Raw genomic sequence first — 72,089 nt, 5'->3', positions numbered from 1 at the left:
AAAAGTAACACTTTTGATATAAAAATTTTTCCTTTATGCATACTTCTATGCATGAAATAAAAATGGTAAAAATAACACTTTTGATATAAAAATTTATCCATTATGCATACTTCTATGCATGAAATAAAAATGGTAAAAATAACACTTTTGATATAAAAATTTATCCATTTTGCATACTTCTATGCATGAAATAAAAATGGTAAAAATAACACTTTTGATATAAAAACTTATCCTTTATGCATAATATTAAAATTCAATTTCTCCATGATTGTAATGAAATTCTTTCAATTAATCTAGGATGATAATTCCTAGAATATGGAAGGAAGTCCTCTTTTTATGCTTTGAATGAGATTATTTTATGCATAATTTTTATAAAAATTTTGCCATAGCTCCGCTGCTATGACTGATAAATCTCAATTTTTCTAAGGGATAATGCTTATCATTAAGAAAATAATTAAAATAATCTCTAATTGGATTATCAATCCATAATGGATTGAATCATTAATATACATAAACTAAAAGCATAGAAAAAAGCCATTAATTTGGCCTCAAGCATAGCTTAATCTTGGGTTAAGGAAAAGCTTTATGAAAAGCTTGATTTGGATTGAGAACGGTTCATGAGTATGACCATTTCTTGAGTGAGAGAGAGAATTTTCATAAAAATCATTAGAATTTAAACATAAATGAAAATTAACTTCAATAGCATTATGTAACTCTTCACTACTATTCAAACTTCAATAGCATTAAAAAAAACCATACCAATTAAACTTCTCAAGCTTGAGAGGGGTTGAGAAGAGAGAAACATTGAGAAATTATAGAAAGATCAATATTCACTAATTACCTTACAACTTGCTTGATTCTTTGTTCACGGTAGAGGCCCCCAACCAATCAATTGGTTAAGTATGTTGATGGAGCCACTAATGGGGATTGAAGAAAGAGGGAAGCTCCAAAAACTAGTGAATTATTAAATGAATTCACAGTTTCTGGCTTAGGTGGAGTAGAGTAACGATGCATAAACACTATATCTTTTTCAACAAGGGGGAGGCTTCTATTTATAGGAAAAATTGAGCTCCTAACCAAACAAACTGATTCTAGAATTTTCTAAATTAGTTTGGTCAATATTTGACCATTTTTAGGTCAGTTAAGCTAACTTTTTGGAACTAGACTTGAATGAGGAGAGAGGAGAGATGAAATATCTCAATTTTTATGAGTTTAAAACTCATTCAAGCATGTGAAATATGCACCTCCTTTAAAGAACTCCTCTTCCTTACATATGTGTCATAATGGAATCATTTTAATATTGCTCATAGTTTTTTTTACTAATAATCCTTGTACATTTTCAACTCTTCATCTTATGTGAAATATGCACCTCCTTTAAAGAATTCCCCTTCCTTACATATGTCATATTTTTAATATTGCTCATAGTTTTTTACTAATAATCCTTGTACATTTTCAACTCTTCATCTTATGTGAAATATGCACCTCCTTTAAAGAATTCCCCTTCCTTACATATGTCATATTTTTAATATTGCTCATAGTTTTTTACTAATAATCCTTGTACATTTTCAACTCTTCACCTCATGTGAGCATTTACTCATTTTTGGGTATTTTCTTTTTACAAGTTGGATTTATCTCCTCCCTACACATGGATTGATGCTATTGGTCCATAGGAACCTTAATTGGACCATAGTCTAAAGATTTCTGAAAATCTAGATCCTTAGACTAAGGTTCTTTATACCTATTTCCAATTAATTCCATTTGCACATTGGAAAATTCTTTTTGAATTTCTGTTTCAGGGGAACTCATCTGAATTATAAGAGATATTTTTCTATCCAAAAATATTCAAAATCTGAATATTCTCTCTCTAGAATAATTTTTCTCTCTCTAGGCTAAAATAGTTAGCAACAGGGTCTTTATATTTCTGAAGAGGGTTGATTACAGGGGAAGATACTAGACATCAAAAAGGGGTTGGGGGAGGAATCTTACATTCTACCCCACCTAAAAAACGCGAGATGTCCTCATCTCGCAACTTGTGATAATTTCGCAAGATTCACGAATATGAGACTTAGAAAAAAAATTTAATCAAGATTAACCACCAAGATAAGTCTTAAAGAGAGCAAGATTCAAAATACGAACAAGATTTAAACTTTATTCATTCTCGGAACTTATACAGTAAAGATAGAGGAACTCTTTACACTTCCATAAGCCCGTCCATCATATGGTCACAAAAGCAGTCCTCACAAGCTGCACAAGTATAAGGTAACTCATCTATGGGAATGATTCTGTGGGTTATTGCTGCGCCTATCTCAGTGGTATGAGGTGTTCTAACAAAAGGACCTCTGAGAGGCAAGCCAAAAACGGGGTAAAGGCATATCTTCTCATGAGGAAGAAAACACGCCAGTAAGAAGACCCGCTCAGAAAACCCAGGATGCCTTGATCTCATGACGCAGTAGTATCGGGGACCCAAACCCAAAGCTTCAATAACCATGGCCAAGCAGACATTGTTACGAAAGTGCTGCTGACCCCAGGGTGTTACCCTAGTTGTGTTTTGATAGGTCCGCCATTTGGTTTGCGTTACAAAAGTTCCCAAGTGAGGGAAAAGTGAGCGCTCATACTGTTCTATAAAATCCTTCTTCACAGATTTACTTGCGTCTTGAAGGTGAGGAATCATTATGGATAAAACTAGTTCTTGTTGCCAAGCCATGAAGGAGATTAAGAAAGAAAGGAGATCGATGGAAGTAAGATTACTGTGAGCGACAAGTAAAAGTTACGACTTATATAAAGGAAGGAGCTAGCGTAACTTAGAAGCCAACGATAACTTGCCACTGAAGTTTTACTGTCTTTCCATGATTTGGGTTTGACACATTTTTCTATAGAAGGCATTAAGAATTTTGAGGTGAAGAGATAAAAGAAGCTTGTAGGCTAAGTCACCTACTTTCATTGAATTCAGATATAAGGCTCACAATATCTGGGGGATAACTTCATATACTCCCCAAGAGTTAAAGAACTTCTTTTGGGCCGTACTCGAATGAAGACCAAAACCTTGATATCCAAAACATCGATTCTCACTTCTGAACTCATTGTTCTGAATCCTTAAAACAGGTGGGACTCTTGAGAAGTATTCTAGAAAAAGGGTCTTCCTTTGTTAAACAAAACTTTCTTTTATTTTAGAGAGGGAATAATTATAAGATCAGAAAGGGAGATTCTTACTCCTGTATACCTCGAAGGTTGGGGAGGAATCTTACATTCTACCCCACTTAAAAGGTGCAAGATGTCCTCATCTCGCAAGTAGAGGACAACTCTTTTGCTTAAGATCCAATTTATTCTGGGGTTCCTTATATTCCGGTCAACCCAACAGAATATGGGGATAAATATCCCTTATATAGAACTCATCATTAAATAATAATTCATTTAGATCATATCATTCCTACGATAATGGTCCATCAGACCGAATAATTTCCTTCTGAACATTCCTCCACGGGAATTTCAGTTAAGCAAGTTCTCAATTTGTCATCCCTTAACTTGATCTACCGTCTCAAGTATTAACAGTAGCAATTTGACAGCACAATCCACTAATCTCATAGTGATTTGCTGAAATCATTATCATCATTTATCATTACAGGGACTCGTCCCATTCATCCTCATTGTGGTTTTGCTCAGGTTATTATATTTCAACTAAATTTCAAAAATCATCATTTTTCAATCAGAATCCCAATCAATTCATCAGTTCCCAAACAGAATTTAAAATCATATCAACCACATTCGAATTCATCAACTGGATAGCATTAATGCTTATAATTTCAAGTCTTAGATTTACTCATATATACTGTCAGTAAAGAGCTGCAGTATACTCTCGGTATATACGGGTAGTCATGGCCCTTGAAATTATAAGGTAAATACCATCATGTCTAGGCCTCAAACAAGTCAGGGATTCTATATAATTACGGTACTTCCATCTGAAGACCCAATTACTAATTACGAATTTCAGTTTGAATATCAAATTGTATGAATTATATCACACAATTACAACCTTTTTGTGCTTCTTGATAAATTTTTGACATATTTGGCTTCTCAGTTGATCTTTATTAACCAATTTGCTCTGATACCAACTGTGAGATCCCTATTCCCACCGCGCAACGGATTCGAGATACTAGCAGCGGAAGTAGCACTTCTCGCGCGGGACAGGGGTCCCACATTCGGGGCCTCGCCCACGGATATCCGGACAAGAGACTAATCCGTCGGTTATCCAAAACCGAACCCGGAAAAACTTTCTTTACCCGGAAAGCACGGGCGATTCCACCAGGATAATTTTTTACTCTAACGTAGTCAAGATCATTACGGATCAACTGATCTGACTGCACCTTTAACGGTACTTGGTCAAATCAAGGAAGAACTTGCACTTGAATCATTGGGATCAACGCTTTTTTCCCCATCAAGAGGCACAGCCGTTGATTCCTATCCATAGAACAATTTCTATCCGGGATTTACTTCATCTATCGTAATAATAGAAATTAAATCTCGATTTACGGATCCATCAGTCCAGCCTAACCCCATCCGATCCCATGGGTTAGCCAACCGCCCTACCACTGTAGTGATGGGATCCAATTTGGAATTTGGTTAGGTTTTGTCCCGGGTACCAAGGAAAAGAGTTCCAAGGCCCCCTAGCCGGAAGTTCATGCAAACATAAAATTAGGCACACCACTTACACACCCAATATGAAATTGCCTTTTTCTTAGCATCAGCTAACTTTAAAACAATCCTTTAATGAAACCATAGTACCACTGATCACAGTCTTCCAAATTATCCGATTGATTCTCAATTTTTCCATCATTCCTTCATCAGAGTATCTATGGCATCATTGGCAACTAGAACGCTCACCACCTGACCACTCAGGGGCCGTTTCTATAGTTCCTAGCCCATAATACTCGGTAATATAATCACTTATCAAGATGGACTCTCGTTGAAGATCAGCAAGATCAACCAACAGATCCATATAAAAGAGCCATGGACTCATCCGTTGAGGACCAGCAAGGTCAGTCAACCAGATCCATGCCCGGTTTCACAAAACAACTCTTACTCCTTGTTCCAATATCTTCCTCGACGCACGCGTGGGTATCCTAGGCGACCCAGAGCCCGAGCACCGTATGGTCAGCACCCTCTAGGATCCTTCGCAGGTGACCTAGCGCTTCACTCATAGGCCGCTTCCTTGGTCCCTCATCCACCGTACCGGAAGCTCACCATTTTAATCGAACCGAGGCTGGTCAAGACCTCGGTCGACCTTGCTACGCGAGACGTCCTCCATTGACTCTCCGTCAGCAGTTGCAACTTTAACAGTTAGGTCTTCATGACCTTAATCCACAAGACGGTCAAAATGCTTCCCCAGCATTCATGACATAAAACAGTCATTTACAAACAGTCACAAAATACAGTTTCTAAATCAAACTCTCGTCTTTCCACATTATCCCTCCTTAGTCCACATTACTTGTTCCACATTCCATTTAATGTGTACTCATTCTCATCCATTTCCTCATATCGGCGACACATTAATTCACAGACACATTCACATTCACACCCCTACATCCACATCTACATGCATACATCCATTTTTACATCCTCATTTATACATCCACATCCCATATCCACATTCATACATACACATCCATATCCACATCCATCTCCACATCCACATCCACATCCACATCCATACATCTACATCTACATGTTTACCTCCATTTTCACATCCTCATTTATACATCCACATCTCATATCCACATTCATACATACACATCCATTTTCACATCCATACATCCACATCCACATGTATACCTCCACTATCACGTCCTCATTCATACATCCTCATCCACACACATACATCCACATCCACACACATACATCCACATCCACATTCCCATTCATATCTATACATCCACATCTACATCCACATACATACATACATCCACATTCACATTCCATATCCATATCTACATCCACATTCACATACATCCACATCCACATTCCCATTCACATCTATACATCCACATCTACATCCATATTCATATACATCCACATCCACATTTCCATTCACATCTATACATCCACATCTACATCCACATACATACATACATCCACATCCACATTCCCATTCACATCTATACATCCACATCTACATCCACATTCCCATTCACATCTACATCCACATTCACATACATCCACATCCACATTCCCATTCACATCTATACATCCACATCTACATCCACATTCACATACATCCACATCCACATTCCCATTCACATCTATACATCCACATTCATATACATCCACATCCACATTCCCATTCACATCTATACATCCACATCTACATCCACATACATACAAACATCCACATCCACATTCCCATTCACATCTATACATCCACATCTACATCCACATTCACATACATCCACATCCACATTCCCATTCACATCTATACATCCACATTCATATACATCCACATCCACATTCCCATTCACATCTATACATCCACATTCCCATCCACATTCCCATTCACATCTATACATCCACATCCACATCCATATACATCCACATCTACATCCACATTTACATCTATGCATATACATCTTCATGCATATATCCATTTTCATGTTCATACATCCACACTCCCATCTCCATATCCACACATCCACATACATACATCCATTTTCACATTCCCATTTATATAACCCCATATACCTTCACATCTAATCTTTTACATCACACCCATTCTCTCCCTATCACAACCCATATACATCTTATCCTATCACATACACTTCTTACCTCATCCCCCCATACACATCTTAATTCATCTTATCACATCCTAACTTATTTCATAAGCATCTTATCACCTCTTATCACACCTCTTATCACATCCTATCACTTTCCATACGCATCTTATCAATTCTTATCACATCTCATACACCTCTTATCACATCTTATCACATTTCATATCTTTTTTTAAAAAAAAGAGAATTCTTTTATTTGATATAAGATTTCTCTACACATTTATTTATACATAAATTCCATTTAAGGAGACTAACACTTTCGAAATTAAAATCAATCTTTTATGCATCTTCTTATGCATGATTTCAATTTGGTAGGGAATTATACTTTTAGAATAAAAGAATTTCTCTTATGCATCTAAGTTAAGCATAAAATCCATTTATGAGGAAAATCATACTTTTAGTATAAAAAGAATATCTTTTATGCATACCTATATGCATGAAATCCAATATGATAAAAGTAACACTTTTGATATAAAAATTTTTCCTTTATGCATACTTCTATGCATGAAAATTAAAAATGATAAAAGTAACACTTTTGATATAAAAATTTTCCTTTATGCATACTTCTATGCATGAAAATTAAAAATGATAAAAGTAACACTTTTGATATAAAAATTTTCTTTTATGCATACTTTTATGCATGAAAATTAAAAATAATAAAAGTAACACTTTTGATATAAAAATTTTTCCTTTATGCATACTTCTATGCATGAAATAAAAATGGTAAAAATAACACTTTTGATATAAAAATTTATCCATTATGCATACTTCTATGCATGAAATAAAAATGGTAAAAATAACACTTTTGATATAAAAATTTATCCATTTTGCATACTTCTATGCATGAAATAAAAATGGTAAAAATAACACTTTTGATATAAAAACTTATCCTTTATGCATAATATTAAAATTCAATTTCTCCATGATTGTAATGAAATTCTTTCAATTAATCTAGGATGATAATTCCTAGAATATGGAAGGAAGTCCTCTTTTTATGCTTTGAATGAGATTATTTTATGCATAATTTTTATAAAAATTTTGCCATAGCTCCGCTGCTATGACTGATAAATCTCAATTTTTCTAATGGATAATGCTTATCATTAAGAAAATAATTAAAATAATCTCTAATTGGATTATCAATCCATAATGGATTGAATCATTAATATACATAAACTAAAAGCATAGAAAAAAGCCATTAATTTGGCCTCAAGCATAGCTTAATCTTGGGTTAAGGAAAAGCTTTATGAAAAGCTTGATTTGGATTGAGAACGGTTCATGAGTATGACCATTTCTTGAGTGAGAGAGAGAATTTTCATAAAAATCATTAGAATTTAAACATAAATGAAAATTAACTTCAATAGCATTATGTAACTCTTCACTACTATTCAAACTTCAATAGCATTAAAAAAAACCATACCAATTAAACTTCTCAAGCTTGAGAGGGGTTGAGAAGAGAGAAACATTGAGAAATTATAGAAAGATCAATATTCACTAATTACCTTACAACTTGCTTGATTCTTTGTTCACGGTAGAGGCCCCCAACCAATCAATTGGTTAAGTATGTTGATGGAGCCACTAATGGGGATTGAAGAAAGAGGGAAGCTCCAAAAACTAGTGAATTATTAAATGAATTCACAGTTTCTGGCTTAGGTGGAGTAGAGTAACGATGCATAAACACTATATCTTTTTCAACAAGGGGGAGGCTTCTATTTATAGGAAAAATTGAGCTCCTAACCAAACAAACTGATTCTAGAATTTTCTAAATTAGTTTGGTCAATATTTGACCATTTTTAGGTCAGTTAAGCTAACTTTTTGGAACTAGACTTGAATGAGGAGAGAGGAGAGATGAAATATCTCAATTTTTATGAGTTTAAAACTCATTCAAGCATGTGAAATATGCACCTCCTTTAAAGAACTCCTCTTCCTTACATATGTGTCATAATGGAATCATTTTAATATTGCTCATAGTTTTTTTTACTAATAATCCTTGTACATTTTCAACTCTTCCTCTTATGTGAAATATGCACCTCCTTTAAAGAATTCCCCTTCCTTACATATGTCATATTTTTAATATTGCTCATAGTTTTTTACTAATAATCCTTGTACATTTTCAACTCTTCACCTCATGTGAGCATTTACTCATTTTTGGGTATTTTCTTTTTACAAGTTGGATTTATCTCCTCCCTACACATGGATTGATGCTATTGGTCCATAGGAACCTTAATTGGACCATAGTCTAAAGATTTCTGAAAATCTAGATCCTTAGACTAAGGTTCTTTATACCTATTTCCAATTAATTCCATTTGCACATTGGAAAATTCTTTCTGAATTTCTGTTTCAGGGGAACTCATCTGAATTATAAGAGATATTTTTCTATCCAAAAATATTCAAAATCTGAATATTCTCTCTCTAGAATAATTTTTCTCTCTCTAGGCTAAAATAGTTAGCAACAGGGTCTTTATATTTCTGAAGAGGGTTGATTACAGGGGAAGATACTAGACATCAAAAAGGGGTTGGGGGAGGAATCTTACAGGAATCAAGCTCTGTCTGCATAGTAATAATCCAAGGTGGAGAAGAAAGTGTCTCCTCAGAGAGGAAGGCTCAGTAGAGGTGAAGGAAGAATGGTAGACATCAAGGCAAAATTCAGAAAGTGATTATCCTCAACAGCATGCTTTTAGACCGAGTAACATGATGAGAATGACTTTCACTAGATTTCGGAAATTGACGAAGGCCTGAATCTTTCATAGTCTCATATAACCAATGAGGAACCCTCTTGGTGAGGATCCTCCTCAATAACCTCTATATTTGAATCTAAATAAGCCCCCTTTGAAACCAAAGGTGGTAGAGGAGCTGAGACAAGAGGCAGAGGAGCAGCCAAAGTAGAAGGCTGAGCTAAAGGAGAAGGACCCGGAGATGAAGTTGAAGGTAGAGGAAGAAGCTCACTCTTATAAGGTACATGAAGGACACTCATCAAAAATAACATCATAACATCATGATTGATGGTGGCTAGTAAGTTGTAGTTGCAGGATCCCAAAGTTCATAGGCCTTGGATATAGAACTATACCCAAGGAAAATGTGCGGCATGGATTTAGAATCCAACTTAGAGTGATGCTCTTTAGTTACATGCACATAAGCCTTGCAACCAAATATTGGGAGATAAGCACAAGAGGGTTTGATGCCCAATAATGCCTCATACGAGTTTTACCTATGGTACAACTGATGTAGGCAATCTATTCCAAATGTGAACTCCAATAGCTGATGCCTCAGCCTATAATTTCTTGGCCAAGCCACTATGCTCAAGTAAAGTCCTCGACCCATCTCAATGACAGACTAATTCTTACATCCACAAAAAACCCATTCTAGGATGGAGGATAAGTTGTAGTAAACTAGCATCGCGAATGCAAAGATTCTTCCAATACTTGTCAAACTCATGTGAGAGAAACTCTCCCCCTTTATCAATACACAAAGATTTTGCCTTCTTGGAGTCCCATTGTTTTTCCCACTTTGACTTTCCAATCATGAAATATGGATAAAGATTGATCCTTAGACTGAAGAAAGAATGCCCAAGTATACTTGGAGTAGTCAGGCGTCAACAATAATCATCATATGTAAAGAGCCTTATTCAAAGATTTTGTAGACATAGGACAACACAAGTCTACATGAACAAGCTCGAGTGGTTTGGTAGATATGTGCGATGCCTCCTTAGGGAAAGGTAATCGATGTTGCTTGCCATGGAGAAATGGTTGTGCACACACCAACTGGGGTACTGATGGATGATTAAGCATCAACCAAACCATGTTTATATGCCTATTGCAAATAAAAGAAGCTCAAGTGGCAAAAGCATGCATGCCATAACACAGAATCTGTAGACGTAGAATGCAAGGCCAAAGTAGAGGTGCACAAAATAGGAATAGTACCAGCACCTTTGATGGAAATTGTAAAAGAGTCATCGAGACTGATGTCCCCTGGTTGCTTAGAGAAGGAAGAACACCAATCATGATGATTAGTGTGTGAGAAGTTGTGCTACTATCTATAATCCAAGCATGAAACCTGAAAGAGATGAAAGTTGATGAAAGTCAAAGTGGGGCTATCAATGTAGATAAACAACTGATCAATAGTAGTTGAAGTAGATGTAGACACCTCAAAGCCATATCACCTCAGTTTTTGCAGTAGAACAAACAACACGATATTCTGCCTTTGAGGAGGATAATGCAATAGTGGGTTGCTTTTTACTACTCAAGGAAATAGCACCAGAACCACGTGTAAACCAATAACATGCAGTCGATTGGTGAGTGTTAATATCACCAACCTAGTGAGAATCAGAATAGCCAACTAACCGATCCCCCTTCCACCAATAGAAGATACCCCGATCAAGAAAATTATTCAAATAGTGCAGGATGCACTGGCAGGTGGGATTTGTGAGGGTCAGCTGAAAATGAACTCAAGACACAAACAAAAAAGTAAACATCCAATCTAGAATGAGTAATCCAAATCAAAGATTTGACAATCTACCTTGATAGAGCATGATCACATGGTGGTGAAGCAAATCTTAGCATTAGGGTCCATCGAAGAAGAGATGGAACCATGCACCTTGAAACGCTATAAAATCTCCTTTGCAATACTTGCGTTGAGAGAGAAAAATACCCTGAGGAGTCTACCAAACTTCAAAACCAAGGAAAAATGAAGAACTCAAGGTTGATCAACTCAAACTCATGGCTAAGATCAGCCACCATGACAAACAAAATCCAACTCTTATGACTTCCTATAAAGATCAAGCCATCCACATACACAATGATAATGCCAAATAAGACCATCTTTAACAAATAAGACCATCTTTAACAAAAATGTAAAGATTGGAACATGAATGTGATCACCAAAGACCAACCACCAATGACCAATCTTCAGAAAGAAGGTGTCGATGCACTAGTACCACACACGATGAGCCTACTTCAATCCATATAGATCTTTACAAAGTTGGTACCCAATATGCGCAACAACAATATCAAGTGGTTGCTCAACATAGACCTCCTCTTGAAGGTCACCATTAAGAAGAGCAGATTTGACATCCATCTATAAAATAGGCCACCCACCCATGATGGGTAAGAAGAGCCAAAATAATCCTAATGGTAGTAATCGACACTGTAGAAATAAAAGCCTCATCAAAATCAACACTAACTCTCTAGGAGTAGCTCTTCACAACAAGATGTTCTTCGTGTTTGTCTAAAGTTCCATCCTCATAATACTTGTTCTTATAGACCCAACGAACTTTGATTACCTTGCATTGAGGTGGACGTGGTACAAGAACCCAAGTACTATTGTGCTTAATGGAATCAAGCTCTGTCTGCATAGTAATAATCCAAGGTGGAGAAGAAAGTGTCTCCTCAGAGAGGAAGGCTCAGTAGAGGTGAAGGAAGAATGGTAGACATCAAGGCAAAATTCAGAAAGTGATTATCCTCAACAGCATGCTTTTAGACCGAGTAACATGATGAGAATGACTTTCACTAGATTTCGGAAATTGACGAAGGCCTGAATCTTTCATAGTCTCATATAACCAACGAGGAACCCTCTTGGTGAGGATCCTCCTCAATAACCTCTATATTTGAATCTAAAGAAGCCCCCTTTGAAACCAAAGGTGGTAGAGGAGCTGAGACAAGAGGCAGAGGAGCAGCCAAAGTAGAAGGCTGAGCTAAAGGAGAAGGACCCGGAGATGAAGTTGAAGGTAGAGGAAGAAGCTCACTCTTATAAGGTACATGAAGGACACTCATCAAAAATAACATCATAACATCATGATTGATGGTGGCTAGTAGGTTGTAGTTGCAGGATCCCAAAGTTCATAGGCCTTGGATATAGAATTATACCCAAGGAAAATGTGCGGCATGGATTTAGAATCCAACTTAGAGTGATGCTCTTTAGTTACATGCACATAAGCCTTGCAACCAAATATTGGGAGATAAGCACAAGAGGGTTTGATGCCCAATAATGCCTCATACGAGTTTTACCTATGGTACAACTGATGTAGGCAATCTATTCCAAATGTGAACTCCAATAGCTGATGCCTCAGCCTATAATTTCTTGGCCAAGCCACTATGCTCAAGTATAGTCCTCGACCCATCTCAATGACAGACTAATTCTTACATCCACAAAAAACCCATTCTAGGATGGAGGATAAGTTGTAGTAAACTAGCATCGCGAATGCAAAGATTCTTCAAATACTTGTCAAACTCATGTGAGAGAAACTCTCCCCCTTTATCAATACACAAACATTTTGCCTTCTTGGAGTCCCATTGTTTTTCCCACTTTGACTTTCCAATCATGAAATATGGATAAAGATTGATCCTTAGACTGAAGAAAGAAAGCCCAAGTATACTTGGAGTAGTCAGGCGTCAACAATAATCATCATATGTAAAGAGCCTTATTCAAAGATTTTGTAGACATAGGACAACACAAGTCTACATGAACAAGCTCGAGTGGTTTGGTAGATATGTGCGATGCCTCCTTAGGGAAAGGTAATCGATGTTGCTTGCCATGGAGAAATGGTTGTGCACACACCAACTGGGGTACTGATGGATGATTAAGCATCAACCAAACCATGTTTATATGCCTATTGCAAATAAAAGAAGCTCAAGTGGCAAAAGCATGCATGCCATAACACAGAATCTGTAGACGTAGAATGCAAGGCCAAAGTAGAGGTGCACAAAATAGGAATAGTACCAGCACCTTTGATGGAAATTGTAAAAGAGTCATCGAGACTGATGGTTGCTTAGAGAAGGAAGAACACCAATCATGATGATTAGTGTGTGAGAAGTTGTGCTACTATCTATAATCCAAGCATGAAACCTGAAAGAGATGAAAGTTGATGAAAGCCAAAGTGGGGCTATCAATGTAGATAAACAACTGATCAATAGTAGTTGAAGTAGATGTAGACACCTCAAAGCCATATCACCTCAGTTTTTGCAGTAGAACAAACAACACGATATTCTGCCTTTGAGGAGGATAATGCAATAGTGGGTTGCTTTTTACTACTCAAGGAAATAGCACCAGAACCACGTGTAAACCAATAACATGCAGTCGATTGGTGAGTGTTAATATCACCAACCTAGTGAGAATCAGAATAGCCAACTAACCGATCCCCCTTCCACCAATAGAAGATACCCCGATCAAGAAAATTATTCAAATAGTGCAGGATGCACTGGCAGGTGGGATTTGTGAGGGTCAGCTGAAAATGAACTCAAGACACAAACAAAAAAGTAAACATCCAATCTAGAATGAGTAATCCAAATCAAAGATTTGACAATCTACCTTTATAGAGCATGATCACATCGTGGTGAAGCAAATCTTAGCATTAGGGTCCATCGAAGAAGAGATGGAACCATGCACCTTGAAATGCTATAAAATCTCCTTTGCAATACTTGCGTTGAGAGAGAAAAATACCCTGAGGAGTCTACCAAACTTCAAAACCAAGGAAAAATGAAGAACTCAAGGTTGATCAACTGAAACTCATGGCTAAGATCAGCCACCATGACAAACAAAATCCAACTCTTATGACTTCCTATAAAGATCAAGCCATCCACATACACAATGATAATGCCAAATAAGACCATCTTTAACAAATAAGACCATCTTTAACAAAAATGTAAAGATTGGAACATGAATGTGATCACCAAAGACCAACCACCAATGACCAATCTTCAGAAAGAAGGTGTCGATGCACTAGTACCACACACGATGAGCCTACTTCAATCCATATAGATCTTTACAAAGTTGGTACCCAATATGCGCAACAACAATATCAAGTGGTTGCTCAACATAGACCTCCTCTTGAAGGTCACCATTAAGAAGAGCAGATTTGACATCCATCTATAAAATAGGCCACCCACCCATGATGGGTAAGAAGAGCCAAAATAATCCTAATGGTAGTAATCGACACTGTAGGAATAAAAGCCTCATCAAAATCAACACTAACTCTCTAGGAGTAGCCCTTCACAACAAGATGTTCTTCGTGTTTGTCTAAAGTTCCATCCTCATAATACTTGTTCTTATAGACCCAACGAACTTTGATTACCTTGCATTGAGGTGGATGTGGTACAAGAACCCAAGTACTATTGTGCTTAATGGAATCAAGCTCTGTCTGCATAGTAATAATCCAAGGTGGAGAAGAAAGTGTCTCCTCAGAGAGGAAGGCTCAGTAGAGGTGAAGGAAGAATGGTAGACATCAAGGCAAAATTCAGAAAGTGATTATCCTCAACAGCATGCTTTTAGACCGAGTAACATGATGAGAATGACTTTCACTAGATTTCGAAAATTGACGAAGGCCTGAATCTTTCATAGTCTCATATAACCAACGAGGAACCCTCTTGGTGAGGATCCTCCTCAATAACCTCTATATTTGAATCTAAAGAAGCCCCCTTTGAAACCAAAGGTGGTAGAGGAGCTGAGACAAGAGGCAGAGGAGCAGCCAAAGTAGAAGGCTGAGCTAAAGGAGAAGGACCCGGAGATGAAGTTGAAGGTAGAGGAAGAAGCTCACTCTTATAAGGTACATGAAGGACACTCATCAAAAATAACATCATAACATCATGATTGATGGTGGCTAGTAGGTTGTAGTTGCAGGATCCCAAAGTTCATAGGCCTTGGATATAGAATTATACCCAAGGAAAATGTGCGGCATGGATTTAGAATCCAACTTAGAGTGATGCTCTTTAGTTACATGCACATAAGCCTTGCAACCAAATATTGGGAGATAAGCACAAGAGGGTTTGATGCCCAATAATGCCTCATACGAGTTTTACCTATGGTACAACTGATGTAGGCAATCTATTCCAAATGTGAACTCCAATAGCTGATGCCTCAGCCTATAATTTCTTGGCCAAGCCACTATGCTCAAGTATAGTCCTCGACCCATCTCAATGACAGACTAATTCTTACATCCACAAAAAACCCATTCTAGGATGGAGGATAAGTTGTAGTAAACTAGCATCGCGAATGCAAAGATTCTTCAAATACTTGTCAAACTCATGTGAGAGAAACTCTCCCCCTTTATCAATACACAAACATTTTGCCTTCTTGGAGTCCCATTGTTTTTCCCACTTTGACTTTCCAATCATGAAATATGGATAAAGATTGATCCTTAGACTGAAGAAAGAAAGCCCAAGTATACTTGGAGTAGTCAGGCGTCAATAATAATCATCATATGTAAAGAGCCTTATTCAAAGATTTTGTAGACATAGGACAACACAAGTCTACATGAACAAGCTCGAGTGGTTTGGTAGATATGTGCGATGCCTCCTTAGGGAAAGGTAATCGATGTTGCTTGCCATGGAGAAATGGTTGTGCACACACCAACTGGGGTACTGATGGATGATTAAGCATCAACCAAACCATGTTTATATGCCTATTGCAAATAAAAGAAGCTCAAGTGGCAAAAGCATGCATGCCATAACACAGAATCTGTAGACGTAGAATGCAAGGCCAAAGTAGAGGTGCACAAAATAGGAATAGTACCAGCACCTTTGATGGAAATTGTAAAAGAGTCATCGAGACTGATGGTTGCTTAGAGAAGGAAGAACACCAATCATGATGATTAGTGTGTGAGAAGTTGTGCTACTATCTATAATCCAAGCATGAAACCTGAAAGAGATGAAAGTTGATGAAAGTCAAAGTGGGGCTATCAATGTAGATAAACAACTGATCAATAGTAGTTGAAGTAGATGTAGACACCTCAAAGCCATATCACCTCAGTTTTTGCAGTAGAACAAACAACACGATATTCTGCCTTTGAGGAGGATAATGCAATAGTGGGTTGCTTTTTACTACTCAAGGAAATAGCACCAGAACCACGTGTAAACCAATAACATGCAGTCGATTGGTGAGTGTTAATATCACCAACCTAGTGAGAATCAGAATAGCCAACTAACCGATCCCCCTTCCACCAATAGAAGATACCCCGATCAAGAAAATTATTCAAATAGTGCAGGATGCACTGGCAGGTGGGATTTGTGAGGGTCAGCTGAAAATGAACTCAAGACACAAACAAAAAAGTAAACATCCAATCTAGAATGAGTAATCCAAATCAAAGATTTGACAATCTACCTTTATAGAGCATGATCACATCGTGGTGAAGCAAATCTTAGCATTAGGGTCCATCGAAGAAGAGATGGAACCATGCACCTTGAAATGCTATAAAATCTCCTTTGCAATACTTGCGTTGAGAGAGAAAAATACCCTGAGGAGTCTACCAAACTTCAAAACCAAGGAAAAATGAAGAACTCAAGGTTGATCAACTGAAACTCATGGCTAAGATCAGCCACCATGACAAACAAAATCCAACTCTTATGACTTCCTATAAAGATCAAGCCATCCACATACACAATGATAATGCCAAATAAGACCATCTTTAACAAATAAGACCATCTTTAACAAAAATGTAAAGATTGGAACATGAATGTGATCACCAAAGACCAACCACCAATGACCAATCTTCAGAAAGAAGGTGTCGATGCACTAGTACCCGAGCTAGTACCACACACGATGAGCCTACTTCAATCCATATAGATCTTTACAAAGTTGGTACCCAATATGCGCAACAACAATATCAAGTGGTTGCTCAACATAGACCTCCTCTTGAAGGTCACCATTAAGAAGAGCAGATTTGACATCCATCTATAAAATAGGCCACCCACCCATGATGGGTAAGAAGAGCCAAAATAATCCTAATGGTAGTAATCGACACTGTAGGAATAAAAGCCTCATCAAAATCAACACTAACTCTCTAGGAGTAGCCCTTCACAACAAGATGTTCTTCGTGTTTGTCTAAAGTTCCATCCTCATAATACTTGTTCTTATAGACCCAACGAACTTTGATTACCTTGCATTGAGGTGGATGTGGTACAAGAACCCAAGTACTATTGTGCTTAATGGAATCAAGCTCTGTCTGCATAGTAATAATCCAAGGTGGAGAAGAAAGTGTCTCCTCAGAGAGGAAGGCTCAGTAGAGGTGAAGGAAGAATGGTAGACATCAAGGCAAAATTCAGAAAGTGATTATCCTCAACAGCATGCTTTTAGACCGAGTAACATGATGAGAATGACTTTCACTAGATTTCGAAAATTGACGAAGGCCTGAATCTTTCATAGTCTCATATAACCAACGAGGAACCCTCTTGGTGAGGATCCTCCTCAATAACCTCTATATTTGAATCTAAAGAAGCCCCCTTTGAAACCAAAGGTGGTAGAGGAGCTGAGACAAGAGGCAGAGGAGCAGCCAAAGTAGAAGGCTGAGCTAAAGGAGAAGGACCCGGAGATGAAGTTGAAGGTAGAGGAAGAATCTCACTCTTATAAGGTACATGAAGGACACTCATCAAAAATAACATCATAACATCATGATTGATGGTGGCTAGTAGGTTGTAGTTGCAAGATCCCAAAGTTCATAGGCCTTGGATATAGAATTATACCCAAGGAAAATGTGCGGCATGGATTTAGAATCCAACTTAGAGTGATGCTCTTTAGTTACATGCACATAAGCCTTGCAACCAAATATTGGGAGATAAGCACAAGAGGGTTTGATGCCCAATAATGCCTCATACGAGTTTTACCTATGGTACAACTGATGTAGGCAATCTATTCCAAATGTGAACTCCAATAGCTGATGCCTCAGCCTATAATTTCTTGGCCAAGCCACTATGCTCAAGTATAGTCCTCGACCCATCTCAATGACAGACTAATTCTTACATCCACAAAAAACCCATTCTAGGATGGAGGATAAGTTGTAGTAAACTAGCATCGCGAATGCAAAGATTCTTCAAATACTTGTCAAACTCATGTGAGAGAAACTCTCCCCCTTTATCAATACACAAACATTTTGCCTTCTTGGAGTCCCATTGTTTTTCCCACTTTGACTTTCCAATCATGAAATATGGATAAAGATTGATCCTTAGACTGAAGAAAGAATGCCCAAGTATACTTGGAGTAGTCAGGCGTCAACAATAATCATCATATGTAAAGAGCCTTATTCAAAGATTTTGTAGACATAGGACAACACAAGTCTACATGAACAAGCTCGAGTGGTTTGGTAGATATGTGCGATGCCTCCTTAGGGAAAGGTAATCGATGTTGCTTGCCATGGAGAAATGGTTGTGCACACACCAACTGGGGTACTGATGGATGATTAAGCATCAACCAAACCATGTTTATATGCCTATTGCAAATAAAAGAAGCTCAAGTGGCAAAAGCATGCATGCCATAACACAGAATCTGTAGACGTAGAATGCAAGGCCAAAGTAGAGGTGCACAAAATAGGAATAGTACCAACACCTTTGATGGAAATTGTAAAAGAGTCATCGAGACTGATGTCCCCTGGTTGCTTAGAGAAGGAAGAACACCAAACATGATGATTAGTGTGTGAGAAGTTGTGCTACTATCTATAATCCAAGCATGAAACCTGAAAGAGATGAAAGTTAATGAAAGTCAAAGTGGGGCTATCAATGTAGATAAACAACTGATCAATAGTAGTTGAAGTAGATGTAGACACCTCAAAGCCATATCACCTCAGTTTTTGCAGTAGAACAAACAACACGATATTCTGCCTTTGAGGAGGATAATGCAATAGTGGGTTGCTTTTTGCTACTCAAGGAAATAGCACCAGAACCACGTGTAAACCAATAACATGCAGTCGATTGGTGAGTGTTAATATCACCAACCTAGTGAGAATCAGAATAGCCAACTAACCGATCCCCCTTCCACCAATAGAAGATACCCCGATCAAGAAAATTATTCAAATAGTGCAAGATGCACTGGCAGGTGGGATTTGTGAGGGTCAGCTGAAAATGAACTCAAGACACAAACAAAAAAGTAAACATCCAATCTAGAATGAGTAATCCAAATCAAAGATTTGACAATCTACCTTTATAGAGCATGATCACATGGTGGTGAAGCAAATCTTAGCATTAGGGTCCATCGAAGAAGAGATGGAACCATGCACCTTGAAATGCTATAAAATCTCCTTTGCAATACTTGCGTTGAGAGAGAAAAATACCCTGAGGAGTCTACCAAACTTCAAAACCAAGGAAAAATGAAGAACTCAAGGTTGATCAACTCAAACTCATGGCTAAGATCAGCCACCATGACAAACAAAATCCAACTCTTATGACTTCCTATAAAGATCAAGCCATCCACATACACAATGATAATGCCAAATAAGACCATCTTTAACAAATAAGACCATCTTTAACAAAAATGTAAAGATTGGAACATGAATGTGATCACCAAAGACCAACCACCAATGACCAATCTTCAGAAAGAAGGTGTCGATGCACTAGTACCACACACGAAGAGCCTACTTCAATCCATATAGATCTTTACAAAGTTGGTACACAATATGCGCAACAACAATATCAAGTGGTTGCTCAACATAGACCTCCTCTTGAAGGTCACCATTAAGAAGAGCAGATTTGACATCCATCTATAAAATAGGCCACCCACCCATGATGGGTAAGAAGAGCCAAAATAATCCTAATGGTAGTAATCGACACTGTAGGAATAAAAGCCTCATCAAAATCAACACTAACTCTCTAGGAGTAGCCCTTCACAACAAGATGTTCTTCGTGTTTGTCTAAAGTTCCATCCTCATAATACTTGTTCTTATAGACCCAACGAACTTTGATTACCTTGCATTGAGGTGGACGTGGTACAAGAACCCAAGTACTATTGTGCTTAATGGAATCAAGCTCTGTCTGCATAGTAATAATCCAAGGTGGAGAAGAAAGTGTCTCCTCAGAGAGGAAGGCTCAGTAGAGGTGAAGGAAGAATGGTAGACATCAAGGCAAAATTCAGAAAGTGATTATCCTCAACAGCATGCTTTTAGACCGAGTAACATGATGAGAATGACTTTCACTAGATTTCGGAAATTGACGAAGGCCTGAATCTTTCATAGTCTCATATAACCAACGAGGAACCCTCTTGGTGAGGATCCTCCTCAATAACCTCTATATTTGAATCTAAATAAGCCCCCTTTGAAACCAAAGGTGGTAGAGGAGCTGAGACAAGAGGCAGAGGAGCAGCCAAAGTAGAAGGCTGAGCTAAAGGAGAAGGACCCGGAGATGAAGTTGAAGGTAGAGGAAGAAGCTCACTCTTATAAGGTACATGAAGGACACTCATCAAAAATAACATCATAACATCATGATTGATGGTGGCTAGTAAGTTGTAGTTGCAGGATCCCAAAGTTCATAGGCCTTGGATATAGAATTATACCCAAGGAAAATGTGCGGCATGGATTTAGAATCCAACTTAGAGTGATGCTCTTTAGTTACATGCACATAAGCCTTGCAACCAAATATTGGGAGATAAGCACAAGAGGGTTTGATGCCCAATAATGCCTCATACGAGTTTTACCTATGGTACAACTGATGTAGGCAATCTATTCCAAATGTGAACTCCAATAGCTGATGCCTCAGCCTATAATTTCTTGGCCAAGCCACTATCCTCAAGTATAGTCCTCGACCCATCTCAATGACAGACTAATTCTTACATCCACAAAAAACCCATTCTAGGATGGAGGATAAGTTGTAGTAAACTAGCATCGCGAATGCAAAGATTCTTCAAATACTTGTCAAACTCATGTGAGAGAAACTCTCCCCCTTTATCAATACACAAAGATTTTGCCTTCTTGGAGTCCCATTGTTTTTCCCACTTTGACTTTCCAATCATGAAATATGGATAAAGATTGATCCTTAGACTGAAGAAAGAAAGCCCAAGTATACTTGGAGTAGTCAGGCGTCAACAATAATCATCATATGTAAAGAGACTTATTCAAAGATTTTGTAGACATAGGACAACACAAGTCTACATGAACAAGCTCGAGTGGTTTGGTAGATATGTGCGATGCCTCCTTAGGGAAAGGTAATCGATGTTGCTTGCCATGGAGAAATGGTTGTGCACACACCAACTGGGGTACTGATGGATGATTAAGCATCAACCAAACCATGTTTATATGCCTATTGCAAATAAAAGAAGCTCAAGTGGCAAAAGCATGCATGCCATAACACAGAATCTGTAGACGTAGAATGCAAGGCCAAAGTAGAGGTGCATAAAATAGGAATAGCACCAGCACCTTTGATGGAAATTGTAAAAGAGTCATCGAGACTGATGTCCCCTGGTTGCTTAGAGAAGGAAGAACACCAATCATGATGATTAGTGTGTGAGAAGTTGTGCTACTATCTATAATCCAAGCATGAAACCTGAAAGAGATGAAAGTTGATGAAAGTCAAAGTGGGGCTATCAATGTAGATAAACAACTGATCAATAGTGGTTGAAGTAGATGTAGACACCTCAAAGCCATATCACCTCAGTTTTTGCAGTAGAACAAACAACACGATATTCTGCCTTTGAGGAGGATAATGCAATAGTGGGTTGCTTTTTACTACTCAAGGAAATAGCACCAGAACCACGTGTAAACCAATAACATGCAGTCGATTGGTGAGTGTTAATATCACCAACCTAGTGAGAATCAGAATAGCCAACTAACCGATCCCCCTTCCACCAATAGAAGATACCCCGATCAAGAAAATTATTCAAATAGTGCAGGATGCACTGGCAGGTGGGATTTGTGAGGGTCAGCTGAAAATGAACTCAAGACACAAACAAAAAAGTAAACATCCAATCTAGAATGAGTAATCCAAATCAAAGATTTGACAATCTACCTTTATAGAGCATGATCACATGGTGGTGAAGCAAATCTTAGCATTAGGGTCCATCGAAGAAGAGATGGAACCATGCACCTTGAAATGCTATAAAATCTCCTTTGCAATACTTGCGTTGAGAGAGAAAAATACCCTGAGGAGTCTACCAAACTTCAAAACCAAGGAAAAATGAAGAACTCAAGGTTGATCAACTCAAACTCATGGCTAAGATCAGCCACCATGGCAAACAAAATCCAACTCTTATGACTTCCTATAAAGATCAAGCCATCCACATACACAATGATAATGACAAATAAGACCATCTTTAACAAATAAGACCATCTTTAACAAAAATGTAAAGATTGGAACATGAATGTGATCACCAAAGACCAACCACCAATGACCAATCTTCAGAAAGAAGGTGTCAATGCACTAGTACCACACACGATGAGCCTACTTCAATCCATATAGATCTTTACAAAGTTGGTACACAATATGCGCAACAACAATATCAAGTGGTTGCTCAACATAGACCTCCTCTTGAAGGTCACCATTAAGAAGAGCAGATTTGACATCCATCTATAAAATAGGCCACCCACCCATGATGGGTAAGAAGAGCCAAAATAATCCTAATGGTAGTAATCGACACTGTAGGAATAAAAGCCTCATCAAAATCAACACTAACTCTCTAGGAGTAGCCCTTCACAACAAGATGTTCTTCGTGTTTGTCTAAAGTTCCATCCTCATAATACTTGTTCTTATAGACCCAACGAACTTTGATTACCTTGCATTGAGGTGGACGTGGTACAAGAACCCAAGTACTATTGTGCTTAATGGAATCAAGATCTGTCTGCATAGTAATAATCCAAGGTGGAGAAGAAAGTGTCTCCTCAGAGAGGAAGGCTCAGTAGAGGTGAAGGAAGAATGGTAGACATCAAGGCAAAATTCAGAAAGTGATTATCCTCAACAGCATGCTTTTAGACCGAGTAACATGATGAGAATGACTTTCACTAGATTTCGGAAATTGACGAAGGCCTGAATCTTTCATAGTCTCATATAACCAACGAGGAACCCTCTTGGTGAGGATCCTCCTCAATAACCTCTATATTTGAATCTAAAGAAGCCCCCTTTGAAACCAAAGGTGGTAGAGGAGCTGAGACAAGAGGCAGAGGAGCAGCCAAAGTAGAAGGCTGAGCTAAAGGAGAAGGACCCGGAGATGAAGTTGAAGGTAGAGGAAGAAGCTCACTCTTATAAGGTACATGAAGGACACTCATCAAAAATAACATCATAACATCATGATTGATGGTGGCTAGTAGGTTGTAGTTGCAGGATCCCAAAGTTCATAGGCCTTGGATATAGAATTATACCCAAGGAAAATGTGCGGCATGGATTTAGAATCCAACTTAGAGTGATGCTCTTTAGTTACATGCACATAAGCCTTGCAACCAAATATTGGGAGATAAGCACAAGAGGGTTTGATGCCCAATAATGCCTCATACGAGTTTTACCTATGGTACAACTGATGTAGGCAATCTATTCCAAATGTGAACTCCAATAGCTGATGCCTCAGCCTATAATTTCTTGGCCAAGCCACTATGCTCAAGTATAGTCCTCGACCCATCTCAATGACAGACTAATTCTTACATCCACAAAAAACCCATTCTAGGATGGAGGATAAGTTGTAGTAAACTAGCATCCCGAATGCAAAGATTCTTCAAATACTTGTCAAACTCATGTGAGAGAAACTCTCCCCCTTTATCAATACACAAAGATTTTGCCTTCTTGGAGTCCCATTGTTTTTCCCACTTTGACTTTCCAATCATGAAATATGGATAAAGATTGATCCTTAGACTGAAGAAAGAATGCCCAAGTATACTTGGAGTAGTCAGGCGTCAACAATAATCATCATATGTAAAGAGCCTTATTCAAAGATTTTGTAGACATAGGACAACACAAGTCTACATGAACAAGCTCGAGTGGTTTGGTAGATATGTGCGATGCCTCCTTAGGGAAAGGTAATCAATGTTGCTTGCCATGGAGAAATGGTTGTGCACACACCAACTGGGGTACTGATGGATGATTAAGCATCAACCAAACCATGTTTATATGCCTATTGCAAATAAAAGAAGCTCAAGTGGCAAAAGCATGCATGCCATAACACAGAATCTGTAGACGTAGAATGCAAGGCCAAAGTAGAGGTGCATAAAATAGGAATAGCACCAGCACCTTTGATGGAAATTGTAAAAGAGTCATCGAGACTGATGGTTGCTTAGAGAAGGAAGAACACCAATCATGATGATTAGTGTGTGAGAAGTTGTGCTACTATCTATAATCCAAGCATGAAACCTGAAAGAGATGAAAGTTGATGAAAGTCAAAGTGGGGCTATCAATGTAGATAAACAACTGATCAATAGTAGTTGAAGTAGATGTAGACACCTCAAAGCCATATCACCTCAGTTTTTGCAGTAGAACAAACAACACGATATTCTACCTTTGAGGAGGATAATGCAATAGTGGGTTGCTTTTTACTACTCAAGGAAATAGCACCAGAACCACGTGTAAACCAATAACATGCAGTCGATTGGTGAGTGTTAATATCACCAACCTAGTGAGAATCAGAATAGCCAACTAACCGATCCCCCTTCCACCAATAGAAGATACCCCGATCAAGAAAATTATTCAAATAGTGCAGGATGCACTGGCAGGTGGGATTTGTGAGGGTCAGCTGAAAATGAACTCAAGACACAAACAAAAAAGTAAACATCCAATCTAGAATGAGTAATCCAAATCAAAGATTTGACAATCTACCTTTATAGAGCATGATCACACGGTGGTGAAGCAAATCTTAGCATTAGGGTCCATCGAAGAAGAGATGGAACCATGCACCTTGAAATGCTATAAAATCTCCTTTGCAATACTTGCGTTGAGAGAGAAAAATACCCTGAGGAGTCTACCAAACTTCAAAACCAAGGAAAAATGAAGAACTCAAGGTTGATCAACTCAAACTCATGGCTAAGATCAGCCACCATGACAAACAAAATCCAACTCTTATGACTTCCTATAAAGATCAAGCCATCCACATACACAATGATAATGCCAAATAAGACCATCTTTAACAAATAAGACCATCTTTAACAAAAATGTAAAGATTGGAACATGAATGTGATCACCAAAGACCAACCACCAATGACCAATCTTCAGAAAGAAGGTGTCGATGCACTAGTACCACACACGATGAGCCTACTTCAATCCATATAGATCTTTACAAAGTTGGTACCCAATATGCGCAACAACAATATCAAGTGGTTGCTCAACATAGACCTCCTCTTGAAGGTCACCATTAAGAAGAGCAGATTTGACATCCATCTATAAAATAGGCCACCCACCCATGATGGGTAAGAAGAGCCAAAATAATCCTAATGGTAGTAATCGACACTGTAGGAATAAAAGCCTCATCAAAATCAACACTAACTCTCTAGGAGTAGCCCTTCACAACAAGATGTTCTTCGTGTTTGTCTAAAGTTCCATCCTCATAATACTTGTTCTTATAGACCCAACGAACTTTGATTACCTTGCATTGAGGTGGACGTGGTACAAGAACCCAAGTACTATTGTGCTTAATGGAATCAAGCTCTGTCTGCATAGTAATAATCCAAGGTGGAGAAGAAAGTGTCTCCTCAGAGAGGAAGGCTCAGTAGAGGTGAAGGAAGAATGGTAGACATCAAGGCAAAATTCAGAAAGTGATTATCCTCAACAGCATGCTTTTAGACCGAGTAACATGATGAGAATGACTTTCACTAGATTTCGGAAATTGACGAAGGCCTAAATCTTTCATAGTCTCATATAACCAACGAGGAACCCTCTTGGTGAGGATCCTCCTCAATAACCTCTGTATTTGAATCTAAATAAGCCCCCTTTGAAACCAAAGGTGGTAGAGGAGCTGAGACAAGAGGCAGAGGAGCAGCCAAAGTAGAAGGCTGAGCTAAAGGAGAAGGACCCGGAGATGAAGATGAAGGTAGAGGAAGAAGCTCACTCTTATAAGGTACATGAAGGACACTCATCAAAAATAACATCATAACATCATGATTGATGGTGGCTAGTAAGTTGTAGTTGCAGGATCCCAAAGTTCATAGGCCTTGGATATAGAATTATACCCAAGGAAGATGTGCGGCATGGATTTAGAATCCAACTTAGAGTGATGCTCTTTAGTTACATGCACATAAGCCTTGCAACCAAATATTGGGAGATAAGCACAAGAGGGTTTGATGCCCAATAATGCCTCATACGAGTTTTACCTATGGTACAACTGATGTAGGCAATCTATTCCAAATGTGAACTCCAATAGCTGATGCCTCAGCCTATAATTTCTTGGCCAAGCCACTATGCTCAAGTATAGTCCTCGACCCATCTCAATGACAGACTAATTCTTACATCCACAAAAAACCCATTCTAGGATGGAGGATAAGTTGTAGTAAACTAGCATCGCGAATGCAAAGATTCTTCAAATACTTGTCAAACTCATGTGAGAGAAACTTTCCCCCTTTATCAATACACAAAGATTTTGCCTTCTTGGAGTCCCATTGTTTTTCCCACTTTGACTTTCCAATCATGAAATATGGATAAAGATTGATCCTTAGACTGAAGAAAGAATGCCCAAGTATACTTGGAGTAGTCAGGCGTCAACAATAATCATCATATGTAAAGAGCCTTATTCAAAGATTTTGTAGACATAGGACAACACAAGTCTACATGAACAAGCTCGAGTGGTTTGGTAGATATGTGCGATGCCTCCTTAGGGAAAGGTAATCGATGTTGCTTGCCATGGAGAAATGGTTGTGCACACACCAACTGGGGTACTGATGGATGATTAAGCATCAACCAAACCATGTTTATATGCCTATTGCAAATAAAAGAAGCTCAAGTGGCAAAAGCATGCATGCCATAACACAGAATCTGTAGACGTAGAATGCAAGGCCAAAGTAGAGGTGCATAAAATAGGAATAGCACCAGCACCTTTGATGGAAATTGTAAAAGAGTCATCGAGACTGATGGTTGCTTAGAGAAGGAAGAACACCAATCATGATGATTAGTGTGTGAGAAGTTGTGCTACTATCTATAATCCAAGCATGAAACCTGAAAGAGATGAAAGTTGATGAAAGTCAAAGTGGGGCTATCAATGTAGATAAACAACTGATCCATAGTAGTTGAAGTAGATGTAGACACCTCAAAGCCATATCACCTCAGTTTTTGCAGTAGAACAAACAACACGATATTCTGCCTTTGAGGAGGATAATGCAATAGTGGGTTGCTTTTTACTACTCAAGGAAATAGCACAAGAACCACGTGTAAACCAATAACATGCAGTCGATTGGTGAGTGTTAATATCACCAACCTAGTGAGAATCAGAATAGCCAACTAACCGATCCCCCTTCCACCAATAGAAGATACCCCGATCAAGAAAATTATTCAAATAGTGCAGGATGCACTGGCAGGTGGGATTTGTGAGGGTCAGCTGAAAATGAACTCAAGACACAAACAAAAAAGTAAACATCCAATCTAGAATGAGTAATCCAAATCAAAGATTTGACAATCTACCTTTATAGAGCATGATCACATGGTGGTGAAGCAAATCTTAGCATTAGGGTCCATCGAAGAAGAGATGGAACCATGCACCTTGAAATGCTATAAAATCTCCTTTGCAATACTTGCGTTGAGAGAGAAAAATACCCTGAGGAGTCTACCAAACTTCAAAACCAAGGAAAAATGAAGAACTCAAGGTTGATCAACTCAAACTCATGGCTAAGATCAGCCACCATGACAAACAAAATCCAACTCTTATGACTTCCTATAAAGATCAAGCCATCCACATACACAATGATAATGCCAAATAAGACCATCTTTAACAAATAAGACCATCTTTAACAAAAATGTAAAGATTGGAACATGAATGTGATCACCAAAGACCAACCACCAATGACCAATCTTCAGAAAGAAGGTGTCCATGCACTAGTACCACACACGATGAGCCTACTTCAATCCATATAGATCTTTACAAAGTTGGTACACAATATGCGCAACAACAATATCAAGTGGTTGCTCAACATAGACCTCCTCTTGAAGGTCACCATTAAGAAGAGCAGATTTGACATCCATCTATAAAATAGGCCACCCACCCATGATGGGTAAGAAGAGCCAAAATAATCCTAATGGTAGTCATCGACACTGTAGGAATAAAAGCCTCATCAAAATCAACACTAACTCTCTAGGAGTAGCCCTTCACAACAAGATGTTCTTCGTGTTTGTCTAAAGTTCCATCCTCATAATACTTGTTCTTATAGACCCAACGAACTTTGATTACCTTGCATTGAGGTGGACGTGGTACAAGAACCCAAGTACTATTGTGCTTAATGGAATCAAGATCTGTCTGCATAGTAATAATCCAAGGTGGAGAAGAAAGTGTCTCCTCAGAGAGGAAGGCTCAGTAGAGGTGAAGGAAGAATGGTAGACATCAAGGCAAAATTCAGAAAGTGATTATCCTCAACAGCATGCTTTTAGACCGAGTAACATGATGAGAATGACTTTCACTAGATTTCGGAAATTGACGAAGGCCTGAATCTTTCATAGTCTCATATAACCAACGAGGAACCCTCTTGGTGAGGATCCTCCTCAATAACCTCTATATTTGAATCTAAAGAAGCCCCCTTTGAAACCAAAGGTGGTAGAGGAGCTGAGACAAGAGGCAGAGGAGCAGCCAAAGTAGAAGGCTGAGCTAAAGGAGAAGGACCCGGAGATGAAGTTGAAGGTAGAGGAAGAAGCTCACTCTTATAAGGTACATGAAGGACACTCATCAAAAATAACATCATAACATCATGATTGATGGTGGCTAGTAGGTTGTAGTTGCAGGATCCCAAAGTTCATAGGCCTTGGATATAGAATTATACCCAAGGAAAATGTGCGGCATGGATTTAGAATCCAACTTAGAGTGATGCTCTTTAGTTACATGCACATAAGCCTTGCAACCAAATATTGGGAGATAAGCACAAGAGGGTTTGATGCCCAATAATGCCTCATACGAGTTTTACCTATGGTACAACTGATGTAGGCAATCTATTCCAAATGTGAACTCCAATAGCTGATGCCTCAGCCTATAATTTCTTGGCCAAGCCACTATGCTCAAGTATAGTCCTCGACCCATCTCAATGACAGACTAATTCTTACATCCACAAAAAACCCATTCTAGGATGGAGGATAAGTTGTAGTAAACTAGCATCGCGAATGCAAAGATTCTTCAAATACTTGTCAAACTCATGTGAGAGAAACTCTCCCCCTTTATCAATACACAAAGATTTTGCCTTCTTGGAGTCCCATTGTTTTTCCCACTTTGACTTTCCAATCATGAAATATGGATAAAGATTGATCCTTAGACTGAAGAAAGAATGCCCAAGTATACTTGGAGTAGTCAGGCGTCAACAATAATCATCATATGTAAAGAGCCTTATTCAAAGATTTTGTAGACATAGGACAACACAAGTCTACATGAACAAGCTCGAGTGGTTTGGTAGATATGTGCGATGCCTCCTTAGGGAAAGGTAATCGATGTTGCTTGCCATGGAGAAATGGTTGTGCACACACCAACTGGGGTACTGATGGATGATTAAGCATCAACCAAACCATGTTTATATGCCTATTGCAAATAAAAGAAGCTCAAGTGGCAAAAGCATGCATGCCATAACACAGAATCTGTAGACGTAGAATGCAAGGCCAAAGTAGAGGTGCATAAAATAGGAATAGCACCAGCACCTTTGATGGAAATTGTAAAAGAGTCATCGAGACTGATGGTTGCTTAGAGAAGGAAGAACACCAATCATGATGATTAGTGTGTGAGAAGTTGTGCTACTATCTATAATCCAAGCATGAAACCTGAAAGAGATGAAAGTTGATGAAAGTCAAAGTGGGGCTATCAATGTAGATAAACAACTGATCCATAGTAGTTGAAGTAGATGTAGACACCTCAAAGCCATATCACCTCAGTTTTTGCAGTAGAACAAACAACACGATATTCTGCCTTTGAGGAGGATAATGCAATAGTGGGTTGCTTTTTACTACTCAAGGAAATAGCACAAGAACCACGTGTAAACCAATAACATGCAGTCGATTGGTGAGTGTTAATATCACCAACCTAGTGAGAATCAGAATAGCCAACTAACCGATCCCCCTTCCACCAATAGAAGATACCCCGATCAAGAAAATTATTCAAATAGTGCAGGATGCACTGGCAGGTGGGATTTGTGAGGGTCAGCTGAAAATGAACTCAAGACACAAACAAAAAAGTAAACATCCAATCTAGAATGAGTAATCCAAATCAAAGATTTGACAATCTACCTTTATAGAGCATGATCACATGGTGGTGAAGCAAATCTTAGCATTAGGGTCCATCGAAGAAGAGATGGAACCATGCACCTTGAAATGCTATAAAATCTCCTTTGCAATACTTGCGTTGAGAGAGAAAAATACCCTGAGGAGTCTACCAAACTTCAAAACCAAGGAAAAATGAAGAACTCAAGGTTGATCAACTCAAACTCATGGCTAAGATCAGCCACCATGACAAACAAAATCCAACTCTTATGACTTCCTATAAAGATCAAGCCATCCACATACACAATGATAATGCCAAATAAGACCATCTTTAACAAATAAGACCATCTTTAACAAAAATGTAAAGATTGGAACATGAATGTGATCACCAAAGACCAACCACCAATGACCAATCTTCAGAAAGAAGGTGTCCATGCACTAGTACCACACACGATGAGCCTACTTCAATCCATATAGATCTTTACAAAGTTGGTACACAATATGCGCAACAACAATATCAAGTGGTTGCTCAACATAGACCTCCTCTTGAAGGTCACCATTAAGAAGAGCAGATTTGACATCCATCTATAAAATAGGCCACCCACCCATGATGGGTAAGAAGAGCCAAAATAATCCTAATGGTAGTCATCGACACTGTAGGAATAAAAGCCTCATCAAAATCAACACTAACTCTCTAGGAGTAGCCCTTCACAACAAGATGTTCTTCGTGTTTGTCTAAAGTTCCATCCTCATAATACTTGTTCTTATAGACCCAACGAACTTTGATTACCTTGCATTGAGGTGGACGTGGTACAAGAACCCAAGTACTATTGTGCTTAATGGAATCAAGATCTGTCTGCATAGTAATAATCCAAGGTGGAGAAGAAAGTGTCTCCTCAGAGAGGAAGGCTCAGTAGAGGTGAAGGAAGAATGGTAGACATCAAGGCAAAATTCAGAAAGTGATTATCCTCAACAGCATGCTTTTAGACCGAGTAACATGATGAGAATGACTTTCACTAGATTTCGGAAATTGACGAAGGCCTGAATCTTTCATAGTCTCATATAACCAACGAGGAACCCTCTTGGTGAGGATCCTCCTCAATAACCTCTATATTTGAATCTAAAGAAGCCCCCTTTGAAACCAAAGGTGGTAGAGGAGCTGAGACAAGAGGCAGAGGAGCAGCCAAAGTAGAAGGCTGAGCTAAAGGAGAAGGACCCGGAGATGAAGTTGAAGGTAGAGGAAGAAGCTCACTCTTATAAGGTACATGAAGGACACTCATCAAAAATAACATCATAACATCATGATTGATGGTGGCTAGTAGGTTGTAGTTGCAGGATCCCAAAGTTCATAGGCCTTGGATATAGAATTATACCCAAGGAAAATGTGCGGCATGGATTTAGAATCCAACTTAGAGTGATGCTCTTTAGTTACATGCACATAAGCCTTGCAACCAAATATTGGGAGATAAGCACAAGAGGGTTTGATGCCCAATAATGCCTCATACGAGTTTTACCTATGGTACAACTGATGTAGGCAATCTATTCCAAATGTGAACTCCAATAGCTGATGCCTCAGCCTATAATTTCTTGGCCAAGCCACTATGCTCAAGTATAGTCCTCGACCCATCTCAATGACAGACTAATTCTTACATCCACAAAAAACCCATTCTAGGATGGAGGATAAGTTGTAGTAAACTAGCATCGCGAATGCAAAGATTCTTCAAATACTTGTCAAACTCATGTGAGAGAAACTCTCCCCCTTTATCAATACACAAAGATTTTGCCTTCTTGGAGTCCCATTGTTTTTCCCACTTTGACTTTCCAATCATGAAATATGGATAAAGATTGATCCTTAGACTGAAGAAAGAATGCCCAAGTATACTTGGAGTAGTCAGGCGTCAACAATAATCATCATATGTAAAGAGCCTTATTCAAAGATTTTGTAGACATAGGACAACACAAGTCTACATGAACAAGCTCGAGTGGTTTGGTAGATATGTGCGATGCCTCCTTAGGGAAAGGTAATCGATGTTGCTTGCCATGGAGAAATGGTTGTGCACACACCAACTGGGGTACTGATGGATGATTAAGCATCAACCAAACCATGTTTATATGCCTATTGCAAATAAAAGAAGCTCAAGTGGCAAAAGCATGCATGCCATAACACAAAATCTGTAGACGTAGAATGCAAGGCCAAAGTAGAGGTGCATAAAATAGGAATAGCACCAGCACCTTTGATGGAAATTGTAAAAGAGTCATCGAGACTGATGGTTGCTTAGAGAAGGAAGAACACCAATCATGATGATTAGTGTGTGAGAAGTTGTGCTACTATCTATAATCCAAGCATGAAACCTGAAAGAGATGAAAGTTGATGAAAGTCAAAGTGGGGCTATCAATGTAGATAAACAACTGATCAATAGTAGTTGAAGTAGATGTAGACACCTCAAAGCCATATCACCTCAGTTTTTGCAGTAGAACAAACAACACGATATTCTGCCTTTGAGGAGGATAATGCAATAGTGGGTTGCTTTTTACTACTCAAGGAAATAGCACCAGAACCATGTGTAAACCAATAACATGCAGTCGATTGGTGAGTGTTAATATCACCAACCTAGTGAGAATCAGAATAGCCAACTAACCGATCCCCCTTCCACCAATAGAAGATACCCCGATCAAGAAAATTATTCAAATAGTGCAGGATGCACTGGCAGGTGGGATTTGTGAGGGTCAGCTGAAAATGAACTCAAGACACAAACAAAAAAGTAAACATCCAATCTAGAATGAGTAATCCAAATCAAAGATTTGACAATCTACCTTTATAGAGCATGATCACATGGTGGTGAAGCAAATCTTAGCATTAGGGTCCATCGAAGAAGAGATGGAACCATGCACCTTGAAATGCTATAAAATCTCCTTTGCAATACTTGCGTTGAGAGAGAAAAATACCCTGAGGAGTCTACCAAACTTCAAAACCAAGGAAGAATCAAGAACTCAAGGTTGATCAACTCAAACTCATGGCTAAGATCAGCCACCATGACAAACAAAATCCAACTCTTATGACTTCCTATAAAGATCAAGCCATCCACATACACAATGATAATGCCAAATAAGACCATCTTTAACAAATAAGACCATCTTTAACAAAAATGTAAAGATTGGAACATGAATGTGATCACCAAAGACCAACCACCAATGACCAATCTTCAGAAAGAAGGTGTCCATGCACTAGTACCACACACGATGAGCCTACTTCAATCCATATAGATCTTTACAAAGTTGGTACCCAATATGCGCAACAACAATATCAAGTGGTTGCTCAACATAGACCTCCTCTTGAAGGTCACCATTAAGAAGAGCAGATTTGACATCCATCTATAAAATAGGCCACCCACCCATGATGGGTAAGAAGAGCCAAAATAATCCTAATGGTAGTAATCGACACTGTAGGAATAAAAGCCTCATCAAAATCAACACTAACTCTCTAGGAGTAGCCCTTCACAACAAGATGTTCTTCGTGTTTGTCTAAAGTTCCATCCTCATAATACTTGTTCTTATAGACCCAACGAACTTTGATTACCTTGCATTGAGGTGGACGTGGTACAAGAACCCAAGTACTATTGTGCTTAATGGAATCAAGCTCTGTCTGCATAGTAATAATCCAAGGTGGAGAAGAAAGTGTCTCCTGAGAGAGGAAGGCTCAGTAGAGGTGAAGGAAGAATGGTAGACATCAAGGCAAAATTCAGAAAGTGATTATCCTCAACAGCATGCTTTTAGACCGAGTAACATGATGAGAATGACTTTCACTAGATTTCGGAAATTGACGAAGGCCTGAATCTTTCATAGTCTCATATAACCAACGAGGAACCCTCTTGGTGAGGATCCTCCTCAATAACCTCTATATTTGAATCTAAAGAAGCCCCCTTTGAAACCAAAGGTGGTAGAGGAGCTGAGACAAGAGGCAGAGGAGCAGCCAAAGTAGAAGGCTGAGCTAAAGGAGAAGGACCCGGAGATGAAGTTGAAGGTAGAGGAAGAAGCTCACTCTTATAAGGTACATGAAGGACACTCATCAAAAATAACATCATAACATCATGATTGATGGTGGCTAGTAGGTTGTAGTTGCAGGATCCCAAAGTTCATAGGCCTTGGATATAGAATTATACCCAAGGAAAATGTGCGGCATGGATTTAGAATCCAACTTAGAGTGATGCTCTTTAGTTACATGCACATAAGCCTTGCAACCAAATATTGGGAGATAAGCACAAGAGGGTTTGATGCCCAATAATGCCTCATACGAGTTTTACCTATGGTACAACTGATGTAGGCAATCTATTCCAAATGTGAACTCCAATAGCTGATGCCTCAGCCTATAATTTCTTGGCCAAGCCACTATGCTCAAGTATAGTCCTCGACCCATCTCAATGACAGACTAATTCTTACATCCACAAAAAACCCATTCTAGGATGGAGGATAAGTTGTAGTAAACTAGCATCGCGAATGCAAAGATTCTTCAAATACTTGTCAAACTCATGTGAGAGAAACTCTCCCCCTTTATCAATACACAAAGATTTTGCCTTCTTGGAGTCCCATTGTTTTTCCCACTTTGACTTTCCAATCATGAAATATGGATAAAGATTGATCCTTAGACTGAAGAAAGAAAGCCCAAGTATACTTGGAGTAGTCAGGCGTCAACAATAATCATCATATGTAAAGAGCCTTATTCAAAGATTTTGTAGACATAGGACAACACAAGTCTACATGAACAAGCTCGAGTGGTTTGGTAGATATGTGCGATGCCTCCTTAGGGAAAGGTAATCGATGTTGCTTGCCATGGAGAAATGGTTGTGCACACACCAACTGGGGTACTGATGGATGATTAAGCATCAACCAAACCATGTTTATATGCCTATTGCAAATAAAAGAAGCTCAAGTGGCAAAAGCATGCATGCCATAACACAGAATCTGTAGACGTAGAATGCAAGGCCAAAGTAGAGGTGCACAAAATAGGAATAGTACCAGCACCTTTGATGGAAATTGTAAAAGAGTCATCGAGACTCATGTCCCCTGGTTGCTTAGAGAAGGAAGAACACCAATCATGATGATTAGTGTGTGAGAAGTTGTGCTACTATCTATAATCCAAGCATGAAACCTGAAAGAGATGAAAGTTGATGAAAGTCAAAGTGGGGCTATCAATGTAGATAAACAACTGATCAATAGTAGTTGAAGTAGATGTAGACACCTCAAAGCCATATCACCTCAGTTTTTGCAGTAGAACAAACAACACGATATTCTGCCTTTGAGGAGGATAATGCAATAGTGGGTTGCTTTTTACTACTCAAGGAAATAGCACCAGAACCATGTGTAAACCAATAACATGCAGTCGATTGGTGAGTGTTAATATCACCAACCTAGTGAGAATCAGAATAGCCAACTAACCGATCCCCCTTCCACCAATAGAAGATACCCCGATCAAGAAAATTATTCAAATAGTGCAGGATGCACTGGCAGGTGGGATTTGTGAGGGTCAGCTGAAAATGAACTCAAGACACAAACAAAAAAGTAAACATCCAATCTAGAATGAGTAATCCAAATCAAAGATTTGACAATCTACCTTTATAGAGCATGATCACATGGTGGTGAAGCAAATCTTAGCATTAGGGTCCATCGAAGAAGAGATGGAACCATGCACCTTGAAATGCTATAAAATCTCCTTTGCAATACTTGCGTTGAGAGAGAAAAATACCCTGAGGAGTCTACCAAACTTCAAAACCAAGGAAGAATCAAGAACTCAAGGTTGATCAACTCAAACTCATGGCTAAGATCAGCCACCATGACAAACAAAATCCAACTCTTATGACTTCCTATAAAGATCAAGCCATCCACATACACAATGATAATGCCAAATAAGACCATCTTTAACAAATAAGACCATCTTTAACAAAAATGTAAAGATTGGAACATGAATGTGATCACCAAAGACCAACCACCAATGACCAATCTTCAGAAAGAAGGTGTCCATGCACTAGTACCACACACGATGAGCCTACTTCAATCCATATAGATCTTTACAAAGTTGGTACACAATATGCGCAACAACAATATCAAGTGGTTGCTCAACATAGACCTCCTCTTGAAGGTCACCATTAAGAAGAGCAGATTTGACATCCATCTATAAAATAGGCCACCCACCCATGATGGGTAAGAAGAGCCAAAATAATCCTAATGGTAGTAATCGACACTGTAGGAATAAAAGCCTCATCAAAATCAACACTAACTCTCTAGGAGTAGCCCTTCACAACAAGATGTTCTTCGTGTTTGTCTAAAGTTCCATCCTCATAATACTTGTTCTTATAGACCCAACGAACTTTGATTACCTTGCATTGAGGTGGACGTGGTACAAGAACCCAAGTACTATTGTGCTTAATGGAATCAAGCTCTGTCTGCATAGTAATAATCCAAGGTGGAGAAGAAAGTGTCTCCTGAGAGAGGAAGGCTCAGTAGAGGTGAAGGAAGAATGGTAGACATCAAGGCAAAATTCAGAAAGTGATTATCCTCAACAGCATGCTTTTAGACCGAGTAACATGATGAGAATGACTTTCACTAGATTTCGGAAATTGACGAAGGCCTGAATCTTTCATAGTCTCATATAACCAACGAGGAACCCTCTTGGTGAGGATCCTCCTCAATAACCTCTATATTTGAATCTAAAGAAGCCCCCTTTGAAACCAAAGGTGGTAGAGGAGCTGAGACAAGAGGCAGAGGAGCAGCCAAAGTAGAAGGCTGAGCTAAAGGAGAAGGACCCGGAGATGAAGTTGAAGGTAGAGGAAGAAGCTCACTCTTATAAGGTACATGAAGGACACTCATCAAAAATAACATCATAACATCATGATTGATGGTGGCTAGTAGGTTGTAGTTGCAGGATCCCAAAGTTCATAGGCCTTGGATATAGAATTATACCCAAGGAAAATGTGCGGCATGGATTTAGAATCCAACTTAGAGTGATGCTCTTTAGTTACATGCACATAAGCCTTGCAACCAAATATTGGGAGATAAGCACAAGAGGGTTTGATGCCCAATAATGCCTCATACGAGTTTTACCTATGGTACAACTGATGTAGGCAATCTATTCCAAATGTGAACTCCAATAGCTGATGCCTCAGCCTATAATTTCTTGGCCAAGCCACTATGCTCAAGTATAGTCCTCGACCCATCTCAATGACAGACTAATTCTTACATCCACAAAAAACCCATTCTAGGATGGAGGATAAGTTGTAGTAAACTAGCATCGCGAATGCAAAGATTCTTCAAATACTTGTCAAACTCATGTGAGAGAAACTCTCCCCCTTTATCAATACACAAAGATTTTGCCTTCTTGGAGTCCCATTGTTTTTCCCACTTTGACTTTCCAATCATGAAATATGGATAAAGATTGATCCTTAGACTGAAGAAAGAAAGCCCAAGTATACTTGGAGTAGTCAGGCGTCAACAATAATCATCATATGTAAAGAGCCTTATTCAAAGATTTTGTAGACATAGGACAACACAAGTCTACATGAACAAGCTCGAGTGGTTTGGTAGATATGTGCGATGCCTCCTTAGGGAAAGGTAATCGATGTTGCTTGCCATGGAGAAATGGTTGTGCACACACCAACTGGGGTACTGATGGATGATTAAGCATCAACCAAACCATGTTTATATGCCTATTGCAAATAAAAGAAGCTCAAGTGGCAAAAGCATGCATGCCATAACACAGAATCTGTAGACGTAGAATGCAAGGCCAAAGTAGAGGTGCATAAAATAGGAATAGTACCAGCACCTTTGATGGAAATTGTAAAAGAGTCATCGAGACTGATGTCCCCTGGTTGCTTAGAGAAGGAAGAACACCAATCATGATGATTAGTGTGTGAGAAGTTGTGCTACTATCTATAATCCAAGCATGAAACCTGAAAGAGATGAAAGTTGATGAAAGTCAAAGTGGGGCTATCAATGTAGATAAACAACTGATCAATAGTAGTTGAGGTAGATGTAGACACCTCAAAGCCATATCACCTCAGTTTTTGCAGTAGAACAAACAACACGATATTCTGCCTTTGAGGAGGATAATGCAATAGTGGGTTGCTTTTTACTACTCAAGGAAATAGCACCAGAACCACGTGTAAACCAATAACATGCAGTCGATTGGTGAGTGTTAATATCACCAACCTAGTGAGAATCAGAATAGCCAACTAACCGATCCCCCTTCCACCAATAGAAGATACCCCGATCAAGAAAATTATTCAAATAGTGCAGGATGCACTGGCAGGTGGGATTTGTGAGGGTCAGCTGAAAATGAACTCAAGACACAAACAAAAAAGTAAACATCCAATCTAGAATGAGTAATCCAAATCAAAGATTTGACAATCTACCTTTATAGAGCATGATCACATGGTGGTGAAGCAAATCTTAGCATTAGGGTCCATCGAAGAAGAGATGGAACCATGCACCTTGAAATGCTATAAAATCTCCTTTGCAATACTTGCGTTGAGAGAGAAAAATACTCTGAGGAGTCTACCAAACTTCAAAACCAAGGAAAAATGAAGAACTCAAGGTTGATCAACTCGAACTCATGGCTAAGATCAGCCACCATGACAAACAAAATCCAACTCTTATGACTTCCTATAAAGATCAAGCCATCCACATACACAATGATAATGCCAAATAAGACCATCTTTAACAAATAAGACCATCTTTAACAAAAATGTAAAGATTGGAACATGAATGTGATCACCAAAGACCAACCACCAATGACCAATCTTCAGAAAGAAGGTGTCCATGCACTAGTACCACACACGATGAGCCTACTTCAATCCATATAGATCTTTACAAAGTTGGTACACAATATGCGCAACAACAATATCAAGTGGTTGCTCAACATAGACCTCCTCTTGAAGGTCACCATTAAGAAGAGCAGATTTGACATCCATCTATAAAATAGGCCACCCACCCATGATGGGTAAGAAGAGCCAAAATAATCCTAATGGTAGTAATCGACACTGTAGGAATAAAAGCCTCATCAAAATCAACACTAACTCTCTAGGAGTAGCCCTTCACAACAAGATGTTCTTCGTGTTTGTCTAAAGTTCCATCCTCATAATACTTGTTCTTATAGACCCAACGAACTTTGATTACCTTGCATTGAGGTGGACGTGGTACAAGAACCCAAGTACTATTGTGCTTAATGGAATCAAGCTCTGTCTGCATAGTAATAATCCAAGGTGGAGAAGAAAGTGTCTCCTGAGAGAGGAAGGCTCAGTAGAGGTGAAGGAAGAATGGTAGACATCAAGGCAAAATTCAGAAAGTGATTATCCTCAACAGCATGCTTTTAGACCGAGTAACATGATGAGAATGACTTTCACTAGATTTCGGAAATTGACGAAGGCCTGAATCTTTCATAGTCTCATATAACCAACGAGGAACCCTCTTGGTGAGGATCCTCCTCAATAACCTCTATATTTGAATCTAAAGAAGCCCCCTTTGAAACCAAAGGTGGTAGAGGAGCTGAGACATGAGGCAGAGGAGCAGCCAAAGTAGAAGGCTGAGCTAAAGGAGAAGGACCCGGAGATGAAGTTGAAGGTAGAGGAAGAAGCTCACTCTTATAAGGTACATGAAGGACACTCATCAAAAATAACATCATAACATCATGATTGATGGTGGCTAGTAGGTTGTAGTTGCAGGATCCCAAAGTTCATAGGCCTTGGATATAGAATTATACCCAAGGAAAATGTGCGGCATGGATTTAGAATCCAACTTAGAGTGATGCTCTTTAGTTACATGCACATAAGCCTTGCAACCAAATATTGGGAGATAAGCACAAGAGGGTTTGATGCCCAATAATGCCTCATACGAGTTTTACCTATGGTACAACTGATGTAGGCAATCTATTCCAAATGTGAACTCCAATAGCTGATGCCTCAGCCTATAATTTCTTGGCCAAGCCACTATGCTCAAGTATAGTCCTCGACCCATCTCAATGACAGACTAATTCTTACATCCACAAAAAACCCATTCTAGGATGGAGGATAAGTTGTAGTAAACTAGCATCGCGAATGCAAAGATTCTTCAAATACTTGTCAAACTCATGTGAGAGAAACTCTCCCCCTTTATCAATACACAAAGATTTTGCCTTCTTGGAGTCCCATTGTTTTTCCCACTTTGACTTTCCAATCATGAAATATGGATAAAGATTGATCCTTAGACTGAAGAAAGAAAGCCCAAGTATACTTGGAGTAGTCAGGCGTCAACAATAATCATCATATGTAAAGAGCCTTATTCAAAGATTTTGTAGACATAGGACAACACAAGTCTACATGAACAAGCTCGAGTGGTTTGGTAGATATGTGCGATGCCTCCTTAGGGAAAGGTAATCGATGTTGCTTGCCATGGAGAAATGGTTGTGCACACACCAACTGGGGTACTGATGGATGATTAAGCATCAACCAAACCATGTTTATATGCCTATTGCAAATAAAAGAAGCTCAAGTGGCAAAAGCATGCATGCCATAACACAGAATCTGTAGACGTAGAATGCAAGGCCAAAGTAGAGGTGCACAAAATAGGAATAGTACCAGCACCTTTGATGGAAATTGTAAAAGAGTCATCGAGACTGATGGTTGCTTAGAGAAGGAAGAACACCAATCATGATGATTAGTGTGTGAGAAGTTGTGCTACTATCTATAATCCAAGCATGAAACCTGAAAGAGATGAAAGTTGATGAAAGTCAAAGTGGGGCTATCAATGTAGATAAACAACTGATCAATAGTAGTTGAAGTAGATGTAGACACCTCAAAGCCATATCACCTCAGTTTTTGCAGTAGAACAAACAACACGATATTCTGCCTTTGAGGAGGATAATGCAATAGTGGGTTGCTTTTTACTACTCAAGGAAATAGCACCAGAACCACGTGTAAACCAATAACATGCAGTCGATTGGTGAGTGTTAATATCACCAACCTAGTGAGAATCAGAATAGCCAACTAACCGATCCCCCTTCCACCAATAGAAGATACCCCGATCAAGAAAATTATTCAAATAGTGCAGGATGCACTGGCAGGTGGGATTTGTGAGGGTCAGCTGAAAATGAACTCAAGACACAAACAAAAAAGTAAACATCCAATCTAGAATGAGTAATCCAAATCAAAGATTTGACAATCTACCTTTATAGAGCATGATCACATGGTGGTGAAGCAAATCTTAGCATTAGGGTCCATCGAAGAAGAGATGGAACCATGCACCTTGAAATGCTATAAAATCTCCTTTGCAATACTTGCGTTGAGAGAGAAAAATACCCTGAGGAGTCTACCAAACTTCAAAACCAAGGAAAAATGAAGAACTCAAGGTTGATCAACTCGAACTCATGGCTAAGATCAGCCACCATGACAAACAAAATCCAACTCTTATGACTTCCTATAAAGATCAAGCCATCCACATACACAATGATAATGCCAAATAAGACCATCTTTAACAAATAAGACCATCTTTAACAAAAATGTAAAGATTGGAACATGAATGTGATCACCAATGACCAATCTTCAGAAAGAAGGTGTCCATGCACTAGTACCACACACGATGAGCCTACTTCAATCCATATAGATCTTTACAAAGTTGGTACACAATATGCGCAACAACAATATCAAGTGGTTGCTCAACATAGACCTCCTCTTGAAGGTCACCATTAAGAAGAGCAGATTTGACATCCATCTATAAAATAGGCCACCCACCCATGATGGGTAAGAAGAGCCAAAATAATCCTAATGGTAGTAATCGACACTGTAGGAATAAAAGCCTCATCAAAATCAACACTAACTCTCTAGGAGTAGCCCTTCACAACAAGATGTTCTTCGTGTTTGTCTAAAGTTCCATCCTCATAATACTTGTTCTTATAGACCCAACGAACTTTGATTACCTTGCATTGAGGTGGACGTGGTACAAGAACCCAAGTACTATTGTGCTTAATGGAATCAAGCTCTGTCTGCATAGTAATAATCCAAGGTGGAGAAGAAAGTGTCTCCTCAGAGAGGAAGGCTCAGTAGAGGTGAAGGAAGAATGGTAGACATCAAGGCAAAATTCAGAAAGTGATTATCCTCAACAGCATGCTTTTAGACCGAGTAACATGATGAGAATGACTTTCACTAGATTTCGGAAATTGACGAAGGCCTGAATCTTTCATAGTCTCATATAACCAATGAGGAACCCTCTTGGTGAGGATCCTCCTCAATAACCTCTATATTTGAATCTAAAGAAGCCCCCTTTGAAACCAAAGGTGGTAGAGGAGCTGAGACATGAGGCAGAGGAGCAGCCAAAGTAGAAGGCTGAGCTAAAGGAGAAGGACCCGGAGATGAAGTTGAAGGTAGAGGAAGAAGCTCACTCTTATAAGGTACATGAAGGACACTCATCAAAAATAACATCATAACATCATGATTGATGGTGGCTAGTAGGTTGTAGTTGCAGGATCCCAAAGTTCATAGGCCTTGGATATAGAATTATACCCAAGGAAAATGTGCGGCATGGATTTAGAATCCAACTTAGAGTGATGCTCTTTAGTTACATGCACATAAGCCTTGCAACCAAATATTGGGAGATAAGCACAAGAGGGTTTGATGCCCAATAATGCCTCATACGAGTTTTACCTATGGTACAACTGATGTAGGCAATCTATTCCAAATGTGAACTCCAATAGCTGATGCCTCAGCCTATAATTTCTTGGCCAAGCCACTATGCTCAAGTATAGTCCTCGACCCATCTCAATGACAGACTAATTCTTACATCCACAAAAAACCCATTCTAGGATGGAGGATAAGTTGTAGTAAACTAGCATCGCGAATGCAAAGATTCTTCAAATACTTGTCAAACTCATGTGAGAGAAACTCTCCCCCTTTATCAATACACAAAGATTTTGCCTTCTTGGAGTCCCATTGTTTTTCCCACTTTGACTTTCCAATCATGAAATATGGATAAAGATTGATCCTTAGACTGAAGAAAGAAAGCCCAAGTATACTTGGAGTAGTCAGGCGTCAACAATAATCATCATATGTAAAGAGCCTTATTCAAAGATTTTGTAGACATAGGACAACACAAGTCTACATGAACAAGCTCGAGTGGTTTGGTAGATATGTGCGATGCCTCCTTAGGGAAAGGTAATCGATATTGCTTGCCATGGAGAAATGGTTGTGCACACACCAACTGGGGTACTGATGGATGATTAAGCATCAACCAAACCATGTTTATATGCCTATTGCAAATAAAAGAAGCTCAAGTGGCAAAAGCATGCATGCCATAACACAGAATCTGTAGACGTAGAATGCAAGGCCAAAGTAGAGGTGCATAAAATAGGAATAGTACCAGCACCTTTGATGGAAATTGTAAAAGAGTCATCGAGACTGATGGTTGCTTAGAGAAGAAAGAACACCAATCATGATGATTAGTGTGTGAGAAGTTGTGCTACTATCTATAATCCAAGCATGAAACCTGAAAGAGATGAAAGTTGATGAAAGTCAAAGTGGGGCTATCAATGTAGATAAACAACTGATCAATAGTAGTTGAAGTAGATGCAGACACCTCAAAGCCATATCACCTCAGTTTTTGCAGTAGAACAAACAACACGATATTCTGCCTTTGAGGAGGATAATGCAATAGTGGGTTGCTTTTTACTACTCAAGGAAATAGCACCAGAACCACGTGTAAACCAATAACATGCAGTCGATTGGTGAGTGTTAATATCACCAACCTAGTGAGAATCAGAATAGCCAACTAACCGATCCCCCTTCCACCAATAGAAGATACCCCGATCAAGAAAATTATTCAAATAGTGCAGGATGCACTGGCAGGTGGGATTTGTGAGGGTCAGCTGAAAATGAACTCAAGACACAAACAAAAAAGTAAACATCCAATCTAGAATGAGTAATCCAAATCAAAGATTTGACAATCTACCTTTATAGAGCATGATCACATGGTGGTGAAGCAAATCTTAGCATTAGGGTCCATGGAAGAAGAGATGGAACCATGCACCTTGAAATGCTATAAAATCTCCTTTGCAATACTTGCGTTGAGAGAGAAAAATACCCTAAGGAGTCTACCAAACTTCAAAACCAAGGAAAAATGAAGAACTCAAGGTTGATCAACTCAAACTCATGGCTAAGATCAGCCACCATGACAAACAAAATCCAACTCTTATGACTTCCTATAAAGATCAAGCCATCCACATACACAATGATAATGACAAATAAGACCATCTTTAACAAATAAGACCATCTTTAACAAAAATGTAAAGATTGGAACATGAATGTGATCACCAAAGACCAACCACCAATGACCAATCTTCAGAAAGAAGGTGTCCATGCACTAGTACCACACACGATGAGCCTACTTCAATCCATATAGATCTTTACAAAGTTGGTACACAATATGCGCAACAACAATACCAAGTGGTTGCTCAACATAGACCTCCTCTTGAAGGTCACCATTAAGAAGAGCAGATTTGACATCCATCTATAAAATAGGCCACCCACCCATGATGGGTAAGAAGAGCCAAAATAATCCTAATGGTAGTAATCGACACTGTAGGAATAAAAGCCTCATCAAAATCAACACTAACTCTCTAGGAGTAGCCCTTCACAACAAGATGTTCTTCGTGTTTGTCTAAAGTTCCATCCTCATAATACTTGTTCTTATAGACCCAACGAACTTTGATTACCTTGCATTGAGGTGGACGTGGTACAAGAACCCAAGTACTATTGTGCTTAATGGAATCAAGCTCTGTCTGCATAGTAATAATCCAAGGTGGAGAAGAAAGTGTCTCCTCAGAGAGGAAGGCTCAGTAGAGGTGAAGGAAGAATGGTAGACATCAAGGCAAAATTCAGAAAGTGATTATCCTCAACAGCATGCTTTTAGACCGAGTAACATGATGAGAATGACTTTCACTAGATTTCGGAAATTGACGAAGGCCTGAATCTTTCATAGTCTCATATAACCAACGAGGAACCCTCTTGGTGAGGATCCTCCTCAATAACCTCTATATTTGAATCTAAAGAAGCCCCCTTTGAAACCAAAGGTGGTAGAGGAGCTGAGACAAGAGGCAGAGGAGCAGCCAAAGTAGAAGGCTGAGCTAAAGGAGAAGGACCCGGAGATGAAGTTGAAGGTAGAGGAAGAAGCTCACTCTTATAAGGTACATGAAGGACACTCATCAAAAATAACATCATAACATCATGATTGATGGTGGCTAGTAGGTTGTAGTTGCAGGATCCCAAAGTTCATAGGCCTTGGATATAGAATTATACCCAAGGAAAATGTGCGGCATGGATTTAGAATCCAACTTAGAGTGATGCTCTTTAGTTACATGCACATAAGCCTTGCAACCAAATATTGGGAGATAAGCACAAGAGGGTTTGATGCCCAATAATGCCTCATACGAGTTTTACCTATGGTACAACTGATGTAGGCAATCTATTCCAAATGTGAACTCCAATAGCTGATGCCTCAGCCTATAATTTCTTGGCCAAGCCACTATGCTCAAGTATAGTCCTCGACCCATCTCAATGACAGACTAATTCTTACATCCACAAAAAACCCATTCTAGGATGGAGGATAAGTTGTAGTAAACTAGCATCGCGAATGCAAAGATTCTTCAAATACTTGTCAAACTCATGTGAGAGAAACTCTCCCCCTTTATCAATACACAAAGATTTTGCCTTCTTGGAGTCCCATTGTTTTTCCCACTTTGACTTTCCAATCATGAAATATGTATGGATAAAGATTGATCCTTAGACTGAAGAAAGAAAGCCCAAGTATACTTGGAGTAGTCAGGCGTCAACAATAATCATCATATGTAAAGAGCCTTATTCAAAGATTTTGTAGACATAGGACAACACAAGTCTACATGAACAAGCTCGAGTGGTTTGGTAGATATGTGCGATGCCTCCTTAGGGAAAGGTAATCGATGTTGCTTGCCATGGAGAAATGGTTGTGCACACACCAACTGGGGTACTGATGGATGATTAAGCATCAACCAAACCATGTTTATATGCCTATTGCAAATAAAAGAAGCTCAAGTGGCAAAAGCATGCATGCCATAACACAGAATCTGTAGACGTAGAATGCAAGGCCAAAGTAGAGGTGCATAAAATAGGAATAGTACCAGCACCTTTGATGGAAATTGTAAAAGAGTCATCGAGACTGATGTCCCCTGGTTGCTTAGAGAAGGAAGAACACCAATCATGATGATTAGTGTGTGAGAAGTTGTGCTACTATCTATAATCCAAGCATGAAACCTGAAAGAGATGAAAGTTGATGAAAGTCAAAGTGGGGCTATCAATGTAGATAAACAACTGATCAATAGTAGAAGTAGATGCAGACACCTCAAAGCCATATCACCTCAGTTTTTGCAGTAGAACAAACAACACGATATTCTGCCTTTGAGGAGGATAATGCAATAGTGGGTTGCTTTTTACTACTCAAGGAAATAGCACCAGAACCACGTGTAAACCAATAACATGCAGTCGATTGGTGAGTGTTAATATCACCAACCTAGTGAGAATCAGAATAGCCAACTAACCGATCCCCCTTCCACCAATAGAAGATACCCCGATCAAGAAAATTATTCAAATAGTGCAGGATGCACTGGCAGGTGGGATTTGTGAGGGTCAGCTGAAAATGAACTCAAGACACAAACAAAAAAGTAAACATCCAATCTAGAATGAGTAATCCAAATCAAAGATTTGACAATCTACCTTTATAGAGCATGATCACATGGTGGTGAAGCAAATCTTAGCATTAGGGTCCATCGAAGAAGAGATGGAACCATGCACCTTGAAATGCTATAAAATCTCCTTTGCAATACTTGCGTTGAGAGAGAAAAATACCCTGAGGAGTCTACCAAACTTCAAAACCAAGGAAAAATGAAGAACTCCTCAAGGTTGATCAACTCAAACTCATGGCTAAGATCAGCCACCATGACAAACAAAATCCAACTCTTATGACTTCCTATAAAGATCAAGCCATCCACATACACAATGATAATGACAAATAAGACCATCTTTAACAAATAAGACCATCTTTAACAAAAATGTAAAGATTGGAACATGAATGTGATCACCAAAGACCAACCACCAATGACCAATCTTCAGAAAGAAGGTGTCAATGCACTAGTACCACACACGATGAGCCTACTTCAATCCATATAGATCTTTACAAAGTTGGTACACAATATGCGCAACAACAATATCAAGTGGTTGCTCAACATAGACCTCCTCTTGAAGGTCACCATTAAGAAGAGCAGATTTGACATCCATCTATAAAATAGGCCACCCACCCATGATGGGTAAGAAGAGCCAAAATAATCCTAATGGTAGTAATCGACACTGTAGGAATAAAAGCCTCATCAAAATCAACACTAACTCTCTAGGAGTAGCCCTTCACAACAAGATGTTCTTCGTGTTTGTCTAAAGTTCCATCCTCATAATACTTGTTCTTATAGACCCAACGAACTTTGATTACCTTGCATTGAGGTGGACGTGGTACAAGAACCCAAGTACTATTGTGCTTAATGGAATCAAGCTCTGTCTGCATAGTAATAATCCAAGGTGGAGAAGAAAGTGTCTCCTCAGAGAGGAAGGCTCAGTAGAGGTGAAGGAAGAATGGTAGACATCAAGGCAAAATTCAGAAAGTGATTATCCTCAACAGCATGCTTTTAGACCGAGTAACATGATGAGAATGACTTTCACTAGATTTCGGAAATTGACGAAGGCCTGAATCTTTCATAGTCTCATATAACCAACGAGGAACCCTCTTGGTGAGGATCCTCCTCAATAACCTCTATATTTGAATCTAAAGAAGCCCCCTTTGAAACCAAAGGTGGTAGAGGAGCTGAGACAAGAGGCAGAGGAGCAGCCAAAGTAGAAGGCTGAGCTAAAGGAGAAGGACCCGGAGATGAAGTTGAAGGTAGAGGAAGAAGCTCACTCTTATAAGGTACATGAAGGACACTCATCAAAAATAACATCATAACATCATGATTGATGGTGGCTAGTAGGTTGTAGTTGCAGGATCCCAAAGTTCATAGGCCTTGGATATAGAATTATACCCAAGGAAAATGTGCGGCATGGATTTAGAATCCAACTTAGAGTGATGCTCTTTAGTTACATGCACATAAGCCTTGCAACCAAATATTGGGAGATAAGCACAAGAGGGTTTGATGCCCAATAATGCCTCATACGAGTTTTACCTATGGTACAACTGATGTAGGCAATCTATTCCAAATGTGAACTCCAATAGCTGATGCCTCAGCCTATAATTTCTTGGCCAAGCCACTATGCTCAAGTATAGTCCTCGACCCATCTCAATGACAGACTAATTCTTACATCCACAAAAAACCCATTCTAGGATGGAGGATAAGTTGTAGTAAACTAGCATCGCGAATGCAAAGATTCTTCAAATACTTGTCAAACTCATGTGAGAGAAACTCTCCCCCTTTATCAATACACAAAGATTTTGCCTTCTTGGAGTCCCATTGTTTTTCCCACTTTGACTTTCCAATCATGAAATATGGATAAAGATTGATCCTTAGACTGAAGAAAGAAAGCCCAAGTATACTTGGAGTAGTCAGGCGTCAACAATAATCATCATATGTAAAGAGCCTTATTCAAAGATTTTGTAGACATAGGACAACACAAGTCTACATGAACAAGCTCGAGTGGTTTGGTAGATATGTGCGATGCCTCCTTAGGGAAAGGTAATCGATGTTGCTTGCCATGGAGAAATGGTTGTGCACACACCAACTGGGGTACTGATGGATGATTAAGCATCAACCAAACCATGTTTATATGCCTATTGCAAATAAAAGAAGCTCAAGTGGCAAAAGCATGCATGCCATAACACAGAATCTGTAGACGTAGAATGCAAGGCCAAAGTAGAGGTGCATAAAATAGGAATAGTACCAGCACCTTTGATGGAAATTGTAAAAGAGTCATCGAGACTGATGTCCCCTGGTTGCTTAGAGAAGGAAGAACACCAATCATGATGATTAGTGTGTGAGAAGTTGTGCTACTATCTATAATCCAAGCATGAAACCTGAAAGAGATGAAAGTTGATGAAAGTCAAAGTGGGGCTATCAATGTAGATAAACAACTGATCAATAGTAGTTGAAGTAGATGCAGACACCTCAAAGCCATATCACCTCAGTTTTTGCAGTAGAACAAACAACACGATATTCTGCCTTTGAGGAGGATAATGCAGTAGTGGGTTGCTTTTTACTACTCAAGGAAATAGCACCAGAACCACGTGTAAACCAATAACATGCAGTCGATTGGTGAGTGTTAATATCACCAACCTAGTGAGAATCAGAATAGCCAACTAACCGATCCCCCTTCCACCAATAGAAGATACCCCGATCAAGAAAATTATTCAAATAGTGCAGGATGCACTGGCAGGTGGGATTTGTGAGGGTCAGCTGAAAATGAACTCAAGACACAAACAAAAAAGTAAACATCCAATCTAGAATGAGTAATCCAAATCAAAGATTTGACAATCTACCTTTATAGAGCATGATCACATGGTGGTGAAGCAAATCTTAGCATTAGGGTCCATCGAAGAAGAGATGGAACCATGCACCTTGAAATGCTATAAAATCTCCTTTGCAATACTTGCGTTGAGAGAGAAAAATACCCTGAGGAGTCTACCAAACTTCAAAACCAAGGAAAAATGAAGAACTCAAGGTTGATCAACTCAAACTCATGGCCTAAGATCAGCCACCATGACAAACAAAATCCAACTCTTATGACTTCCTATAAAGATCAAGCCATCCACATACACAATGATAATGACAAATAAGACCATCTTTAACAAATAAGACCATCTTTAACAAAAATGTAAAGATTGGAACATGAATGTGATCACCAAAGACCAACCACCAATGACCAATCTTCAGAAAGAAGGTGTCAATGCACTAGTACCACACACGATGAGCCTACTTCAATCCATATAGATCTTTACAAAGGTGGTACACAATATGCGCAACAACAATATCAAGTGGTTGCTCAACATAGACCTCCTCTTGAAGGTCACCATTAAGAAGAGCAGATTTGACATCCATCTATAAAATAGGCCACCCACCCATGATGGGTAAGAAGAGCCAAAATAATCCTAATGGTAGTAATCGACACTGTAGGAATAAAAGCCTCATCAAAATCAACACTAACTCTCTAGGAGTAGCCCTTCACAACAAGATGTTCTTCGTGTTTGTCTAAAGTTCCATCCTCATAATACTTGTTCTTATAGACCCAACGAACTTTGATTACCTTGCATTGAGGTGGACGTGGTACAAGAACACAAGTACTATTGTGCTTAATGGAATCAAGCTCTGTCTGCATAGTAATAATCCAAGGTGGAGAAGAAAGTGTCTCCTCAGAGAGGAAGGCTCAGTAGAGGTGAAGGAAGAATGGTAGACATCAAGGCAAAATTCAGAAAGTGATTATCCTCAACAGCATGCTTTTAGACCGAGTAACATGATGAGAATGACTTTCACTAGATTTTGGAAATTGACGAAGGCCTGAATCTTTCATAGTCTCATATAAACAACGAGGAACCCTCTTGGTGAGGATCCTCCTCAATAACCTCTATATTTGAATCTAAAGAAGCCCCCTTTGAAACCAAAGGTGGTAGAGGAGCTGAGACAAGAGGCAGAGGAGCAGCCAAAGTAGAAGGCTGAGCTAAAGGAGAAGGACCCAGGGCACTCATCAAAAATAACATCATAACATCATGATTGATGGTGGCTAGTAGGTTGTAGTTGCAGGATCCCAAAGTTCATAGGCCTTGGATATAGAATTATACCCAAGGAAAATGTGCGGCATGGATTTAGAATCCAACTTAGAGTGATGCTCTTTAGTTACATGCACATAAGCCTTGCAACCAAATATTGGGAGATAAGCACAAGAGGGTTTGATGCCCAATAATGCCTCATACGAGTTTTACCTATGGTACAACTGATGTAGGCAATCTATTCCAAATGTGAACTCCAATAGCTGATGCCTCAGCCTATAATTTCTTGGCCAAGCCACTATGCTCAAGTATAGTCTCATGTCCCCTGGTTGCTTAGAGAAGGAAGAACACCAATCATGATGATTAGTGTGTGAGAAGTTGTGCTACTATCTATAATCCAAGCATGAAACCTGAAAGAGATGAAAGTTGATGAAAGTCAAAGTGGGGCTATCAATGTAGATAAACAACTGATCAATAGTAGTTGAAGTAGATGCAGACACCTCAAAGCCATATCACCTCAGTTTTTGTAGTAGAACAAACAACACGATATTCTGCCTTTGAGGAGGATAATGCAATAGTGGGTTGCTTTTTACTACTCAAGGAAATAGCACCAGAACCACGTGTAAACCAATAACATGCAGTCGATTGGTGAGTGTTAATATCACCAACCTAGTGAGAATCAGAATAGCCAACTAACCGATCCCCCTTCCACCAATAGAAGATACCCCGATCAAGAAAATTATTCAAATAGTGCAGGATGCACTGGCAGGTGGGATTTGTGAGGGTCAGCTGAAAATGAACTCAAGACACAAACAAAAAAGTAAACATCCAATCTAGAATGAGTAATCCAAATCAAAGATTTGACAATCTACCTTTATAGAGCATGATCACATGGTGGTGAAGCAAATCTTAGCATTAGGGTCCATCGAAGAAGAGATGGAACCATGCACCTTGAAATGCTATAAAATCTCCTTTGCAATACTTGCGTTGAGAGAGAAAAATACCCTGAGGAGTCTACCAAACTTCAAAACCAAGGAAAAATGAAGAACTCCTCAAGGTTGATCAACTCAAACTCATGGCTAAGATCAGCCACCATGACAAACAAAATCCAACTCTTATGACTTCCTATAAAGATCAAGCCATCCACATACACAATGATAATGACAAATAAGACCATCTTTAACAAATAAGACCATCTTTAACAAAAATGTAAAGATTGGAACATGAATGTGATCACCAAAGACCAACCACCAATGACCAATCTTTAGAAAGAAGGTGTCAATGCACTAGTACCACACACGATGAGCCTACTTCAATCCATATAGATCTTTACAAAGTTGGTACACAATATGCGCAACAACAATATCAAGTGGTTGCTCAACATAGACCTCCTCTTGAAGGTCACCATTAAGAAGAGCAGATTTGACATCCATCTATAAAATAGGCCACCCACCCATGATGGGTAAGAAGAGCCAAAATAATCCTAATGGTAGTAATCGACACTGTAGGAATAAAAGCCTCATCAAAATCAACACTAACTCTCTAGGAGTAGCCCTTCACAACAAGATGTTCTTCGTGTTTGTCTAAAGTTCCATCCTCATAATACTTGTTCTTATAGACCCAACGAACTTTGATTACCTTGCATTGAGGTGGACGTGGTACAAGAACCCAAGTACTATTGTGCTTAATGGAATCAAGCTCTGTCTGCATAGTAATAATCCAAGGTGGAGAAGAAAGTGTCTCCTCAGAGAGGAAGGCTCAGTAGAGGTGAAGGAAGAATGGTAGACATCAAGGCAAAATTCAGAAAGTGATTATCCTCAACAGCATGCTTTTAGACCGAGTAACATGATGAGAATGACTTTCACTAGATTTCGGAAATTGACGAAGGCCTGAATCTTTCATAGTCTCGTATAACCAACGAGGAACCCTCTTGGTGAGGATCCTCCTCAATAACCTCTATATTTGAATCTAAAGAAGCCCCCTTTGAAACCAAAGGTGGTAGAGGAGCTGAGACAAGAGGCAGAGGAGCAGCCAAAGTAGAAGGCTGAGCTAAAGGAGAAGGACCCGGAGATGAAGTTGAAGGTAGAGGAAGAAGCTCACTCTTATAAGGTACATGAAGGACACTCATCAAAAATAACATCATAACATCATGATTGATGGTGGCTAGTAGGTTGTAGTTGCAGGATCCCAAAGTTCATAGGCCTTGGATATAGAATTATACCCAAGGAAAATGTGCGGCATGGATTTAGAATCCAACTTAGAGTGATGCTCTTTAGTTACATGCACATAAGCCTTGCAACCAAATATTGGGAGATAAGCACAAGAGGGTTTGATGCCCAATAATGCCTCATACGAGTTTTACCTATGGTACAACTGATGTAGGCAATCTATTCCAAATGTGAACTCCAATAGCTGATGCCTCAGCCTATAATTTCTTGGCCAAGCCACTATGCTCAAGTATAGTCCTCGACCCATCTCAATGACAGACTAACTCTTACATCCACAAAAAACCCATTCTAGGATGGAGGATAAGTTGTAGTAAACTAGCATCGCGAATGCAAAGATTCTTCAAATACTTGTCAAACTCATGTGAGAGAAACTCTCCCCCTTTATCAATACACAAAGAATTTGCCTTCTTGGAGTCCCATTGTTTTTCCCACTTTGACTTTCCAATCATGAAATATGGATAAAGATTGATCCTTAGACTGAAGAAAGAAAGCCCAAGTATACTTGGAGTAGTCAGGCGTCAACAATAATCATCATATGTAAAGAGCCTTATTCAAAGATTTTGTAGACATAGGACAACACAAGTCTACATGAACAAGCTCGAGTGGTTTGGTAGATATGTGCGATGCCTCCTTAGGGAAAGGTAATCGATGTTGCTTGCCATGGAGAAATGGTTGTGCACACACCAACTGGGGTACTGATGGATGATTAAGCATCAACCAAACCATGTTTATATGCCTATTGCAAATAAAAGAAGCTCAAGTGGCAAAAGCATGCATGCCATAACACAGAATCTGTAGACGTAGAATGCAAGGCCAAAGTAGAGGTGCATAAAATAGGAATAGCACCAGCACCTTTGATGGAAATTGTAAAAGAGTCATCGAGACTGATGGTTGCTTAGAGAAGGAAGAACACCAATCATGATGATTAGTGTGTGAGAAGTTGTGCTACTATCTATAATCCAAGCATGAAACCTGAAAGAGATGAAAGTTGATGAAAGTCAAAGTGGGGCTATCAATGTAGATAAACAACTGATCAATAGTAGTTGAAGTAGATGCAGACACCTCAAAGCCATATCACCTCAGTTTTTGCAGTAGAACAAACAACACGATATTCTGCCTTTGAGGAGGATAATGCAGTAGTGGGTTGCTTTTTACTACTCAAGGAAATAGCACCAGAACCACGTGTAAACCAATAACATGCAGTCGATTGGTGAGTGTTAATATCACCAACCTAGTGAGAATCAGAATAGCCAACTAACCGATCCCCCTTCCACCAATAGAAGATACCCCGATCAAGAAAATTATTCAAATAGTGCAGGATGCACTGGCAGGTGGGATTTGTGAGGGTCAGCTGAAAATGAACTCAAGACACAAACAAAAAAGTAAACATCCAATCTAGAATGAGTAATCCAAATCAAAGATTTGACAATCTACCTTTATAGAGCATGATCACATGGTGGTGAAGCAAATCTTAGCATTAGGGTCCATCGAAGAAGAGATGGAACCATGCACCTTGAAATGCTATAAAATCTCCTTTGCAATACTTGCGTTGAGAGAGAAAAATACCCTGAGGAGTCTACCAAACTTCAAAACCAAGGAAAAATGAAGAACTCAAGGTTGATCAACTCAAACTCATGGCTAAGATCAGCCACCATGACAAACAAAATCCAACTCTTATGACTTCCTATAAAGATCAAGCCATCCACATACACAATGATAATGACAAATAAGACCATCTTTAACAAATAAGACCATCTTTAACAAAAATGTAAAGATTGGAACATGAATGTGATCACCAAAGACCAACCACCAATGACCAATCTTCAGAAAGAAGGTGTCAATGCACTAGTACCACACACGATGAGCCTACTTCAATCCATATAGATCTTTACAAAGGTGGTACACAATATGCGCAACAACAATATCAAGTGGTTGCTCAACATAGACCTCCTCTTGAAGGTCACCATTAAGAAGAGCAGATTTGACATCCATCTATAAAATAGGCCACCCACCCATGATGGGTAAGAAGAGCCAAAATAATCCTAATGGTAGTAATCGACACTGTAGGAATAAAAGCCTCATCAAAATCAACACTAACTCTCTAGGAGTAGCCCTTCACAACAAGATGTTCTTCGTGTTTGTCTAAAGTTCCATCCTCATAATACTTGTTCTTATAGACCCAACGAACTTTGATTACCTTGCATTGAGGTGGACGTGGTACAAGAACCCAAGTACTATTGTGCTTAATGGAATCAAGCTCTGTCTGCATAGTAATAATCCAAGGTGGAGAAGAAAGTGTCTCCTCAGAGAGGAAGGCTCAGTAGAGGTGAAGGAAGAATGGTAGACATCAAGGCAAAATTCAGAAAGTGATTATCCTCAACAGCATGCTTTTAGACCGAGTAACATGATGAGAATGACTTTCACTAGATTTCGGAAATTGACGAAGGCCTGAATCTTTCATAGTCTCATATAACCAACGAGGAACCCTCTTGGTGAGGATCCTCCTCAATAACCTCTATATTTGAATCTAAAGAAGCCCCCTTTGAAACCAAAGGTGGTAGAGGAGCTGAGACAAGAGGCAGAGGAGCAGCCAAAGTAGAAGGCTGAGCTAAAGGAGAAGGACCCGGAGATGAAGTTGAAGGTAGAGGAAGAAGCTCACTCTTATAAGGTACATGAAGGACACTCATCAAAAATAACATCATAACATCATGATTGATGGTGGCTAGTAGGTTGTAGTTGCAGGATCCCAAAGTTCATAGGCCTTGGATATAGAATTATACCCAAGGAAAATGTGCGGCATGGATTTAGAATCCAACTTAGAGTGATGCTCTTTAGTTACATGCACATAAGCCTTGCAACCAAATATTGGGAGATAAGCACAAGAGGGTTTGATGCCCAATAATGCCTCATACGAGTTTTACCTATGGTACAACTGATGTAGGCAATCTATTCCAAATGTGAACTCCAATAGCTGATGCCTCAGCCTATAATTTCTTGGCCAAGCCACTATGCTCAAGTATAGTCCTCGACCCATCTCAATGACAGACTAATTCTTACATCCACAAAAAACCCATTCTAGGATGGAGGATAAGTTGTAAACTAGCATCGCGAATGCAAAGATTCTTCAAATACTTGTCAAACTCATGTGAGAGAAACTCTCCCCCTTTATCAATACACAAAGATTTTGCCTTCTTGGAGTCCCATTGTTTTTCCCACTTTGACTTTCCAATCATGAAATATGGATAAAGATTGATCCTTAGACTGAAGAAAGAAAGCCCAAGTATACTTGGAGTAGTCAGGCGTCAACAATAATCATCATATGTAAAGAGCCTTATTCAAAGATTTTGTAGACATAGGACAACACAAGTCTACATGAACAAGCTCGAGTGGTTTGGTAGATATGTGCGATGCCTCCTTAGGGAAAGGTAATCGATGTTGCTTGCCATGGAGAAATGGTTGTGCACACACCAACTGGGGTACTGATGGATGATTAAGCATCAACCAAACCATGTTTATATGCCTATTGCAAATAAAAGAAGCTCAAGTGGCAAAAGCATGCATGCCATAACACAGAATCTGTAGACGTAGAATGCAAGGCCAAAGTAGAGGTGCATAAAATAGGAATAGCACCAGCACCTTTGATGGAAATTGTAAAAGAGTCATCGAGACTGATGGTTGCTTAGAGAAGGAAGAACACCAATCATGATGATTAGTGTGTGAGAAGTTGTGCTACTATCTATAATCCAAGCATGAAACCTGAAAGAGATGAAAGTTGATGAAAGTCAAAGTGGGGCTATCAATGTAGATAAACAACTGATCAATAGTAGTTGAAGTAGATGCAGACACCTCAAAGCCATATCACCTCAGTTTTTGCAGTAGAACAAACAACACGATATTCTGCCTTTGAGGAGGATAATGCAATAGTGGGTTGCTTTTTACTACTCAAGGAAATAGCACCAGAACCAAGTGTAAACCAATAACATGCAGTCGATTGGTGAGTGTTAATATCACCAACCTAGTGAGAATCAGAATAGCCAACTAACCGATCCCCCTTCCACCAATAGAAGATACCCCGATCAAGAAAATTATTCAAATAGTGCAGGATGCACTGGCAGGTGGGATTTGTGAGGGTCAGCTGAAAATGAACTCAAGACACAAACAAAAAAGTAAACATCCAATCTAGAATGAGTAATCCAAATCAAAGATTTGACAATCTACCTTTATAGAGCATGATCACATGGTGGTGAAGCAAATCTTAGCATTAGGGTCCATCGAAGAAGAGATGGAACCATGCACCTTGAAATGCTATAAAATCTCCTTTGCAATACTTGCGTTGAGAGAGAAAAATACCCTGAGGAGTCTACCAAACTTCAAAACCAAGGAAAAATGAAGAACTCCTCAAGGTTGATCAACTCAAACTCATGGCTAAGATCAGCCACCATGACAAACAAAATCCAACTCTTATGACTTCCTATAAAGATCAAGCCATCCACATACACAATGATAATGACAAATAAGACCATCTTTAACAAATAAGACCATCTTTAACAAAAATGTAAAGATTGGAACATGAATGTGATCACCAAAGACCAACCACCAATGACCAATCTTCAGAAAGAAGGTGTCAATGCACTAGTACCACACACGATGAGCCTACTTCAATCCATATAGATCTTTAAAAAGTTGGTACACAATATGCGCAACAACAATATCAAGTGGTTGCTCAACATAGACCTCCTCTTGAAGGTCACCATTAAGAAGAGCAGATTTGACATCCATCTATAAAATAGGCCACCCACCCATGATGGGTAAGAAGAGCCAAAATAATCCTAATGGTAGTAATCGACACTGTAGGAATAAAAGCCTCATCAAAATCAACACTAACTCTCTAGGAGTAGCCCTTCACAACAAGATGTTCTTCGTGTTTGTCTAAAGTTCCATCCTCATAATACTTGTTCTTATAGACCCAACGAACTTTGATTACCTTGCATTGAGGTGGACGTGGTACAAGAACCCAAGTACTATTGTGCTTAATGGAATCAAGCTCTGTCTGCATAGTAATAATCCAAGGTGGAGAAGAAAGTGTCTCCTCAGAGAGGAAGGCTCAGTAGAGGTGAAGGAAGAATGGTAGACATCAAGGCAAAATTCAGAAAGTGATTATCCTCAACAGCATGCTTTTAGACCGAGTAACATGATGAGAATGACTTTCACTAGATTTCGGAAATTGACGAAGGCCTGAATCTTTCATAGTCTCATATAACCAACGAGGAACCCTCTTGGTGAGGATCCTCCTCAATAACCTCTATATTTGAATCTAAAGAAGCCCCCTTTGAAACCAAAGGTGGTAGAGGAGCTGAGACAAGAGGCAGAGGAGCAGCCAAAGTAGAAGGCTGAGCTAAAGGAGAAGGACCCGGAGATGAAGTTGAAGGTAGAGGAAGAAGCTCACTCTTATAAGGTACATGAAGGACACTCATCAAAAATAACATCATAACATCATGATTGATGGTGGCTAGTAGGTTGTAGTTGCAGGATCCCAAAGTTCATAGGCCTTGGATATAGAATTATACCCAAGGAAAATGTGCGGCATGGATTTAGAATCCAACTTAGAGTGATGCTCTTTAGTTACATGCACATAAGCCTTGCAACCAAATATTGGGAGATAAGCACAAGAGGGTTTGATGCCCAATAATGCCTCATACGAGTTTTACCTATGGTACAACTGATGTAGGCAATCTATTCCAAATGTGAACTCCAATAGCTGATGCCTCAGCCTATAATTTCTTGGCCAAGCCACTATGCTCAAGTATAGTCCTCGACCCATCTCAATGACAGACTAACTCTTACATCCACAAAAAACCCATTCTAGGATGGAGGATAAGTTGTAGTAAACTAGCATCGCGAATGCAAAGATTCTTCAAATACTTGTCAAACTCATGTGAGAGAAACTCTCCCCCTTTATCAATACACAAAGATTTTGCCTTCTTGGAGTCCCATTGTTTTTCCCACTTTGACTTTCCAATCATGAAATATGGATAAAGATTGATCCTTAGACTGAAGAAAGAAAGCCCAAGTATACTTGGAGTAGTCAGGCGTCAACAATAATCATCATATGTAAAGAGCCTTATTCAAAGATTTTGTAGACATAGGACAACACAAGTCTACATGAACAAGCTCGAGTGGTTTGGTAGATATGTGCGATGCCTCCTTAGGGAAAGGTAATCGATGTTGCTTGCCATGGAGAAATGGTTGTGCACACACCAACTGGGGTACTGATGGATGATTAAGCATCAACCAAACCATGTTTATATGCCTATTGCAAATAAAAGAAGCTCAAGTGGCAAAAGCATGCATGCCATAACACAGAATCTGTAGACGTAGAATGCAAGGCCAAAGTAGAGGTGCATAAAATAGGAATAGCACCAGCACCTTTGATGGAAATTGTAAAAGAGTCATCGAGACTGATGGTTGCTTAGAGAAGGAAGAACACCAATCATGATGATTAGTGTGTGAGAAGTTGTGCTACTATCTATAATCCAAGCATGAAACCTGAAAGAGATGAAAGTTGATGAAAGTCAAAGTGGGGCTATCAATGTAGATAAACAACTGATCAATAGTAGTTGAAGTAGATGCAGACACCTCAAAGCCATATCACCTCAGTTTTTGCAGTAGAACAAACAACACGATATTCTGCCTTTGAGGAGGATAATGCAATAGTGGGTTGCTTTTTACTACTCAAGGAAATAGCACCAGAACCACGTGTAAACCAATAACATGCAGTCGATTGGTGAGTGTTAATATCACCAACCTAGTGAGAATCAGAATAGCCAACTAACCGATCCCCCTTCCACCAATAGAAGATACCCCGATCAAGAAAATTATTCAAATAGTGCAGGATGCACTGGCAGGTGGGATTTGTGAGGGTCAGCTGAAAATGAACTCAAGACACAAACAAAAAAGTAAACATCCAATCTAGAATGAGTAATCCAAATCAAAGATTTGACAATCTACCTTTATAGAGCATGATCACATGGTGGTGAAGCAAATCTTAGCATTAGGGTCCATCGAAGAAGAGATGGAACCATGCACCTTGAAATGCTATAAAATCTCCTTTGCAATACTTGCGTTGAGAGAGAAAAATACCCTGAGGAGTCTACCAAACTTCAAAACCAAGGAAAAATGAAGAACTCCTCAAGGTTGATCAACTCAAACTCATGGCTAAGATCAGCCACCATGACAAACAAAATCCAACTCTTATGACTTCCTATAAAGATCAAGCCATCCACATACACAATGATAATGACAAATAAGACCATCTTTAACAAATAAGACCATCTTTAACAAAAATGTAAAGATTGGAACATGAATGTGATCACCAAAGACCAACCACCAATGACCAATCTTCAGAAAGAAGGTGTCAATGCACTAGTACCACACACGATGAGCCTACTTCAATCCATATAGATCTTTACAAAGTTGGTACACAATATGCGCAACAACAATATCAAGTGGTTGCTCAACATAGACCTCCTCTTGAAGGTCACCATTAAGAAGAGCAGATTTGACATCCATCTATAAAATAGGCCACCCACCCATGATGGGTAAGAAGAGCCAAAATAATCCTAATGGTAGTAATCGACACTGTAGGAATAAAAGCCTCATCAAAATCAACACTAACTCTCTAGGAGTAGCCCTTCACAACAAGATGTTCTTCGTGTTTGTCTAAAGTTCCATCCTCATAATACTTGTTCTTATAGACCCAACGAACTTTGATTACCTTGCATTGAGGTGGACGTGGTACAAGAACCCAAGTACTATTGTGCTTAATGGAATCAAGCTCTGTCTGCATAGTAATAATCCAAGGTGGAGAAGAAAGTGTCTCCTCAGAGAGGAAGGCTCAGTAGAGGTGAAGGAAGAATGGTAGACATCAAAGCAAAATTCAGAAAGTGATTATCCTCAACAGCATGCTTTTAGACCGAGTAACATGATGAGAATGACTTTCACTAGATTTCGGAAATTGACGAAGGCCTGAATCTTTCATAGTCTCATATAACCAACGAGGAACCCTCTTGGTGAGGATCCTCCTCAATAACCTCTATATTTGAATCTAAAGAAGCCCCCTTTGAAACCAAAGGTGGTAGAGGAGCTGAGACAAGAGGCAGAGGAGCAGCCAAAGTAGAAGGCTGAGCTAAAGGAGAAGGACCCGGAGATGAAGTTGAAGGTAGAGGAAGAAGCTCACTCTTATAAGGTACATGAAGGACACTCATCAAAAATAACATCATAACATCATGATTGATGGTGGCTAGTAGGTTGTAGTTGCAGGATCCCAAAGTTCATAGGCCTTGGATATAGAATTATACCCAAGGAAAATGTGCGGCATGGATTTAGAATCCAACTTAGAGTGATGCTCTTTAGTTACATGCACATAAGCCTTGCAACCAAATATTGGGAGATAAGCACAAGAGGGTTTGATGCCCAATAATGCCTCATACGAGTTTTACCTATGGTACAACTGATGTAGGCAATCTATTCCAAATGTGAACTCCAATAGCTAATGCCTCAGCCTATAATTTCTTGGCCAAGCCACTATGCTCAAGTATAGTCCTCGACCCATCTCAATGACAGACTAATTCTTACATCCACAAAAAACCCATTCTAGGATGGAGGATAAGTTGTAGTAAACTAGCATCGCGAATGCAAAGATTCTTCAAATACTTGTCAAACTCATGTGAGAGAAACTCTCCCCCTTTATCAATACACAAAGATTTTGCCTTCTTGGAGTCCCATTGTTTTTCCCACTTTGACTTTCCAATCATGAAATATGGATAAAGATTGATCCTTAGACTGAAGAAAGAAAGCCCAAGTATACTTGGAGTAGTCAGGCGTCAACAATAATCATCATATGTAAAGAGCCTTATTCAAAGATTTTGTAGACATAGGACAACACAAGTCTACATGAACAAGCTCGAGTGGTTTGGTAGATATGTGCGATGCCTCCTTAGGGAAAGGTAATCGATGTTGCTTGCCATGGAGAAATGGTTGTGCACACACCAACTGGGGTACTGATGGATGATTAAGCATCAACCAAACCATGTTTATATGCCTATTGCAAATAAAAGAAGCTCAAGTGGCAAAAGCATGCATGCCATAACACAGAATCTGTAGACGTAGAATGCAAGGCCAAAGTAGAGGTGCATAAAATAGGAATAGTACCAGCACCTTTGATGGAAATTGTAAAAGAGTCATCGAGACTGATGTCCCCTGGTTGCTTAGAGAAGGAAGAACACCAATCATGATGATTAGTGTGTGAGAAGTTGTGCTACTATCTATAATCCAAGCATGAAACCTGAAAGAGATGAAAGTTGATGAAAGTCAAAGTGGGGCTATCAATGTAGATAAACAACTGATCAATAGTAGTTGAAGTAGATGCAGACACCTCAAAGCCATATCACCTCAGTTTTTGTAGTAGAACAAACAACACGATATTCTGCCTTTGAGGAGGATAATGCAATAGTGGGTTGCTTTTTACTACTCAAGGAAATAGCACCAGAACCACGTGTAAACCAATAACATGCAGTCGATTGGTGAGTGTTAATATCACCAACCTAGTGAGAATCAGAATAGCCAACTAACCGATCCCCCTTCCACCAATAGAAGATACCCCGATCAAGAAAATTATTCAAATAGTGCAGGATGCACTGGCAGGTGGGATTTGTGAGGGTCAGCTGAAAATGAACTCAAGACACAAACAAAAAAGTAAACATCCAATCTAGAATGAGTAATCCAAATCAAAGATTTGACAATCTACCTTTATAGAGCATGATCACATGGTGGTGAAGCAAATCTTAGCATTAGGGTCCATCGAAGAAGAGATGGAACCATGCACCTTGAAATGCTATAAAATCTCCTTTGCAATACTTGCGTTGAGAGAGAAAAATACCCTGAGGAGTCTACCAAACTTCAAAACCAAGGAAAAATGAAGAACTCCTCAAGGTTGATCAACTCAAACTCATGGCTAAGATCAGCCACCATGACAAACAAAATCCAACTCTTATGACTTCCTATAAAGATCAAGCCATCCACATACACAATGATAATGACAAATAACACCATCTTTAACAAATAAGACCATCTTTAACAAAAATGTAAAGATTGGAACATGAATGTGATCACCAAAGACCAACCACCAATGACCAATCTTCAGAAAGAAGGTGTCAATGCACTAGTACCACACACGATGAGCCTACTTCAATCCATATAGATCTTTACAAAGTTGGTACACAATGTGCGCAACAACAATATCAAGTGGTTGCTCAACATAGACCTCCTCTTGAAGGTCACCATTAAGAAGAGCAGATTTGACATCCATCTATAAAATAGGCCACCCACCCATGATGGGTAAGAAGAGCCAAAATAATCCTAATGGTAGTAATCGACACTGTAGGAATAAAAGCCTCATCAAAATCAACACTAACTCTCTAGGAGTAGCCCTTCACAACAAGATGTTCTTCGTGTTTGTCTAAAGTTCCATCCTCATAATACTTGTTCTTATAGACCCAACGAACTTTGATTACCTTGCATTGAGGTGGACGTGGTACAAGAACCCAAGTACTATTGTGCTTAATGGAATCAAGCTCTGTCTGCATAGTAATAATCCAAGGTGGAGAAGAAAGTGTCTCCTCAGAGAGGAAGGCTCAGTAGAGGTGAAGGAAGAATGGTAGACATCAAGGCAAAATTCAGAAAGTGATTATCCTCAACAGCATGCTTTTAGACCGAGTAACATGATGAGAATGACTTTCACTAGATTTCGAAAATTGACGAAGGCCTGAATCTTTCATAGTCTCATATAACCAACGAGGAACCCTCTTGGTGAGGATCCTCCTCAATAACCTCTATATTTGAATCTAAAGAAGCCCCCTTTGAAACCAAAGGTGGTAGAGGAGCTGAGACAAGAGGCAGAGGAGCAGCCAAAGTAGAAGGCTGAGCTAAAGGAGAAGGACCCGGAGATGAAGTTGAAGGTAGAGGAAGAAGCTCACTCTTATAAGGTACATGAAGGACACTCATCAAAAATAACATCATAACATCATGATTGATGGTGGCTAGTAGGTTGTAGTTGCAGGATCCCAAAGTTCATAGGCCTTGGATATAGAATTATACCCAAGGAAAATGTGCGGCATGGATTTAGAATCCAACTTAGAGTGATGCTCTTTAGTTACATGCACATAAGCCTTGCAACCAAATATTGGGAGATAAGCACAAGAGGGTTTGATGCCCAATAATGCCTCATACGAGTTTTACCTATGGTACAACTGATGTAGGCAATCTATTCCAAATGTGAACTCCAATAGCTGATGCCTCAGCCTATAATTTCTTGGCCAAGCCACTATGCTCAAGTATAGTCCTCGACCCATCTCAATGACAGACTAATTCTTACATCCACAAAAAACCCATTCTAGGATGGAGGATAAGTTGTAGTAAACTAGCATCGCGAATGCAAAGATTCTTCAAATACTTGTCAAACTCATGTGAGAGAAACTCTCCCCCTTTATCAATACACAAAGATTTTGCCTTCTTGGAGTCCCATTGTTTTTCCCACTTTGACTTTCCAATCATGAAATATGGATAAAGATTGATCCTTAGACTGAAGAAAGAAAGCCCAAGTATACTTGGAGTAGTCAGGCGTCAACAATAATCATCATATGTAAAGAGCCTTATTCAAAGATTTTGTAGACATAGGACAACACAAGTCTACATGAACAAGCTCGAGTGGTTTGGTAGATATGTGCGATGCCTCCTTAGGGAAAGGTAATCGATGTTGCTTGCCATGGAGAAATGGTTGTGCACACACCAACTGGGGTACTGATGGATGATTAAGCATCAACCAAACCATGTTTATATGCCTATTGCAAATAAAAGAAGCTCAAGTGGCAAAAGCATGCATGCCATAACACAGAATCTGTAGACGTAGAATGCAAGGCCAAAGTAGAGGTGCATAAAATAGGAATAGCACCAGCACCTTTGATGGAAATTGTAAAAGAGTCATCGAGACTGATGGTTGCTTAGAGAAGGAAGAACACCAATCATGATGATTAGTGTGTGAGAAGTTGTGCTACTATCTATAATCCAAGCATGAAACCTGAAAGAGATGAAAGTTGATGAAAGTCAAAGTGGGGCTATCAATGTAGATAAACAACTGATCAATAGTAGTTGAAGTAGATGCAGACACCTCAAAGCCATATCACCTCAGTTTTTGCAGTAGAACAAACAACACGATATTCTGCCTTTGAGGAGGATAATGCAATAGTGGGTTGCTTTTTACTACTCAAGGAAATAGCACCAGAACCACGTGTAAACCAATAACATGCAGTCGATTGGTGAGTGTTAATATCACCAACCTAGTGAGAATCAGAATAGCCAACTAACCGATCCTCCTTCCACCAATAGAAGATACCCCGATCAAGAAAATTATTCAAATAGTGCAGGATGCACTGGTAGGTGGGATTTGTGAGGGTCAGCTGAAAATGAACTCAAGACACAAACAAAAAAGTAAACATCCAATCTAGAATGAGTAATCCAAATCAAAGATTTGACAATCTACCTTTATAGAGCATGATCACATGGTGGTGAAGCAAATCTTAGCATTAGGGTCCATCGAAGAAGAGATGGAACCATGCACCTTGAAATGCTATAAAATCTCCTTTGCAATACTTGCGTTGAGAGAGAAAAATACCCTGAGGAGTCTACCAAACTTCAAAACCAAGGAAAAATGAAGAACTCCTCAAGGTTGATCAACTCAAACTCATGGCTAAGATCAGCCACCATGACAAACAAAATCCAACTCTTATGACTTCCTATAAAGATCAAGCCATCCACATACACAATGATAATGACAAATAAGACCATCTTTAACAAATAAGACCATCTTTAACAAAAATGTAAAGATTGGAACATGAATGTGATCACCAAAGACCAACCACCAATGACCAATCTTCAGAAAGAAGGTGTCAATGCACTAGTACCACACACGATGAGCCTACTTCAATCCATATAGATCTTTACAAAGTTGGTACACAATATGCGCAACAACAATATCAAGTGGTTGCTCAACATAGACCTCCTCTTGAAGGTCACCATTAAGAAGAGCAGATTTGACATCCATCTATAAAATAGGCCACCCACCCATGATGGGTAAGAAGAGCCAAAATAATCCTAATGGTAGTAATCGACACTGTAGGAATAAAAGCCTCATCAAAATCAACACTAACTCTCTAGGAGTAGCCCTTCACAACAAGATGTTCTTCGTGTTTGTCTAAAGTTCCATCCTCATAATACTTGTTCTTATAGACCCAACGAACTTTGATTACCTTGCATTGAGGTGGACGTGGTACAAGAACCCAAGTACTATTGTGCTTAATGGAATCAAGCTCTGTCTGCATAGTAATAATCCAAGGTGGAGAAGAAAGTGTCTCCTCAGAGAGGAAGGCTCAGTAGAGGTGAAGGAAGAATGGTAGACATCAAAGCAAAATTCAGAAAGTGATTATCCTCAACAGCATGCTTTTAGACCGAGTAACATGATGAGAATGACTTTCACTAGATTTCGGAAATTGACGAAGGCCTGAATCTTTCATAGTCTCGTATAACCAACGAGGAACCCTCTTGGTGAGGATCCTCCTCAATAACCTCTATATTTGAATCTAAAGAAGCCCCCTTTGAAACCAAAGGTGGTAGAGGAGCTGAGACAAGAGGCAGAGGAGCAGCCAAAGTAGAAGGCTGAGCTAAAGGAGAAGGACCCGGAGATGAAGTTGAAGGTAGAGGAAGAAGCTCACTCTTATAAGGTACATGAAGGACACTCATCAAAAATAACATCATAACATCATGATTGATGGTGGCTAGTAGGTTGTAGTTGCAGGATCCCAAAGTTCATAGGCCTTGGATATAGAATTATACCCAAGGAAAATGTGCGGCATGGATTTAGAATCCAACTTAGAGTGATGCTCTTTAGTTACATGCACATAAGCCTTGCAACCAAATATTGGGAGATAAGCACAAGAGGGTTTGATGCCCAATAATGCCTCATACGAGTTTTACCTATGGTACAACTGATGTAGGCAATCTATTCCAAATGTGAACTCCAATAGTTGATGCCTCAGCCTATAATTTCTTGGCCAAGCCACTATGCTCAAGTATAGTCCTCGACCCATCTCAATGACAGACTAATTCTTACATCCACAAAAAACCCATTCTAGGATGGAGGATAAGTTGTAGTAAACTAGCATCGCGAATGCAAAGATTCTTCAAATACTTGTCAAACTCATGTGAGAGAAACTCTCCCCCTTTATCAATACACAAAGATTTTGCCTTCTTGGAGTCCCATTGTTTTTCCCACTTTGACTTTCCAATCATGAAATATGGATAAAGATTGATCCTTAGACTGAAGAAAGAAAGCCCAAGTATACTTGGAGTAGTCAGGCGTCAACAATAATCATCATATGTAAAGAGCCTTATTCAAAGATTTTGTAGACATAGAACAACACAAGTCTACATGAACAAGCTCGAGTGGTTTGGTAGATATGTGCGATGCCTCCTTAGGGAAAGGTAATCGATGTTGCTTGCCATGGAGAAATGGTTGTGCACACACCAACTGGGGTACTGATGGATGATTAAGCATCAACCAAACCATGTTTATATGCCTATTGCAAATAAAAGAAGCTCAAGTGGCAAAAGCATGCATGCCATAACACAGAATCTGTAGACGTAGAATGCAAGGCCAAAGTAGAGGTGCATAAAATAGGAATAGCACCAGCACCTTTGATGGAAATTGTAAAAGAGTCATCGAGACTGATGGTTGCTTAGAGAAGGAGGAACACCAATCATGATGATTAGTGTGTGAGAAGTTGTGCTACTATCTATAATCCAAGCATGAAACCTGAAAGAGATGAAAGTTGATGAAAGTCAAAGTGGGGCTATCAATGTAGATAAACAACTGATCAATAGTAGTTGAAGTAGATGCAGACACCTCAAAGCCATATCACCTCAGTTTTTGCAGTAGAACAAACAACACGATATTCTGCCTTTGAGGAGGATAATGCAATAGTGGGTTGCTTTTTACTACTCAAGGAAATAGCACCAGAACCACGTGTAAACCAATAACATGCAGTCGATTGGTGAGTGTTAATATCACCAACCTAGTGAGAATCAGAATAGCCAACTAACCGATCCCCCTTCCACCAATAGAAGATACTCCGATCAAGAAAATTATTCAAATAGTGCAGGATGCACTGGCAGGTGGGATTTGTGAGGGTCAGCTGAAAATGAACTCAAGACACAAACAAAAAAGTAAACATCCAATCTAGAATGAGTAATCCAAATCAAAGATTTGACAATCTACCTTTATAGAGCATGATCACATGGTGGTGAAGCAAATCTTAGCATTAGGGTCCATCGAAGAAGAGATGGAACCATGCACCTTGAAATGCTATAAAATCTCCTTTGCAATACTTGCGTTGAGAGAGAAAAATACCCTGAGGAGTCTACCAAACTTCAAAACCAAGGAAAAATGAAGAACTCCTCAAGGTTGATCAACTCAAACTCATGGCTAAGATCAGCCACCATGACAAACAAAATCCAACTCTTATGACTTCCTATAAAGATCAAGCCATCCACATACACAATGATAATGACAAATAAGACCATCTTTAACAAATAAGACCATCTTTAACAAAAATGTAAAGATTGGAACATGAATGTGATCACCAAAGACCAACCACCAATGACCAATCTTCAGAAAGAAGGTGTCAATGCACTAGTACCACACACGATGAGCCTACTTCAATCCATATAGATCTTTACAAAGTTGGTACACAATATGCGCAACAACAATATCAAGTGGTTGCTCAACATAGACCTCCTCTTGAAGGTCACCATTAAGAAGAGCAGATTTGACATCCATCTATAAAATAGGCCACCCACCCATGATGGGTAAGAAGAGCCAAAATAATCCTAATGGTAGTAATCGACACTGTAGGAATAAAAGCCTCATCAAAATCAACACTAACTCTCTAGGAGTAGCCCTTCACAACAAGATGTTCTTCGTGTTTGTCTAAAGTTCCATCCTCATAATACTTGTTCTTATAGACCCAACGAACTTTGATTACCTTGCATTGAGGTGGACGTGGTACAAGAACCCAAGTACTATTGTGCTTAATGGAATCAAGCTCTGTCTGCATAGTAATAATCCAAGGTGGAGAAGAAAGTGTCTCCTCAGAGAGGAAGGCTCAGTAGAGGTGAAGGAAGAATGGTAGACATCAAAGCAAAATTCAGAAAGTGATTATCCTCAACAGCATGCTTTTAGACCGAGTAACATGATGAGAATGACTTTCACTAGATTTCGGAAATTGACGAAGGCCTGAATCTTTCATAGTCTCATATAACCAACGAGGAACCCTCTTGGTGAGGATCCTCCTCAATAACCTCTATATTTGAATCTAAAGAAGCCCCCTTTGAAACCAAAGGTGGTAGAGGAGCTGAGACAAGAGGCAGAGGAGCAGCCAAAGTAGAAGGCTGAGCTAAAGGAGAAGGACCCGGAGATGAAGTTGAAGGTAGAGGAAGAAGCTCACTCTTATAAGGTACATGAAGGACACTCATCAAAAATAACATCATAACATCATGATTGATGGTGGCTAGTAGGTTGTAGTTGCAGGATCCCAAAGTTCATAGGCCTTGGATATAGAATTATACCCAAGGAAAATGTGCGGCATGGATTTAGAATCCAACTTAGAGTGATGCTCTTTAGTTACATGCACATAAGCCTTGCAACCAAATATTGGGAGATAAGCACAAGAGGGTTTGATGCCCAATAATGCCTCATATGAGTTTTACCTATGGTACAACTGATGTAGGCAATCTATTCCAAATGTGAACTCCAATAGCTGATGCCTCAGCCTATAATTTCTTGGCCAAGCCACTATGCTCAAGTATAGTCCTCGACCCATCTCAATGACAGACTAATTCTTACATCCACAAAAAACCCATTCTAGGATGGAGGATAAGTTGTAGTAAACTAGCATCGCGAATGCAAAGATTCTTCAAATACTTGTCAAACTCATGTGAGAGAAACTCTCCCCCTTTATCAATACACAAAGATTTTGCCTTCTTGGAGTCCCATTATTTTTCCCACTTTGACTTTCCAATCATGAAATATGGATAAAGATTGATCCTTAGACTGAAGAAAGAAAGCCCAAGTATACTTGGAGTAGTCAGGCGTCAACAATAATCATCATATGTAAAGAGCCTTATTCAAAGATTTTGTAGACATAGGACAACACAAGTCTACATGAACAAGCTCGAGTGGTTTGGTAGATATGTGCGATGCCTCCTTAGGGAAAGGTAATCGATGTTGCTTGCCATGGAGAAATGGTTGTGCACACACCAACTGGGGTACTGATGGATGATTAAGCATCAACCAAACCATGTTTATATGCCTATTGCAAATAAAAGAAGCTCAAGTGGCAAAAGCATGCATGCCATAACACAGAATCTGTAGACGTAGAATGCAAGGCCAAAGTAGAGGTGCATAAAATAGGAATAGCACCAGCACCTTTGATGGAAATTGTAAAAGAGTCATCGAGACTGATGTCCCCTGGTTGCTTAGAGAAGGAGGAACACCAATCATGATGATTAGTGTGTGAGAAGTTGTGCTACTATCTATAATCCAAGCATGAAACCTGAAAGAGATGAAAGTTGATGAAAGTCAAAGTGGGGCTATCAATGTAGATAAACAACTGATCAATAGTAGTTGAAGTAGATGCAGACACCTCAAAGCCATATCACCTCAGTTTTTGCAGTAGAACAAACAACACGATATTCTGCCTTTGAGGAGGATAATGCAATAGGGGGTTGCTTTTTACTACTCAAGGAAATAGCACCAGAACCACGTGTAAACCAATAACATGCAGTCGATTGGTGAGTGTTAATATCACCAACCTAGTGAGAATCAGAATAGCCAACTAACCGATCCCCCTTCCACCAATAGAAGATACCCCGATCAAGAAAATTATTCAAATAGTGCAGGATGCACTGGCAGGTGGGATTTGTGAGGGTCAGCTGAAAATGAACTCAAGACACAAACAAAAAAGTAAACATCCAATCTATAATGAGTAATCCAAATCAAAGATTTGACAATCTACCTTTATAGAGCATGATCACATGGTGGTGAAGCAAATCTTAGCATTAGGGTCCATCGAAGAAGA

The sequence above is a fragment of the Cibotium barometz genome, chromosome 26 (assembly GCF_041138505.1).
Source record: "Cibotium barometz isolate CiBa-2024 chromosome 26, ASM4113850v1, whole genome shotgun sequence".
Taxonomy (NCBI): Eukaryota; Viridiplantae; Streptophyta; class Polypodiopsida; order Cyatheales; family Cibotiaceae; genus Cibotium; species Cibotium barometz.
Note: the sequence above shows the minus strand (reverse complement) of the source record.